The sequence below is a fragment of the Rattus norvegicus genome, chromosome 3 (assembly GCF_021556685.1).
Source record: "Rattus norvegicus strain SHRSP/BbbUtx chromosome 3, alternate assembly SHRSP_T2T, whole genome shotgun sequence".
NCBI classification, from domain to species: Eukaryota; Metazoa; Chordata; class Mammalia; order Rodentia; family Muridae; genus Rattus; species Rattus norvegicus.
This window is the reverse complement of record NC_141536.1, coordinates 14,244,331-14,314,404: the sequence shown is the minus strand read 5'-3', so window position 1 is coordinate 14,314,404 and position 70,074 is coordinate 14,244,331. Positions and strand designations below refer to the sequence as shown.

Below are 70,074 nucleotides of genomic sequence, written 5' to 3'. Positions count from 1 at the left end.
GCATATTTGCTTATCCTATGATTCTAGTACTGGGGAGGAGGAGGGAGGGTTACTTTCAGCTAAATAGAGAATTGCAGGCCAGTCTGGGCTACAAAAGATCCTGTCTCAAAAAAAACAAGCAGAAAAAAAGGAAAGAGAATGAAAGGAGGAAGAGAGGGAAGGAAAAACCCAAAGAAACCAAAAACGAAAAAAGAAACAGGCATGAGTCCACGAAGATCGATCCTGCTGCAACAACAGCTTGTAAACACTAGAGGGCGCAGGAAGACGGAAACTCAGTCTAGAATGTGCTGCCTACAAGGTATGTGGAGACCCAGAGATGCGGTTACAGGGATGACAAGATGTCAGTCCCAAGACTTGCTCTTTGTGACAACTACTACATTTTGTCCTCACAGCAAACCCAGAAATGAGAAGCCTCAGTAAGATGCCCACTTTACAGCAAGAAACAAAAGTCCAACGTTATTAAGTGGGAACTTGCAGGTGGCCACAACAGAAACCAGAGGCTGGGGCTGAACGTGGCTCTGGCTTTACAGCCCAGATGTTGTCCTCTCCTCCACCGCTGTCCCGTCTTCTCTCCCAGCTCCCTTTCAGGTGGCTCTCTTAAGCCTGGAGAGCTATAAGGGACTGCTTAAGGGTGGGGAGGGAGGTCTATCCCTAAGATTCCTTGTAGAGAAGGTGGGCTCTGGGGCAGCAGGGAGTTGGGGGAGGGGAGAAATGAGGAAGCAGCCAGGAGGTGTGGGATTAGCCATGGATACAAGGAGTTCCTGTCTGGAAGTCCTTTCTGACTGGCCCCTGGCAGAGCTGGTCCCCTGGGAACCAGCCAGGGTTATTAATACACTGCTGAGTCAGGGGGCTCTTGAGTTGCAAAATCACAAGACATAGCAGGGTATGTCTTGGTAGCAGGAACACTCTTGACTCCAGTGTGTCCTCCCTCCCACCTGCACTGTCCACCTCAGGCTGAACCCTCTATGGTAAGTGGCAGCCAGTGCCCAACTTGGGGCTGTCCTCAGAGAGAGTTAAATGCTCTGGTGCTGAGCTACAAGGATTATTCTAAAAATGGCTTTGGGGAGGGCCCGCTGTGTGCCCATCTGGGAAGCCAGGGCTCCTACTAGTCAGCTCATCATCTGCCTACACAAGGCCCCAGTCACAGTCAAGTGGACTCTACTAGGAGCCCCGTGTTTAAGCTATCGAAGGCACCCATGTAGCATTAGCTTCCAGGGACCTGGTTAATCTGGGTAGGCACTGGCTGATGGGGCAAGGCACCCACATGGGGCCAGCTATGACAGTGAAGAGGCAGATGAGAGGAAGGACTGAGGGTCCAGATACCTCAGACAGAGGCTCTCGGCTCTGGCTCTGTGGCCTCTGTAACCTTTCCTGTCCCAGACTCCAGGAGCCTCCCCAGGCCTCTGCCACCTTTCTGGCATAGCTGTCGTAGGCTTGCTCATGACTTTGTAAGAACAGGCTCACTCCTTGGCCACCTGGCCATCAACATTCCAGCATCATGCTGTGAAGGCTATCTGCTGAGAGTTTTGGGGGCCACTAGATTCCATCTTGAGCATAAAACCCATACCTACTGTCTCCTCAGAATGGAGACACGGACACCTACAAGACAAAGCCATCTGCTCCTAAGGGATGAGAGATGGTTTTGAGCTCAAGCCTGAACTGATTCTGGAGCTGATACTCACATATCCATCCATTCATCATCACCATCACCACCATCACCATCATCACCACCATCACCACCATCACCATCATCACCACCATCACCATCATCATCATCATCATCACCATCACCACCATCACCATCATCATCACCATCACCACCATCACCATCATCATCACCATCACCACCATCACCATCATCATCACCATCACCACCATCACCATCATCACCATCACCACCATCACCATCATCACCATCACCACCACCATCACCACCACCACCGTCACCACCATCTTGATAATGGTAAAAATAGTAATAATTATTATTTCTGTAACCTAGACTGACTACAAATCCACTCTGTGGCCAAGGATGATTGAACTTCTGACCCTCTGACCTCCAGATCCTGAGAAGCTGCTTTATGAAGTGCTGGGGATAAAACAGTGTGACTAGCTCTGGCTTCCCTGATCTCTATTTGTAGGCCAGGCTGGCCTCGAACTCACAGAGATCCGCCTGCTTCTACCTCCGGTGTGCAACACCACACCAGGCTCACTGTGTAGCTCAAGATAGTCTCAAACATGAGCTCATGCTGCCTCTGCTGTCCAAGTGCTGCGATTTCAGGCCGGTACCACCAGGCCCAGCAGATCATGGGTTGCGTAACTCAGTCCTTCCCTGTGGTATCTGTAGGATTTGACCAAGGGTTAGAGGCTGCATACACCTGGCATGTTCCTCCTGGCCTCTGGGACACTCTGAGGGCCTTTCCTTCCTCCCCCTCCTCCTACACCACAAGACATAGCCTATGCTAAGCCCCCATGGGACCCAGGTCTGAGACCCTTTCTCAGCTCTGGTCCGTAGCACGGCTTCAGCTCCAAGGCCCCTGCAGAGAACCCTTATCAATGAGTCCCACACATCCCCGAGAGCCTGGGACGAGTAGCCAACCCGGATCCCAGCCCTTCATAATCCTGTTATCAGGAGACACATTCCAACCCAGGCTCTTTCTTCCTGTACAGAGTAAGATAGAGCCCGTAGTCTTCCGGGCCACGTGAGAAGGGGCACCAGGGGAAACTCGGGTTATCTCATAGGAAGCCACACTGCAGAGCTGTTTCTTCAGACAGTTTGAGAAAACACAGTTGGGGTCAGCCCTGCGGGGTCAGCCTTCAGCCTGGAATGGACTGGCTAGCTAAGGACCCCTGCTGGGGCTGGAGCAAGGAAGCTGAAAATCTGTTCCCAGGAGCCAGTGGGTGACTCCCCAGAGGTGGGGAGGCTCCCTAACACCTTTCTCTGAGGTCTGGTTTTCCCCTAAGAAAAGGGAGCACCTGGTTTGTGGGAGGGCTTCTCACCACAGCTACTGAGACAGAACAGAGAGCAGGCTGCTTCACAGAGTATAGCCTGTGGCAAAGACCACATGTGTGTTTGGTAATCTATGGCAAGGGTAACCTACCACCGGTTACCTGCAGGGCTAGGGAGTGGAAGGTTTGAGACAGGATTCAGGAGACTGAACCTTCCTGGTTTGGTTGAGTCTCCATTTATCCTTTCCTTCCCTTCCCTTCCCTTCCCTTCCCTTCTCTTCCCTTCCCTTCCCTTCTTTTCCCTTCCCTTCCCTTCCCTTCCTTTTCCTTTCCTTTCCTTTCCTTTCTTTTCGACAGGGTCTCACATATGTTGTTCTGTCCTGAAACTTGCCCTGTAGACCAGGCTGGCCTCAGACTCACAGAGATCTGCCTGCCTCTGCCTCCTGAGTGCTAGGATTAAAGATGTGCCAGTACACCCAGCTTTCATTTTCTAATTTTATCCTTCCTTCCTTCCTTCCTTCCTTCCTTCCTTCCTTTCTCTCTTTCATTCTTCCTTCTGTCCTTCCTTCCTTTCTCCCCCCCCCCCTCTCTCTGTGTGTGTGTTGTGTTTTGAAACAGTTTTTCTCTGTTCTCTGTATAGCCCTGGCTGTCCTGGAACTCGATCTGTAGACCAGGCTAGCCTCAACCTTGGAGATCCACCTGCCTCTGCCTCCCAAGTGCTGGGATTAGAGGTGTGCACCACCACTGCCTGGCTTCAATTCTCGTATTATTTAAGCTATGAACAATGGAAGTTTGTGTCTTAGGTGGCACTGTCTTAAAGGGCTTATTAGAGTCTAGGGCCTAGGCTGGATGTGGTCACACACACACATCTATAATCCCAACACTTGAGAGGCAGAGGCAGGTACCTCCGTGGGTCAGAGGTCAGCCTGGGCTACATAATAAGTTGAGTGAGTACAGCCAGGGAGACATAGACAGACAGACAGACAGACAGACAGACAGACAGACAGAGGACATATAGTAGGCACCTCTGAAAGCCTCTTCTATATATATACACACAAACACTTAGAGAGCTGGGTGTTTTGATGCACACCTATATATAGTCTGAGCACTTAAGAGGCCAAGGAAAAAGAGTTTGAAGCTAGCCTAAAACTACAGAGCAAGGCACTGAAACACACACACACACACACACACACACACACACACACACACCCCTTCCAAAAACCCAAATACAAAAATACAAACACACCTACTATTGCTCAGTTGGCAATCATATGCCAACCTCTTTAACTTTTTAAATTTTTTTTAATTATTTGTATGAATGTATGTATTTGTGTGAGTACATAACTCCGCCTGTCACTCCAGCTCCAGGAGATCTAGCGCCCTCTTCTGGTCTCTGGGAGCATCAAGACACAATGTACACCCACCTACTACACACTTGGCCACGGGGGAGCCTTCCAGACCCTGCACAGGCACCAAAGAACCTCGGTGATCTTCCAGCGCTCAAGTGCACAGAAGCAACAGACCAAAAGGAGACAAAGGCTTAGGTCACCCAGGCACAGAAGGCCCCTGAGACCAAGGCTCCCTGTAGTTCTGCCCGCAAGGCCTCATAGGGGAACATTCAGGGGAAAGATAGGAACAAAGACACCTGGGCCACCTAGTGTGGCAGCACACAGCCTAAGTGACAGATGCTAAGCAAGCAGGAATGGGGTTCACATGTCTAGAGTGAAATGTGGGTACGGAGGTGCTAGGGTACAACATGGAACCAGACTTCTGGAGTGTCCGGGTGGGCTGGGACGCTGGAGGCCTGGTTCCCACGGCAACCATGGTATGGAGGGATTGAAGCTGTGACACAAAGCATCAGGCAGAAGCTTAGCGTGTCCTTTCTGAAGGCAGATGCCAAAAAGGAGCTCTAAGTCAACGGGAGTCATGACCTCATGGACAGAGATTGATTTGTACATAAAGGCAAGCCTGCTGAGGTGAACTTGAAAGCCCGGAAAGGCTGCAGATACCTAAGGGACAGCTCTGACTGGGAACATGGATTGGTCAATGTGTCACCTATACTATGACACTAAGGTGCCAGGAGATAAAGCTGACAACAGGGGCTCAGGAAAGGACAGACACACATACACGTGTGTGTGTGTGTGTGTGTGTGTGTGCTTGAGTGTGCGTGTGTGTGAGTGTGTATATGTCTGTGTGTGTTTGTGTGTGACTGTGTGAGTTTGTGTGTGAGTGTGTATATGTCTGTGTGTTAGTGTGCATGTGTGTGTCTCTGTGTGTGTGAGTGTGTGTGTCTGTGTGTTTGAGTGTGTGAGTGTGTGTATGTCTGTGTGTTTAAGTGTGTGTGAGTGTGTCTGTGTATGTGTGTCTGTGTGTGTGAGTGTGTGTGTGTGTGTGTGTGTGTGTGTATGTTCATGTCTGTGGATGCTCATGTATGCCTGTAAATATGGAAACCAGAGGTCAATCCTAGGTTCACTTTTTTTCTTTTCTTTTCTTTTCTTCCTCCCTCCCTTGTCCCCTCTCTTCCTTCCTTCCTTCCTTCCTTCCTTCCTTCCTTCCTTCCTTCCTGTCTGTCTTTCTTTCGAGATAGATCTCGAGGTAGCCCAGGCTGGAGTTGAACTAAGGATGCTCTTGAAGTCCTCATCTTCCTGCCATCCCTCCCGAGCGTTGGGATTATGGGTGTGCACTGCCAAGTCTGGGTTACGTGGTGCTGGGGAACCAACCCAGGGCTCTGCACTTGCTGGTGAAGTGCTCCACCCACTGAGCCTCAGCCCACGCTGGTACAGATGGAGAGCAGTAGGTAATCCGCACCAGTAGAGAGAGGGGAAGAAGCCAATCAAAGCAACTCAGAGAGGCCCAAGAGATGAGAAAAGAGGAACCAAAAGGGCAGAACCAGTACAAAATGAGTCAGAATGAGTCCAAATACACCCATAAAATATTAAATAATATAATAAATATTAATATTAAAATAAAATATTAAGTAAGTGGAAGAAGCCAGCTCAGCGCCGGGTCCCAGCATCCTCTCCAACTCAGACCTTCCTGTTCAGGCGGCAGTCATTTTACCTGCTGAGGCATCTCCGGAGGCCTCCATCTCAACTTAAAAACAAAACAACGCAAAGTAACAGAAACGACACTTGTGTCTGTCTAATGATAAATAGTTGGATAAGAAGTTTAAGGTGGGGGTTGGGGATTTAGCTCAGTGGTAGAGCGCTTGCCTAGCAAGGGCAAGGCCCTGGGTTCGGTCCCCAGCTCCGAAAAAAAGAAAAGAAAAAAAAAGTTTAAGGTGAGCAAATCAGTGGTGGCCACCCCTTTAATCCCAGCACTCTGGAGGCCGAGGCAGGCAGGTCTCTGAGTTCGGGGCCAGCCTGGTCTACAGAGTGAGTTCCAGGACAGCCAGGGCTACACAGAGAAACCCTGTCTTTTTGTTTGTTTGTTTGTTTGTTTGTTTTTTAAAGATTTATCTTGATTACTTCATGTATATGAATACACTGTAGCTGTCTTCAGACACACCAGAAGAGGGCATCAGGTCCCATTACAGATGGTTTTGAGCCACCATGTGGTTGCTGGGAATTGAACTCAGGACCTCTGGAAGAGCAGCCAGTGCTCTTAACCGCTGAGCCATCTGTCCAGCCAGAGAATCTCTGCTTGAAAAACCAAAACCAAAAAAAAAAAAAAAAGTTTAAGGTTCAGGTTTATATAAATTACAAAGATCTAAAAATAAATTATAAACATCTGGGGATATAAAAAGTCTAAATAAGGTTATGACAAATTATAAACAATCATAATATAAGCTGCAGGGAGTTGAAAAATACTGTGGCTTAGGTCCACATTGGAGCTCACCACTCCAAAGGACTGTAAAGTAAGATCAGCTGAACGCCTGTCAAACAACAGCCTAAGCTCCCCTGCCTTTGACTGCTCCTGACAGGGGAGCTCCAAATATAAACTTCAGGCTGGAGGGGTGGCTCAGTGGTTAAGAGCACTGACTGCTCTCCCAGAGGTCCTGAGGTCAAATCCCAGTACCCACATGGTGGCTCACAACCATCTGTAATGGGATCTGATGCCCTCTTCTGGTGTGTCTGAAGACAGCTACGGTGTACTTTTATAAAATAGATAAATAAGTCTTAGAAATAATAAAGATTTTTAACTTCTGTCCCTAGTCCATATCTGTCTTGACAGAGTTCTTTCCACTCAGCTGGGAGACACATCCAGAAATCAGATGCGGACTATAAACTGCTCCAAAGGTGATCTCCCCCATGCCAGCCTCAGGAAGCTCTATAAAACCAGAAAGCCCTGGACTTGCTGCAAGTGGACGTGAACCAGCCTAGTGGATGTGACTTCTCCTTGTCTCTTCAGCTGGGTCAGTGAACCAGATGCTTCTGATAAGTGCCCCATTGCCTGAATCCCTTCCTGGCTTTTGACAAACATTCCATTCTTCCTGGGCCCTGACAAGGGAGTCCTAATTTCAGCAGGAAATAGTTACAGAAAAGAGGGTGTCATCCCTTGTCTTCAACAAAGGTTTGGAGTATTAGGTCTGAGGAAATTCCCAGACAAACGGGACGAAACAGCTTCCTATGTAAACTATAGTGTGCCACAGTTATATGGACTTAAAATATTTGATCTATGTACGCTAACAAAACAGGTATAATTTATCTTTTGATACATTATAAAGCCTCTCCCCCCCAGATAAAGAAGTTAAAACCATATCAAGGATTTAACAGGGACAATAAGACAAGGGGAAATGAAGAACCAGCCTATCTCCATCTTGGGCTCAGAGGTCATCTTAGTAAATACAGTCTAGATTCAATCCTGTTTCTGGTTAAACCTCTGGTTCTCAAGGACTGGGCTATGCCCACCTGTAACCTTAACTACAAATGGTTCTGCACTGCCTGCTCCAGGAATGGCAATCAAGTCTTTGTTCCAGAAAGTTGTTTATAACCATCTTCCAACCCTACCTTTGTTCCAAAAGCACCACCTCTGATCCACTGACTACCTGCTGTTATGGCTACTTTGTTCTGCCCACCTTGCAACATTGTCTTTGTTTGAGGCAGTCATTTGGACTAACCTGTATGCTTACAGTTCTGCCCCTGTAGCCCCACCAAATCTCCCATTTGGATACCCCCTACCCCTGAGCTCTAAGAGCTTCCAAGGCTGACCTCTTGAGCCCCACCTTAGGGGAAGGCAGCCTGTGTCTACAAGTGAACAAGCTTGCTTTAATTAATTGTTTGCTTTAATTGATTTGGCAGTGATGAATTGGGTCGGTGATCTTTCTCCTCTCATCTTTGGGATTAATAATGCATGCAGACAAAACAGCTACACACACTGAAACTTAAACGACAGCGACAAAAACCACAAACAGAAAATAGCTAGACAAGATCCCAACCAGGCCACCACGTCAAAAGCACAACTTCTGGTTGGCGGTATAGAAACAGAAAGTAGGAAGGAAAAGGTAGGTCACCAAAACTCTATACCTCTATACAGTTTGTGTTGTTCAAAAGTTGTCTACACTTTTACAAATGCAGAGAAAAAGACACTGCAAAGGACTGACCAAAACATTTTTGCCTTTGGTATTCCTGTGTAGATTCTGATGAAGAACTGTGTGTAACCAAAACACAGTGATAAGCTGATGATTGGGTCATTTCTTAAAGAAATTCTCCCTGTTCTTTCCAAGGCTCTCCAGAGACCGGTTGCACATCTGCAGGCCAAAGGCACAGGGCTAATAGACTTTCTTTCTTCTAGGACAGGGAAAGGAGGTGACCTAGGTCATCCCAGAGGCCAGAGTTCCTCACTGGAACTCCCTGACTCTAAGTTCAGGGTGACCCAGGACCCTGCTCACAGCCAAGCCTCTGCCACCCATCCTGGGTGGAAGGTCAGCACTGCAGGCAGAGATTCCACACACACTGTCCTCGGGTCCACAGCAGAAGCAACAGAGCAGAGGCCGAGGTAGCTTCAGGACTCCAGATGTTTCTCTCCAAATCCCAGCTGGATTCCCCTTCTCCAGGCTGGTCCCTGGGTAGGCCCTGGGGGAGGGGAGGCTGAGCCGCTGCCAGACTGCACAGCTGGGATGTTGGTGGGAGGGGATTGCTCTGCGCCCAACAGACCTACAACCCTCCAGGAAGAGAACTTTCCCATCAGCCATCAGTAAGACTCATCCTGGGGCCAGGTTTCCTTTCTCTCGTCTCCTCTCCTCTCCGCTCCTCTCCTCTCCTCTCCTCTCCTCCCTCTCTCCTCTCTTCCTTCCTTTGTTCCTTCCTCCCTCCCTCCCTCCTTCTCTCCCTCCCTTCTTCCTTCCTTCCTTTTTGTTTTCTTGGTGTCTCTGTGTCTCTGTCTCTCTCTGTCTCTGTCTCTGTCTCTCTCTCTGTCCCCCCCACATCAAGTAGTTCTGGCTGACCTAGGACTCACCATGTATGTAGGCCAAGCTGGCCTTGAACCCAGAAATCTTTCTGCTTCTGTTCTAGTGCTGGAATTAAAGGCATGAACCACCATATCCATCTCTCTCTCTTTTTGGTTAAAAATTTGAAAAAAAAAAAAAACCCAAACCTCTACTTATTTATTTATCTATTCATTTAGTTGGTGTACATGTATGTTCTGTGGCATGCATGTGGAAGTCAGAGGACAACTTGCACAGGTTGGCTCTGTCCTTCTACCATGTGAGGCCTGGGGAACAAACGCAGGTCATCGGGCTTGGAGGAAAGTGCCTTTACCCACTGAAACATCTTGCCAGCTCTGGGGCCAGGTTATTAAAAGCTGTAAGTAGATATCTGGGGTTTTGTGGGTTCAGAGAGCAGCTGTAAGCCAATGACCAGACTTTGAAATTCTTCTGGCAAAATAGCTGGGCTTGGTGACCCTAGTGGCTTTAGGGCTTGCAATGTGTGTGATCTGTATACATGAATGTTGTCAGGTAAAACACAGGGCACTTGAGTTCAGGATGTAGCTCCGCTGGGAGAGGGCCTGCCTGGCATGCATGAGGCCCTCGGTTCAAGTCCTAGCACAGCATAAACCAGGCATGGAGGCATAGGCTGTTTCCCAGCTCTCCAGACTTAGAGACAAGAAGATCAGAAATCCAAGGTTGGACTGGAGAGATGGCTAGGTTAAGAACACTGACTGCTCTTCCAGAGGTCCTGAGTTCAAATCCCAGCAACCACATGGCGGCTCACAACCATCTGAAATGGGATCTGATGCCCTCTTCTGGTGTGTCTGACAGCTACAGTGTACTTAGATTAAATAAATAAATAAATAAATAAATAAATAAAGAAAGAAAGAAAGAAAGAAAGAAAGAAAGAAAGAAAGAAAGAAAGAAAGTCCAAGGCCAGCTTTGGCCACATATCGAGCTGGAGGCTAGCCTGGGTTACATGAGATCCTGTGTCAAACAAAAGCAAGACGTTGGGTTGGGGATTTAGCTCAGTGGTAGAGCGCTTGCCTAGGAAGCGCAAGGCCCTGGGTTCGGTCCCCAGCTCCGGAAAAAAAAAAAAAAAAGCAAGACGCTGAGTTGAATTTGAACTTGACATAAGCAAGTTGTTTTTGTAGTGTGTGCTCCTCCACCCTTAGCCGGCTGGGTTTTTATTTGCTAAATCCGGCCCGGAGCTAAGAATGCGTGCACACCTGCACCTGCAAGAACATGCACGAGTGTGAGCGCGCACACTAGGGCAGCAGTGTGAATGTGTAGCTGTGGATGGCTTTAAAGACACACGTTGTCCAGGGGTACATGTGCGCAAGAAAAAGGCCTAGGGTTTCCCGGTGTGTTTGTATGACATGCCTATACATGTGCATCAACACACAAGCTCACATCCAATACCTACATGCATGTGAGCTCTGACACATGAAGAGTTAGACACAGGTCAGTGATCACTGTGCAGAACATGCAGGCTAGGATCCCCTGAGTGTGAGTTTACACAAGAGAAACACAGGGCCCTCAGCCAGCCACGCTGCATGTGCGTGGGTGTGCATGGCGGGTGTTGGGAGGCTGGAGGACAGCAGGACTCTGAGTTCTCACCTCTGTCAGTTCCTGCAGCATGCTGTCAGCTCGGCCTATGACTGACCCTCCCTGACTGGGATATCTTTTCCCCAAGCAAGGAAAAGTCAGATGGAGGAAAACCAGCCATGGCTGGTGTGGGCTGGTGTGGGCCACGTGCACACCCTGGTTACATAAATGCTATGGTCCCAACAGTGGCCAGATGTTCAGTCCTTGCTGAGCCAGATGGCAGTGGATCCTGAGATTGTGGGATTTTCTAGTTCCTGCTCTTCCCCCCCCCTCGTCCCTTCTGAGTCGTCCCTTCCTAATTCACACAGCATTTACGTTGGTCTTGCTTCCTCCTGAGGCTTCGCTCAGGCTGTGGTTCAGTTCTCTCTTTGTCTTACATGGTGGCTTCCTGTGGGTGTCTCCTTACATTTATTTTTAAAAAAGATATTGTTTGCTTTTTGAGTGTGCACGTGTGTGAAGGAGGGATCCATGTTGTGTGTGGTACTTATTTATGTGTGCACCTGTGTTCGTGTGTAGAGGTCAGAGGTTAACCTTGGGTGTTATCCCTGAAGGCTGTTCACTAACTTTTTAAGTCTAAACAAGCTGATCACAGTGCCCCAGAGATGAGCTATCCTTGTCTCTGCTTGCTCAGCACTCAGGGATGTCTAAGCGCACAGATACAATTTTTTTTTTTTTTTTGTGAGTTCTGGGGATAAAACGTAGGTCTTTGGGCTTGCCTGGCAAGCTCCTTATATCCTGAGCTATCTCTCCAGTTCTGCTTTTTCATTTTGTTTTGAGACAGGGTCTCACGGTGTAGCCCTGGCTGTCCTGGAGCCCACAACACAGACCAGGCTGGCCTTGAGTTCACAGAGATCCACCCGCCTCTGCCTCCTGAGTGCTGAAATTAAAGGTGCACGCCACCAAGCTGCGCTTTTGGTTTTTTGAGACAAAGTCTTCCTCTGTGGCCCAGGGTGACTTAGAACTTCATGATCCTCCTGCCTCAACCTCCTGAGGGTTGGAGGGACAGGTGTGCACTGCTGTGCCTGGAGTTATCTTTTTTTTTTTTTTTTTTTTTTTTTTTTGGTTCTTTTTTTTCGGAGCTGGGGACCGAACCCAGGGCCTTGCGCTTCTTAGGCAAGCGCTCTACCACTGAGCTAAATCCCCAACCCCTCTTTTTTTTTTTCTTTTCTTTTTTTCGGAGCTGGGGACCGAACCCAGGGCCTTGCGCTTCCTAGGTAAGCGCTCTACCACTGAGCCAAATCCCCAACCCCTCCCCTTTTTTTTTTTTTTTTTTAAGATTTACTTATTTATTTCCTGTGAGTACGCTGTCGCTGTCTTCAGACACACCAGAAGAGGGCATCGGATCCCATTACAGATGGTTGTGAGCAACCATGTGGTTGCTGGGATTTGAACTCAGGGACCTCTGGAAGAGCAGTCGGTGTTCTTAACCACTGAGCCATCTCTCCAGCCCGAGTTATCTATGTTTTAACTCACTCTTTACTACGTCAGTTTAGATGGAGACCACTTAGTCATCTCTCTCCAAACTCATTCACATTCTGAGGCCCTCAGATCAGGGCTCCTGCATGCGAGTCAGCTCACAGACCCCTACTTACTCTTGAGCAGTTTTGTCCTAACAATGTCACCATGCCAGTTATGTGTACACCGGGTAGGAGTGGGGGTGGGGGTTTCAGCTCCCTGCACTTTGTGCTGACAAACTCGAACTTTACTGATGATCAGATGGGATCTCTGCACCAAGAGTTCAGGAGTGACATCTTCAGTCACATCTTCAGTGCTAGCTCCATTGTGAAAGGAAGGGTCAGGTCACACATCTCTGTCATTCAGCCCTTTCATTATCTCATGACCCAGAGTCAAGGAGCCAGCAGGTTGACAGGGAGGGACAGGCTCTGGAATGTCTGGGGTCTTGAGGGAACCTCAACACCTCTGGACCTCACTTTCCATATCTGTGAAATGGGGCCCTTGGACCGCATGATTCTAGAGACCTCATGTTTTGCTGGTTGTTGGGCATTTGGGGAAAATGAAATTGAAGCTAGAGTGACCTCCTCAGTAACTGTGGGCGGCTGAGGTGGGAGGAGCCCCTCGGTGTCCCCTATCTGTTTCCTGTGGGTACATAACAGATCACCACAATCTTAGTGGCTTTAAGCCACACACTATGTCTGCCCTGCCTCTCTGTGGGACAGAAGTCCACAGCAGTCTTGATGGGCCAGACAGAGGTGCTGTCTGCCATACTCCTTCCCAGCTCCCTCTGTGGCTCGTGACCCCTGGTGACCCCCTTTTGCACCTCAAATCTGTCAGGCCAGCACCTTCTCACGTCCTGGCCCTCTGAGCTCTTCCTTATAATTCCTTTCCACGTCAAGGGTCCTTGTGACCTGTGGGCTCCTAGAGCTGTCACCTTGTTTGTCAGCTGTCTAGCAGCTGTGTCCCATCTGCTGCCCCACCCTCTTGGAGTGCCTGTGGCAGAACACACCAGGCCGAGGAGTTGTTAAGCAACAGAAATGTCTTCCTAGGGTTTGGAAACTGCGTTCAGAGGTCAGGTGCTGGTGAGGGAGGGGCTAGGTTACAGATATTGGCCTTCCTGCCTTCCTCCTCCACACTTAGTGGAAGGCTGTATCTCCCTGGGGTCTGTTTATGTGGGTTCTGCTGTCAGGACCTCATGATTTCTTTGAAGTCTCCTCCTAAATGCTGCCCCACTGTGGTTGGGATTCTAACACATGAATTTGTGGGGAACACAAATTCTCCCTCTATGGGTCTATAACACATAACGTAGTTACAGGTTCTGGGATTAAGATGTGATGGATGGGACTGGAGAGATGGCTCAGAGGTTAAGAGCACTGGCTGCGGGGTTGGGGATTTAGCTCAGCGGTAGAGCGCTTGCCTAGCGAGCGCAAGGCCCTGGGTTCGGTCCCCAGCTCCGAAAAAAAAAAGAAAAAAAAAAAAAAAAAAAAAAAAAAAGAGCACTGGCTGCTCTTCCAGAGGTACTGAGTTCAATTCCCAGCAACCACATGGTGGCTCACAACCATCTGTAATGGGATCCAATGCCCTCTTCTGGTGTGTCTGAAGAGAGCAACAGTGTACTCACATGCATAAAACAAATAAATCTTAAAAATGATGTAGTGGGCGATGGGGGTGGGGATCACTATTTTGAGTTCACAGCATCATGTCCTGGAACCATAAGACATAGGCCCTGGAGCTTGGGCACACATCTAGAGTCACCTTTCCCTGTAGGCCCAAGCTGCTACTTTGTCCAGGTCTTTATGGTGACCTGGTGAGAGAGACCTAGAGGGATCAATGTCCTTACAGTATGTCATACATAGCCTGAGTGTTCAAAGATGCCCTTGACCAACTCACTTTCTGGCCCCCATCTCCCAGGTGCTGGGATTATAGCCATCACGTCCCTTTGTGCAGAGCTGGGGGGAGTTGAACCCAGGCTCTGTGTATGCCAGGCAAGAGCTCTACCCACTGAGCTACAGCTCGGTCCTGTTTCCCGCTTGTCGTCAGGGTTCATCAGGCCTTCGCAGATTCCACTCATGGAGACAAACAACACGTAAACATGATTGGCCTATATTCCGTGTTGGCGGGCTCCGGGTTCCTGTTTTACGTTCTGTGATGCAATCACTATGACCTGACAGCTGAGGTATCGGACAGGTGATGCTGGCTGGGTGGGATGAGGAAAGAAGATATCAAGGAGGCAGGAGGGCAGAGCAGACCTCAGGGCTGACCCCAGGCTCTGGTTGAAGAGCCTCACACAGAGACACTGCTGGGTCTAGGTCTATGGGACCATGGAGCGGGGAGGGTGCAGGAGACAGCATAAGGCGGCATGGCGGCAGTGACGAAGGGTAGAGGAGGTGTTTATGGAGCCTTCTGGGGGCTGTGGAGAGACTGTTCAACCTTGTGTCCAGGCAGGATGCAACCCGTGAGGTCAGGTCAGTGTCTCAGAGGACACTGTGATGCAGCGGGATTTCCACTTCTGTTTTTAGAAAAAGAAGGAAAGAATGAAAAGGCCAGGTGAGGTGACACGTGTCATCGATCCTAGCACCTGGGAGTCCGTTAGGAGGATTGCAAGTTCAAGGCCATCTTGGGCAACTCAGCAAGACCTTGCCTTAAAATGAGTAAAAATAGATATACATGGTGGGAGAGAGCTTGCCAACCTTGTGGGAAGCTGTAAGCTTGACTGTAACACTGCAAAATTAGAAGGCAGGAGACAGTAATCAGCTCCTCCTCCTGGGCGCAGTCACCATTCCCAGGAGTGTACACACTTTCTGTCTCTGTCCCTGACTAGGGGGCCTGCAGCTGTCACCAACCACCTGCCACCTGCTGGCCTCACCCAGGCTTTCTCCAGGAGCATAGTAGATATGGGGATCCCAGAAGGGACAGCAGTCTCTTCTTTGTTCCTTTCTGTTTCTCCCCGAGAATCTGTCCTGTGTACCAGAGTGTCATCTCCTCCACATCCACGGGCCTCCATGGTCGGGAGCTGCTGGGGTAGCCACTTCCACAGACAGCAGAGTGTAAGCGGGACCAAGTCCAGAGACAGCCAGGTCAGACGCTGGGATGGACACTGAACCCAGACTGTGCCAAGCTCCCATGTGGACAGTACTTCCGAACTTTTCAACAGCCCACAGGGACCAATGTTATCGTCTCCAGCCGATGAGGACTCAGATGGCTGATGCTGCCATCACACAGGATGCAGCTTCAGGCAGTAGCCGGCCATGTTCCCATCTGCCTCTGCAGCCTTCTTCACCCCCATCAGGTACTTTGGCGCCTTTCATCTGGGGATGTCTTCACTGTGCTAGAGACTATCTAACATCACTCCACAACCCTTCAGAGGCAGCCTCCGTGGGCCATGTCCTTCCAGGAGCTGTGGTTCCTGGAGGGAGGCAGAAGCCCAGCCCAGCACATTCCTGGTTCTGCATTGAAGGATGATCCCAGAGTGGGAGTGAGAGGAGACGATGCCTTCTGCTCAGCACCCTGCCTGGCACTCTCAGCTCCCGTGGGAATGTGCAGAGGTATTTTAAAGATGTTGGAACCAGCCGGGACTCAAGGTTGGATGAGACTTTTTAGTATCTGCTGCTTTGGAGTGTCTGCAGGAGAAGCAGGTCAAAGACCTCCTGCACCCCAATGCAGCTGGAGACACGGAGGCTCCATAAGGCAAGGGGGCCTTGAGAGGGCAAGTGGAGTCTTGAGAGGGCAGGTGGGGTCTTGGGAGGGCAGGTGGGGGCTTGGGAGAGCAGGTGGAGGCCTTGGGAGGGCAGGTGGGGTCTTGGGAGGGCAGGTGGGGTCTTGGGAGGGCAGGTGGGGTCTTGGGAGAGCAGGTGGGGGCTTGGGAGGGCAGGTGGGGGCTTGGGAGAGCAGGTGGGGGCCTTGGGAGAGCAAGGTGGGGGGTCTTGGGAGGGAAGATAGGGTCTTGGGAAGGCAGTTGGGGGTCTCGGAAGGGCAGGTGGGGCCTGGGGAGGGCAGGTGGGGCCTTGGGCACAGGCACATCACCACAACATGTGTCCTAGCTAGAAGGCAAGCTGGTAGATACTGTGCCCACTTCTGGTCCCTCTGCCTTAGCTGTTTCCTAGATGGCTGAGGGACTGTGTCCTCCAGTCCTAGGTGGGCAGGACAGAGGATGTTTCTTCACTCTCTGAGGATCAACAGTGGGCTTAATGCCCCTCCTCAGTGATGTTTTAAAGTCCCAACTCTTGTATTCTACCTATGGTGATAGCCCTTTGTAGAAATGAGGTTTTAGGTTTCTGGTTTTGTGCATGCTGGGTCCTCTGGGATTGGCATTACAGATGGTTGTGAGCCACAAGGTGGGTTACTGGTCTTCTGGCAGAATAGCCAGTACTCTTAACTACTAAGCCACCTCTCGAGTCCCCGATATCTTACCTTTAGAGATCTGGGGTGTAGCCCAGTTAGCAGAGTGCTTGCCTAGCATGCATAACACCCTGGTTCCATTCCTAGCCCTGAATAAACTGGGTGTGGTGGCTCACGCCTTGAGTGCAAGAGCGAGGGAGACAGAGGAGGACGGAGGGAGACAGAGGAAGGGCATCAGAAGTTCTAGGCTATTTCCTGCTACAGGCAGAGTTCAGTCAGCCTGGGCTAACCAGTCTCAGAAAAAAAGAAAAGAAGATTTAGGGCTGATGGAAGCCCATACCTTTGAACCTAGAGTTGTAAAGTGAGACCTTGTCTCACAAAAAAAGAGTACTTTACGTGAGGTCATACTGGAGGAGGGGCTCGGACAACATGATTTCTTCTAAGATGAGAGAACTAGGGTGACAGACACATGCATGGGCCTGAGAAGAGGATTATGGGATGGCGGTAGCATAGAGAGATGTGGCCGATGCCTCAGAGCAGCCACCTCCACATGTCCAGAGGCTGCTGGTTCCCGCCCATGTGCTCGCTAGCCTTGGGTAAGCCGCTACCCACCTGGGACTTTGGCGTTCTCATCTGCCAAGTCGGTGTGTCACTCACCCCACTCCAGAGGCTTGTGAGGGAGCACTGGGTACTGGCTCCAGGAATGTGGGGGTCTCTAAATCACCCCCAAACCTTAGCTCCTCCAGGCCTGTGAGAGCCAGACTCTGCCTCCATTGTGTCGCTTGCCTCACGTTTTCTCCCCACCCCCACCCTGGCCCACGCTCACACACCCTCCACCTGTATATAGACTTCCAACATGTACACCCTGGCACCCTACTGACGCCTCCCCCTCCCCCATAGTCCACTCCCAGGAGACAGGAGTCTAGCCTTTTAGATTGAGGGAGAAGCCCTGGGAGGACTTGAGGCTGGAGGGAGAGGGCCTCAGACTTCTCTATAACTGAAGAAATTCCCCAACCCAGACTTGGACAAAAGGGCAGTGCCAAGTGGACCAAGCCCTAATCTGTGGCCTCCAGGAGACACCAAGCAGCAGAAGAGTCCAGGAGCAGGTCAGGGTTCCCTTTTTTTGGGACCTTTCCCTCTTTTCCCTCTGACAAATGGCTCTGTCTTCCCACCACGGACCATCCCTGTGCCCTGGCACATTAAGAACCACACAGGACAAAGTTACATTTGCATATCACTGTATTGTCACATGAAATGCGCATCCCTAAGTGTCTGACTTGGAAACGACCTATTAGGTCACACAGAGTCCGGCCCCTGGGGGCCAAAGCAGCTTCAGTGCCCAGAGACCATGGCAGGAACCTCCTCCAGGTCTTGCTGTGGGCACCTGCTTTCCCCAGGCCTCAGGGCTGGGTGTTGGGAAAGGCGAGCTCACATCCCAGGTCCTCTGGCCCCTGGGCACCAGTTTCCCAGATTCAATAGGTTCCTGGTAGGTTAGAAGCTATTTCTGAAGACAAGGCTCCTGTGGTCAAATACATTTCGGAAATGCTGAGCTAAACAAGACTTCAATGGCTGGGTTTTCTATAGGACATACCAGTGCCTTTCTAAATACTCTGCACTTGTGAACATCCACTGTGGGGCCAGTGTGCAGGACTTCCCAAAATGCACTGGATCACAAAAGCCTTTTCCCAAGAAGTATCTTGAAGGCTGGGACCTCCAGGCACCATTGGGAGCGTGCTACCCTAAATTGTCTGTGACCACTGATAGATCGGCTCCTGTGTTGGATGAGTGGTGGGCGTTCTTCCCTGAACTTTGTGCCATGGTGTGGTGGCACAGTACAGCTACCACAGTCATGGTGACGAGGGGACAAGACTCTGCCCCTCCTACGGCCATCTTGTTCTTGTCTGTTGCCTTCAGACAAGGAATGGAGGCTAAGCATCCATGTGAGCCATTCCGGCTACCTCCGAGGATGCACAGAGTCCAGTGAAGAAAACGAAAGCCCCCACAGTACTAACAAACCAGCCTCTGGCCAGGTTGGAGAAGTTGAGTCAGTCTGTCCCCACTGACCCACCGCTAGCCACTTCTCTGGGGCCAGCTCTGCCCAGAGCCCAGGTGGGTGGTGGGTGGCGGCTCACCAGGCAGAGATGAGCATCTGGCAGGTGTTGGAGGACATCCACACGAGCTCCACCAGGCGGAACTGGAAGTAGCCGATGATGAAGCCAGAGATGACGTCTGTAATGTGGTGGCGTCCGATCATCACCCGAGACAAACCCACGCAGAAGGCCCAGAGCACCAGCAGCACTCGTAGCGGCACCGCCAGCACCAAGTGGCTCAGGAAGAACTTGGACACCATGGCGGCACGGCTGGCGTGGCCAGCAGGAAAGGCGTAGATGTCCATGGTGAGGTAGTCCAGGAGCCCAGGGCTAGTCTCATACGGGCCGCGGCGCTTGATGAGCTTCTGTACTCCAGCCACTGTCATGATGTCCAAGAGCAGGGCTGTGGACGGAGCAGAGGCCTGCTGTGTCAGTGCCATCGGTCCCTATCCCTCCTCTTCCCACAGGCTGACCAAGTTTGCCTAGCCCTCTTCCTCCCATTGGCTGACTAGGTTCGGTTCCTAACCCTCCTCCCACACCAGGCTCGGTCCCTATCCCTCTTTCTCCCATTGGCTGACCACGCTCCAGTCTCTATCCGTCCTCCTCCCATTGGCTGACCAGGCTCCTGCTATCCGTCCTCTTCCCATTGGCTGACCAGGCTCCAGTCCCTAGCACTCCTCCTCCATTCATTTTTCTTGGCCTCAGTGACCTCACAGCACATTCCCACCCCAGGACTACTTGGAATTTCCCTTGTGTGGGGTACCCACTTCCTTCAACAGAGATGCCACCCCTGGAACCTGTTTGTAGAAGCTTCCGATAAGGTAACCTTCGTCCTGGTTCCATTTTCTCACCACCCGGCATATTAAACATTTTTTTCTTCATCCTCCCCCACTTTTCGTCGTGTGTGTGTGTGTGTGTGTGTGTGTGTGTGTGTGTGTGTGTGTGTGTGTTTGCATGCAGAGGTCAGCAGTTAACAGCGAATACCTTCTTTGGTTGTTCTCCGTCTTATTTTTTTGAGACAGGGTCTCTCGCTGAACCTGCGGCTTGGCTGACAGCCCGCAAACCTACAAATCTTCCTGTCTCCACCCTATACAGCGCTTGAACTACAGGCATGTGTACATGGACATGACCATCTTATGTGGTGCTGGGGATTTGAACTTAAGTCTTCATGCTTGTGTAACAAGTGCTCTTACCCACTGAGCTATCTCTGCAGTTCATCCTCGACCTCTGACATATTTATTTCACTCTTATCTGTTCCCTAGTGACAGGTGTCATGGCTATGGGTACCTGTAGGGTTTCAGGGCTGAGATATGGGGCCCCGGGCTACAGAATTCTTTTCAAAGTATGTCAGTGAAGGTTTCCCGTGTTCCTAGAGCACAATGATTTTTATAATGCTGAGATGTAATTCATACAACACGCACTCCACAGTGTGTGAACACAGAAGCCAGTGGCATTTGTGCAGTCATAGTGTTGTGCACACAGTAGAGCAGGCTCGCTCTGAACCCACAGAGATCCTGCCTCTGCCCACCCAGTGCTGGGATTATAGGCATGTGTCACACACCTGGCTCCTCTGTGAGGTAATTTGAGGAACCACTAAACTGCCCTCCGAAGCTGCCAGGCTACACATAGCACCCTCTGCACCCCAGAAGACAAGGCCTCAGGGTATTCTCATTGGTTTCTCCTTCTTTCTGGAATGCTCTGCTCTTTCCCAACCCACCACCTTTTCTCCACTGTCCTCTTCAGGCCTCCAGAGGCTCACCCTCTCCTCACAGACAGGTTGGACCTGGGCTCTGTGTACTCTTGTTTAGTGGCTACTTCTCATGAGGGTGAGGATGAGCCTGTCTTGCCCAGAGGCTTGTCACTTGACCACACACAGGGTGGCAGTCTCCAAATGTTAGTTAAATCACTGGCTCCCAGGTTGGGCTCTTTTCTCAGTTTTGAAGTTTGGGGGATGCCTGAGGCTCCATCTCAGCCACTACCCCACTGTGTGGCCTTGGTGGGCTGCTCTGCCTGTTTGGGCCATCAGAGGATGGCACTATGCCAGGGCTCAGTTCCAATGGCTAGTCAGAGTGGCTTCCAAGCTGCCAGTGTTGGGCAAGGCAACCCCTCCCTAGCCACAGGGAAGCCTGGATCTCACACCTTTCTGCTCTGGGGCCAAGGCTGGTGTTAGACAGCTTCAGACAGACCGGCAGTGTGGTATAGTCACTGTGACTGCATGACTCAGGATAAGTCACCTAGCTGTTCCCACCTGTGAGGTACAGATCATAGATATGATCTCTCTCAGGAAGGACAGTATGTGCCTGCAAAGGTGACTAGTGGCCATGGGCAAGGGACTTAGGAAATCCTAGGACCTACAGCACTCTGTGCAAAGCAGGGAAACCCCTCCCCCAAAAGCTTGGCCCATCAGAGGGTTGGGTACAGTAGTGATCATTACTGGAGGATACACTGCCAGGATCCTGACTCCAAAACCCCTCGGTGTACGCCAGTGCCTGGGCTTTTAGCCATTACTTTCATGGCGATGGGAAAGGCCAGAGCAGTTCAGTGGTAGAGAATGGGTTTGTCATGTACAGGAACCTGGCTCCCATCCCCAGCATGAGGGGCATGTGGTATTTGATGATGGGCCAGATGTAGTAATACATGTCTTAGCACTGTATAGATTGAGGCCAGCCTGAGCTACAAGATGGGACCTTGCCTCATATTGTTACAGCTATTGGCCGCTACACCCAAATTCATGGGTATAGTTGGTTCTGGAGATGGACAGGTGTGTGTCAGAGCCAGGGCCAAGCAGGCTGGCCAGGCTCCTAATGGCCAAGGCAGAGACAGTCACCAAATGGTTGCACAGAGCAGTGTTATTACAGTCTGTGGGCAAGCACCTCGGTAGATGCAGCTGTCTGCGGGGCTGTGAAAGGACTGTGGACACAGGATAGGACAACCCTGCCATCTTCCTCCAGTTGGACAGCCCTGACTGTTGGTTGTCATTGTCCCATACTCTGGAGCCAGAAATAGAAACAGGGGTTGCCACCCCTCCAGGCCCTGAGAGTTCAGCAAGCCTTGGGTTTGCTAACCTACACCTTACTCAGATCAGAGTTGGGTAAGGTACCTCCCAGTTGGGAGGAGGCTCGGGAGAGCTGCAGAAAGCTGTCTACCTTTGATTTGTGTGGGGCTTGGAAAGGTCAGTTTACTCCCTGGGCCCCCACGCAGGGAGGTCCAGCAGGACAGTGGCGGAGCACATAGAATCCAGGATAAGAGACCAGATTCCGAGTTGTCATGGGCAGACGACGTGGACTCTGAGAGCCAATCTCCTCGCAGCTCCCATCCAGTTCATGTCATAGGGAGCAACATGGAGGCTGTTTTGGGGCTGGCAACCTCAGGCAGTGAGAATGGGAGGACCAGGGACCAGAGAAGGGCTCTGCTGCCTCTCACATCCTCTGAGCCTACGGTGTTCACCCACAGCACCTTTCCCAGAGGGAATCGGCAGTGGGTGTCCAAGTATTCTGGGCAGGAGCACTGTTGTCCCTGAGACCTCCCTGCTGACTTTAGGGGTGACGAGGGCCTATCTTATCTCTCCAGCTCAGCAGCCTTCTGGCCTGTGGTGGCCAGGAAACTAGAGAGGTACAAACCCTAGAGCAAGGCAGAGCCAGGCCTGCTGATAGCTGTGTGTGTGAATCAGGGAGGTAATTGGGGCCTCCCACAGGCCCTTTAGGACTTGGGCTGTTACTGCCTTGAAGGCGGCCCCCCGGGTGTGTATCTGAGTCCTGGTTAAGGAAGCCCATTGCAGTGTGACTCAGAACCCTGCAGCTCACTCCTCTGCAGGACTAGGACAGTGACACAAGGATGTGAGTGGGGGTGGGGGTGTTGGCCAGCAAGGAGCAGAGATAGGTCCTTGACTGACAGGAACATGCTCGTGGGTTAAAGTGCCTTGCTCATGTGACCTCTGCTGCCCATTCTGGCTCTGGGAAGGGGAAGCCAACACCCTAAAGCTACAACACCCTAAAGCCCCTAGATCTGTTTCTGTAGGTATCTTGCTTAGACCATCATACCCCTCTGCTTCCCAAGCTTCTGACTGCTTAGGGCTGCCTCCTTGAGAAGAGATGGGGTGCGCACCTGACTCCTGCTTAAGGATGCCTACTGCAGTGTGACTCAGAACCCTGAAAGCCATACAGTGACCCAGTGCCCTTCAAGGCCAGACAGATACAATACACCATGCATGGCCGAGTCTAGACAATGAGTGCCCAGCAGCCACCGCAGATGACAAGGCTGCCGTGTATTTATAGCCACCAAGGGAGAGGTGTGGGGCGGGTACGCTAAGGGAAAAGACCAACTGCAAGACAGGATTTACAGTTACCATTACACGAGTGATGGACGGCTGTGTCTGGACAGACCGGCCTGTGAGGTGCTAGCCTGCCTGATGTCAGGGCTTCTTGCTGGGCAGGGGTAGTGTGGGCAGGTGGGAGGTGGGGACGATGGATGGTGGATTTTATAAACTCTCTGAACCCCCCCTCCCGCATGAGCATGTAATTTGTATACATGGTATTATGGATATTTTTGGCTGGGGGTGTAGATTAGTGGAATGCCTGCCTGGCACACATGGGGCCCTCAGTTCAGTCCCCGGCACTGTGCATAAAACAGGTGCGGTGGTGCACTGCAGTAATCTTCCACTCAGGAAATGGAGGCAGAAGGATTAGGAGTTCAAGGTCATGTCTGGCTACATAGTGTGAGTTTAAGGCCAGCCTGGGCTACAGGAGACCCTGCCCTATCCCTAGTTATTTTTACAAGATAGGAAATACCACAGAATCCCTTGTACGGGGGACCTGGAGCAGCTGAGTTCACAGACACAGAAACAGAGTTGGGTGTATGGGGGTGGGAGCTACTGCGTGAAAAGCCAGGGTTTCATGGGGCAGACTTCCAATTTTGTAAGAGGATGAACTTCTGGGGATATACTGTGGCGACATCTGTCCCTGCACAGTAGTGTTGAATGCCAATGAACAGTGTACTTCGAAAGGTTCAAATGACATTTTTATGATATATATTACCACATTTGCAAAAAAGTTATCTTTAAAAAGTCAAAGCAACATTCTAAAAGGACGTGATCTCCCTGGGGGGAGGATTTAGGAAGCAAACAGGTTGGGTGAGTGGGACACAGTGGGAGGCTGGGATGGACCTGGCCTTTTGGCTTTGAGTTCCCTGCTCCGTTGTCTCGAGGAGCATGTGCATGTGTGTCGGTGGCTGTGGGCGTGCACACAGTTAGCGGCTCTCCTATCTCTGGTGAGTTCCCTCCACCCCTATGCCATGCCAGTTTGCTGTTGGGTGGGTGGGTCCTGGTTTGTCTTCCACCCTCCTGACTCAAACGGCTCTTCACCGTGAACATCCCAGAGTCTCTGCTTTCTCACCTGAGGAATTCACACAGGAAGCTGGCTCCCGGGAGACCATCAGAACCCTGGGCACAAAGCTCCAGGGTACCAGCTCAACTGAGTGGCTTGTGCTACTGGGAGCAGGTCCCAGAATGAACCTACTGACTGTGTGAGTGCTCTGGGCCAACCCGCCTTGCCCTGTACAGTGAATTCCTTTCTATCACATGTCAGAATTCTGACCTAGACTTGGGACAGCCAAAGACCCCCAGAAGTCTGGGTGTCACATAGTGTCACATGATATAAACTGGGATCCCACCTTTGGAGGCAGAAGTGTACCCAACTGAGGATTTGAGATCAGTCTAAATAGCCTTCAATCAGGCAAGGCACATAGTCTCTTGAGAGGTTGTCTCTTAAGTTGTCCCCAAGAGCAAGAGCTGGTGGGCAGGAGAGGCGACAGACGTCTCTTCTGCAGAGTTGCCTGAGTGGGAAGCTCAAGGCTGAAGAGGCTTCATCCTCTGTTCTCAGTATAAAAGAACATGAGGTGTGTGTGGGGTGGGGGAGGAGTGCGTTCAAATACGGACCGAATAGCAGAGCAGGCTCCTGAGAGCAGAGGCCACACTAATCAAACACGACAGAGACTGTCTGTTGATATGTGCAGGGAGAGAGCTAGAGGAATGCTGCCTCCTGGGGAGGAACTAAAGGACAGGGCCACTTTCTTACTGACCTATGTTATGTGGAACACAAGGTGGGATCGAGACCACCATAGCCTTACCAAAGCACTTCTTTCACGTGTCCTGCTCATCTCAGACTAACGCTGCTTCAAGAGCTAATCACTGTAGCTCAGGATCACTCTCAGATTTCCGCTTACTCCTATTTATCTCCTATTTATTTCCATCTTGTAAAAGTTCCCTCCGGGGGCTTCAGGGATGGCTCGGATGGTGAAGGACCTGCCATGCATGCTCAGGGTCTGAGTTTAGTCTCCAGCACACCCATACAAACCAGGTGTGGCAGCATGCGTCTGTAACCTGGCAACAGGGATGGAGACAGGTGGATCCTGGGAGCTCAGGGGCCTGCCAGGCTAACTAAATCGATGACCAATGACGCCGATTTCAAAACAACGGGATGCAGAGCGGCTGATTCCAGAGAGGCCTCCACACACAGCCACGCACCCATGCACGCACACCTGCAAACACGCACATTTGGAAGGGAAGGATGGTGAGCTTCAGCCAGCCTGGACGATCGTATGTGATTCTGTCTCGAACAAACAAACAAGGGTGGGTCGAGGAGGCACGTGACTGTAATCCTCCCGGTACTTGGGACCCAGCTACACAGTGAGTTTGAGGCCACTCCAGGCAATGTAAGATCCTGTTTCAAAAGTTCCAAATAAATAACATGAAATAAAAACAACCCAACAAATAGTAAGTGCTGGTCATGGTGAAACTCATTTGTATGCTAGCCTCGAACAAAACAAAACAAGACAAAAGGATAACAACAACAACGATGACGGTTGATAATAACAAGAAGAGGAAGAGGAAGAGGAGGGGGGAAGGGGGAGGAGGAGGGGGGGGGGGAGGAGGAGGATGAGGGGGAGGAGGAGTTGTTGTTGTTGTTGTTGTTAGGGAATGGAGAGACTGGAATGTTCGTGTGAGGGCAGGGGAAGGTGTTCATGTTCAATCACAGTGAAAAACACGAAGTTATTCCCGCCCGTAAACACAGTTCCTCGGTGACCCAGCATCTCCTTCCAAGCAGCCAAAAGAGCCAGGAGTGGGGCCTGAGATGTACAGGCCCCTGTTTACAGCACCTAGGAGTGGAGACGTGGACCACTGGATAATATATAAACTCAACGGGCTCCATTTGCACAGCCTAATACTATCCAGCTGGGAAAAGGACAAAAGTCAGGCTGCAGAGATTGCTCAGTGGTTAAAGGCACCAAACCTGATGTCCTGAGTTTGATTCCCAGGACCCGTGATACCACAGGTTATCCTCTGACCACCACATACATACCATGGCACATACCCCACCCCCTCAAATAAATGCCAAGGAAAAATTTTTAAAAGACAGAGGGGGGTGGGTTGGGGATCTAGCTCAGTGGTAGAACACTTGTCTAGCAAGCACAAGGCCCTGGGTTCGGTCCCCAGCTCCGAAAAAAAGAAAAAAGAAAAAAAAAAAAAAGACAGAGGAGGGCTAGAGAGAGGGCTCAGTGATTAAGAGCACCGACTGCTCTTCCAGCGGTCCTGAGTTCAATTCCCAGCAACCACATGGTGGCTCACAACCATTTGTAATGGGATTCATGCCCTCTTCTGGTGTGTCTGAAGACAGCTAGAGTCTACTTATATATAATAAATAAATAAATCTTTAAAAGACAGAGGAGGTTGACACATTGGTATATCTGAACAAACCCTGAGGACTTATAAGCTAAGTGAAATGAGTTGGCTACAGAAGGACAAATGCCATGGAAATCCAGGCACAGGAAGCCACTCTTAGGCAGGGAAGAGATGGCTGCTGCCAAGGGCTAGGGTTGGGGGATGGGTACAGAGCTGTATGTAATGGAGATGGAGCTGGGGCAAGTGAAAAGGTCAGGTGGGTAGATGACACTGACAATTTCACAGCGATGAAGATGCGCTTCAGGCGTAGAATTGTACATCCACAACATACCAAAATGATCTCACACATGCAAATAAAATAAATAAATAAATGTAATTCTATACACACACACACACTTTTTTGTTTGTTTGTTTGTTTGTTTGTTTTTTGAGACAGGGTTTTCTCTGTAATCCTGGTTGTCTTGTAACTCAATCTGTAGACCAGGCTAGCCTTGCACAGAGATCTGCCCACCTCTGCCTCCTGAGAGCTGGAGGGCCTGAGTGTGAGCTTCAGTAGCCGTGTAAAGCCAGGTGAGCTCTTGTAACCTCAGCACCGCAGTGGCCGAGACGGGTGGAACACAGAGCTCACTAGTGGGAGTGATCGCACTAGCCTACCTGGGAGATTTAGGCTAGGGAGACTGTTTTAAAGAATAAGGAAGGGACAGGCCATGATGGTGCACACCTTTAATCCCAGCATGTCGGAGGCAGAAGCAGGTAGATCTCTGAGTTGGAGGCCAGCCTGGTCTACAGAGTGAGTTCTAGGACAGCCAGGGATGCATAGAGAAACCCCATCTTGGGAATAAATAGATAAGTACATAAATGGATAGAATGAGGAGGAAGAGGAGAGGTGACCCCTGAGAAACTGCATTGGAGGTTGTCCTCTGAGCTCTGCACATGCAGATGCACCCGAGTGGTGGCTTTCATAAGCACAGCCCCCATATGGTCAAATACTTTTTTTTTTTTTTACAAATGTTGTTGTAAAATATAAAAATAAAAAAAGTATTTTTTAGATCCAATTGATAAGATATAATTGCCCACTTAAACATACAAAGCCCAGTTCCTTTGAGAACATTAATAACAACCTGTAAATACACAGAGCAGAATCTTAACATCACCTGCCATGGCTTCTCACCCTCTCCTCTGTCTCTTCTCTTCCTTTCTGTTCTCATCTCCTCCTCCTCCTCCTTCACACTTCTCTCCCGCCCATCCTTCCTTCTCATCCAATGACAGGCCTCCTTCCATTTTGTACCTGCCTCACCTGTGACATCATCCCACACTTGAATGCTCAGGGAGGGGCACTATTTGAAAGGATTAGGAGGTGTGGCCTTGTTGGAGGAAGTGTGTCACTGGGGTGGGCTTTGAGATTTAAAAAGCCCAAGCCAAGCCCAGAGTCTCTCTTCCTGCTGCCTGGGGATCCAGAACCCCCTGTCTGTGTGTACCCATGCTTCCCGCCATGAAGATAACGGAGTAAACCTGACACTGCAAGCCAGCCCCGATTAATGTTTTACCTTTATAAGAGCTGCTGTGGTCACGGTCTCCTCACAGCAATAGGGCAGTGACTAAGACACCTGCACACACAATGTCATGTTCATAGTCAGGACAGTCTCACCAACAGACTTTAAAAGCACTGGCTGCTCTTCCAGAGGACCTGGGTTCAATTCCCAGCACCCACGTGGCAGCTCACAACTGTCTGTAAATCAGTTCCAAGGGATCTGATGCCTTTACACAGAAATGCACACAGGCAAAATACCAATGCACATAAAATAAAAATAAATAAATAAAAATAAGGATTTGGATCATGGTAACAGGGCATGAGTCACTTTCCACCTGGGACAGGCTCTCAAGGACAGACACACGGTGAGCAGGTATGGGCCTAGTCACCCATTACCTGGCCCCCTACAGGGTCATCCAGCCTGGTTAGGTGCTTAGCAAAGGTGTTGGGGTCACTCCCCTAGCATCTAGGACACAGATGGGACTGGGTGGGAGGTGGGCCTGGTGATGGTGACAAAGCTACCATTGTGATAGCCATGGCCACCTAAGTGCTCCCAGACTTGGCACATGCCAAACCCTCTATGTTAAGATACCTCCTTCAAGTGCCCTAACAACCCATTTGACAGATGAGGAAGCTGAGGCTCCAAGAGGTGAAGGCATTTGCCTGTGGCCACAGCAGGCCCTGGGGTATGTGCCCAGGTCTAATTGATTCTAAGCTTTCCTCAGCTGCTAAAATTGCTCTGGCTAGGTTCTCTGGGGTCTAAGGCAGAAGGCAGGGAGCATATAGCTCTGGGGACTGTCAGCCTTCTGAGGCTCAACTCTCATTTTCTATCAGTTCCATTCTGCTCCTCAGGATCCTGACTGTAGGCATGAGACCTTGACTTTCAGTCCTTTGCTCTGAGAGAGGGCTGGGCTGGACAGACGCCTCCAGGCCCTGCAGTTCTTGCAAACGTGACGTAAGCCATTGGGCTTCATCAGATCCGTTCAAATCTCCACCACAGACCTATTGCTTCAGAGGTGGGAACTGACTAAATCAAGTCTTCGCAGTGAGTAAGGGTCAGAGACCAAGGCTAACAGCACCCCAGGGCATCAGAAAGCTAGGTAAGGGACAGGCATGTTGCTCAGTGGATGATGGCTGTCCCTGGATGGAGGAGCTGACTGGGGTCCCTTCTAGCATATGAGGCTTGGATTGTGAGGCCGAGACCTACCTCGCCACTTTGTTGGTTTTGATTTTTTGAGGCAGGATTTCACTCTGTAAACCAGGCTGGCCTGAAACTCACAGAGATCTGCCTGTCTCTGCCTCCCAAGTGCTGGGATTCAAGGTGTGAGCGCCACCACACCTGGCTGTGACCCAAGATTTTCATCCCAGCATTCAAAAGGCAGAGGCAGCAGATCTCTGTGTGAGCCGGAGCGGGAGCCCAGCCTGGTCTATAGAGGGAATTCCAGGACAGTAAAAGCTACATAGCGAAACTTTGTCTCAAACAAAACAAAACTAAAACCAACCAACCCCCCCCCAAAAAAATGTATGTGTCCCTATGCCCAGACTATTGTTATTTTGAGGAGTTTCTAATGTAGCTCAGGTTAGCCTCAAACTATGTAGCCAACTGTAATGGTTTGTATATGAGAGGCCCAGGGAGTGGCACTATTAGGAAGTGTGGCCCTGTTGGAGTAGGCGTGTTACTGTGGGCCTATAGACTCTCATCCTAGCTGCCTGGAAGCCAGTCTTCTCTTAGCTACCTTCAGATGAAAATGTAGAACTCTCAGCCGCTCCAGCACCATGCCTGCCTGGACGCTGTCATGCTCCTGCTTAATGATAATGGACTGAACCTCTGAACCTGTAAGCCACCTCCAATTAAATGCTGTCCTTGTAAGAGTTGCTTTGGTCATGGTATCTGTTCACAGCAGTAAAACCCTAACTAAGACACCAAGGGTGGCTTTGAACATTTGATCTTCTTACCTCTATCCCCTGAGTGCTAGGATTTGGGCACAAGTCATCACAGCAGTGTGATGTGCTGAGCATGGGACCCGTGACTTTGTGTATGCTACATAAAAAGCTAGGCCCGAGCCCCAGGCCATGTTTTTTTGTCACATTCTTCTCCTACTAAGCTAAAGTGCTGGACACCACACTCCATGGAGGCACCGTGGCCCTAGAGCTACCAAATAGTCTGTGTTAAGTAACTAACCCAGCCTCCCTCTCTGTATGGCCCGGTAGGGTGGGTGGGGGGCGTGCTGTGGTGCTGGTTACACAGGACTTCATGGCTCCTAGTAAATGCTCAGTGCACAGTTGCCAACATTAGCACGGGGAGACGGCAGGAAGGGGCAGATAAGGTTGGGGGCAATACTTTCCTGCCCCATCCTCCTGCATGAGGGAACCTGACTCCTCACATAGGCTTCCTGAGTGTCAGTCCTCAGTGAATCTATCTTGGGCATAGGGAAAACTTCACATAACCAGACAGGTTCTGTTCTAGAAGTTTCTAGTCCAGCACCTTGGCCACCTGTTCTCTCCCGGACTCTCCCTCCCCCCACAGCCCTGAATTGGGCCCTGGAAGGCCGTGGTTTGTATGACAGTCTGGGTTGTTAGAAACTCCAGGCCCCGAGGTTGGCCAGGCTGGTTGATTTCCTGAGACCTCAGTTTTCTCATCTGTCAGATGGGAGTGTCATGGGACGAGCTGGGAGAAAACAGTAACGTAAAGTTGGTGGCTTGGGTTCTAGAACCGGAAGAGCTGGCTTTGCCTGTGTTTCCCAGAGATGAGCAAAGGCTCCCTGAGGATCCTAGGGACCAGGAGGTGCCTGGAGGATGAGTGGGGTAGGAGCTGGAAACCATCTTCAGGAAGAAGGGATGGCTTGCCCTCCACATGGGTACCACATGGCAACTGGCACACAGCGGTGCAATCCTGGAGAGCTAGTGGCAGTGACTTTGGCAAAGGAAAGTAACAACCAGACTCCTTTCTCCAGAGACCCATGGGGAGGAGCGGACAAATGCTCCAAGTGGTTCTGAGTGGGTAACGAGAACCCTTAGGTGGGTCCTTTGAATCTTTAGACTCTAGAAGAATCCTGGGTAATTTGTAGGGTCTCTAACTGAGCATGAAGGAGGGGGACAATTTGGGGTCAGCTCAGTACTGTCTGTAACAGGTTAGGAATGATGACCTGACCAAGACATCACACTAGGTCACTCAGCAGAGCCCCCAAGTTCACCCCTTGGCCTCTCTGTACTCTGCCTCTGGCCAGCAGCCCTGGACAGAGAATTGGTCTCCGGAGGTGCCTGCTGGCCTCTGTGTGCTCCAGTCCCCCACCCCTCCAACTTGCGGGGGGGCCCTTGCCTTCCCCGACTAGAGAGGTGCCTGTTTCTGGGGCACCCTTTCTGCCTAGCCTCATTACATGAGTTCCTTGGTTTCTCAGAGAGCCTGCTGATCCTGGAAGGGGTTGGGCCGGCTCCCAAAAGGCCCGGCAGGCCGGGTGACAGGTGGTCAGCGGGCACACTCACCTAGCAGCAGGTTCATGAGCACCTCTTGGCCGGCCAGGGTGCTGCTTCTCACCAGGCAGAGGATGGTGCCCCCGATCCAAGGAATGCCATGGCTCGTAATGCCAATGAGCTTGACCATGGAGCGGGCACTGGCCCAGGATGCAGCCCGGCCCGCACATACCCCCAGTCGCTTGGACATGCAGATGTCAATAGCCAGCAGGGAGTTGAAGGCGATGCCCTTGAATGAGGGGTTCAGCTGCATGCAGTCCTCCTCGGGCAGCTGCTGTGACTGGCGACGCTCCCGGGCCCCGTCGCTGGAGGGTGGGGGCTGTGTTGAGGGCCCCGAGGCCTTCCTACCTGAGCTTCTGGGCTCCTGGGTCCCCTTGGGGGGCTGGTTCAGGGACAGGAACTCAGCTCGGTTGAGGACATTGTTGCGATCCCTGGCACGGGCCCGGCTCTGGGAAGCTGGCATGGTGACCTCGCTCACTACGAGAAGGCCAGTCCCAGCCCAGTTCCAAGGGCCTTCTCCCAGAAGACAGGAGTCGCCACCTTCTCTGTAGCAGCTGTTAAATATAGAGAGGAGAATTGCACATGGCTATTTACCTCCAGCTGCCACCCGGCTCCGAGGGGGACGTCAATGCCAGCTGGGCAGCCAATAGAGCCCACCCTTAAGGGGCCAGCGCCAATAGAGCCACGGAGAGGCGGAGGAGTCCACAGCTGAGGCCTGGCTGCCTCGGTCCTGGGCTATTTAAATCTGCCAATGGCTGGTCCTTGGGCTCTGAAGAACTCTGGGAAATGTAGTCCATTGTTTTTGATTCAGCCTTTGCTTCCCTCTCTGGTCTCTGGCCCTGACAGAGATGGACCCTAAATTAAAACCTGCTTATTCCAGTTGCACTTTGACCAGGGCAGATCCTTCGTAGCCAGGCCCTCCTGTTCCCCTCGCTGGGTAGTGGGTACCTTAGTCCCAGGGACTGTAGGGAGTTTTTGATGCACCCCGTGTTGGGTCTCTAGGGCCAGGTCAACTATTCCCCTATCCCCTTAGTGAGACCATTAAGTTTTCAGGACCAATTGTCTGTCTCTGTCTCCTCCTCTTCCTTCTCCTCTTCCTCCTCCTCCTCTTCTTCCTTCTCCTTTTTAAAAAAAATGTAGTGTTGAGTTGCTATTGTGAACCGTGGTGCATTTGAATGGCCACGTGCGAAACTGACCTTCTGTTAGACAAATGGGCGATTAACTGGAAAGAGATCTGTCTCTTGGAGGTTGTCCCTGGTACTTGAACTAAGCGAAGGCTTCTCACTCGCCAGCCAACCCCCCTGAGCATCAACAGCTTAGGGCCAGGCAGCGTAAGACATAAGTACCCATATGTAGCCATGGAGCTCCTGGATCTGTGGCAGGAGTTAGTCACACTACAGAGTGATGTTGTCCTGTCCCCAACTGTCATGAAGACCAAGTTTCCCTACATATGAAGCAACTGACACATACATGACCCCAACTGTGTAGAGGCCCTGCAGGATCCACCTGGATGGCTTGGCTCATGGAGGAAGCACACACACGTGAGAAGCTTTGGAGAAACTTCCTGTAGAAAGTTTGAAGCATCGGTTGCTGGTACATGGAAAAGGAGAGAAGAGGATGTATCTCAGAGGGCCCCAGAGGGCAGCCAGAGAGGCCCTGCTGAGCATGTGAGGCTTGAGGGAGGCCTCCCGCAGCTCCCTGGGCAGCATCTGGAACTCTAGTGCACACAGAGTTAGGCTGCCTGGCCCGAGGCTGTTGGTGCTCAGAGCGGTTGGCTGGAAAGTGAGAAGTGACTGCCAAGGTCTCATCACATCGGGATTATGATTTGTCTGTCTGCTCTGCTCAGCCCAAGACCCAGAGCCTATGCACAAAGACCAGGTCCACCCAGAGCATCCTAAGGACAAGAAGCAAACTCAGGTTCTGTTGTCTATGGCCTCATCCGAGCAGCCTACAGGCTCCAGAGTCAGGGGTTCTCACATCAGCTCATATCAGCTGGAAGGCCTTGCTCAGCCTGCCTCTTTCCTGAGCCCTAGTGTTTCTATGGGTAACACAGCATCATAGTGCCCACTTCTCACAGTTGCAGAAAGCGCTCAGATAGAAGTTCGTAAAATGCCAAGTAATTGTTCCGTTTACCTTGGGACTCCACATGAAATGGAACAACGTCCTCTTTCCTTCAGAAGGACCCAGCCCATGGCCTGACTTTGTCCCATTCTTTGCTGAGGTGAGGCCAGTATCCAAGGGCCCTCGGTGTGGGATTCCTTGCAAATCCCAGTTGCATACTGGGATAGACTAGGCAGGGACCACCCTATCCCTCCTCTTCTAGTGTTCAGTGCAGACCAAGCATGGGGCGGGAGAGCCAGGCCACACCATAACTTCCCTCCTGGGTGTGGCAACACGGCAAGAGCTGCCTCGTTCTGGACTTTAGACAAGTTCTTCTGTCTGGTCTGGAGAACGAACAGTAATAGACACACTTTTGGTTGTGAATAAAGGAGTTTATTAAGTAATAACCAAGCCAAAGAAAAAGAATAAATAGTAAATTGCAGAGAAAGAGAGGGAGAGGCTTGAATGAGGTGTCCCTCAAAGTCTCAGACATCTGAGTACCTGGTGCCCAGTTAGTGGCACTGTTAAGGATGCTTAGGTGGCCTTATTGGAGTTTAAAGACTCGTGTTATCTTGAGTCCACTGTCTTTTTGTGTTTCAAGATATGAATGAGCCTTCGTCTTCCCACTGCTGCCACCAAGCCTTTGCTCTGCCATCATGGACACTGACCCCGGGGAGCTGTAAGCCCAAGCAAACTCTTCTGTAAGTTGCCTTGGTCATGGTGTTTTATCACAGTGATAAAAATGCAAGATAGATAGATAGATAGATAGATAGATAGATAGATAGATAGATAGGCAGGCAGGCAGGCAGGCCGATAGACAGAGAGACAGATAAGCAGATAGACAGGCAGATAGATTGATGGATGAATGAATAGATAGGCAGTTAGGTAGGCAGATAGACAGATGAATGGACAGACAGATAGATAAAAAGGCAGATAGCCAGCCAGAAAGACAGATGGATAGGCAGGCAGGCAGAAGTCAGGCATGTAGGTAGGTAGCCAGCCAGATAGACAAATAGATAGGCAGATAGACAGATGGATGGATGGATGGATGGATGGATGGATGGATGGATGGATGGATGGATGGATTGATAGGCAGATAGAGAAGTAGACAGATGACAAACATTGTCATATTAGGTGCTGAAACATCCATCCGAAATTGGCTGAGGAAGCCCCTTCGAGGCAGTCAGCCGATGTTCCTGGGAGAGTGGGTTCTGGGTAGACAAGAGTGACCCCTGGAGTGAGTGAGGCTTCCAAGTAAAAAAACAAATAACACCAGAGGCGACATCATCACTTAGGATGTCTAGTAGAAACCAGTGAGGGAAGCTAAGACAGGCAACTGGAGCTCCCCATTGAACTTCCTCTCTGTGGGTGACTTTTCTCTCCCACTACAGGCACCTTTACATCACTGGGTAAATACTGGTAACATCTCTTGGTAATAGTTCACACTCTGCTGTTCTGAAGGACATGATTTAATTTCCGTTTGAGACAGGGTTCTCACTATGTGGACCATGCTGGTCTTGAACTAGCAGAGATCCGTCAGCCTAGCTTCCTGAGGTCAGGGATTAAATGCGCGTGCTGCCCTGCTTAGCACTGTTTCTATTCACCTGTTTTGCTGTTTCCTTCCTCTCCTGGTACAGAGTCAGGAAACCATCACCCACCACCAGACAAGGGGTTTGCAGAAAATTTTGAAACAAACATACTTTGGTCTGAAAGAGAGGGGAGGCATCCTCCTTCCAATGCCATTTTTAGGGAACTGGAACATGTGAAAATGTTCACAATGTACCAAAATAATGTACATTGCACAGGTGGGCTCTATGTCCTCAGGGAGAGTGCGAATGTGTAGCCTTCGGTCAGTATACAGAAACTGAGGCTCAGATAGGTGAAGGTATCCAGTCGGGAACTGAAACGAAGCAGACCCAGACCGCTAAGCAGTCCAGTGTGGGGACACTGGAGCCTTTGGGTTCTGATTCTTCAGTCCACGGGGTCCTGGAAATGTTTGATCAATTCTCTGCCAGGAGAGTCACCTTACCCTTCAGGGTGGGGCCATGACCTGGGTTGGCTTCAGCAGGGGATAAGGAGCCCAGGCAGCTAGGACTAATAATACCCAGGCCTGTGTCAGCACTTTATTCTGGCTGGAGAGCCCAGTTAAGTTCTGCAGAGGCCATGGGGTCCAATTTAGCTCCAGAGCCTGTCAGTGGTTAAAACAGACTGTGGAGGGGTTGGGGATTTAGCTCAGTGGTAGAGCACTTGTCTAACAAGCGCAAGGCCCTGGGTTCAGTCCCCAGCTCCGAAAAAAAAAAGAAAAGAAAAAAAAAAAACAGACTGTGGAGAGTAACTGCCTCAGGTTCAATCCCTGGCTTAGCCAATGACCATATGCAAACCTTTTTATCTGCCCAGGACTCTGAAAAGGCTCACTCAACACAAGGGGCTCTGCTCTTTACCTGTGACCAGGACCTGCTACTCCTCAGTCTTCTGGGAGATCTCTGGTTACTTCCACTCCATAAACTCTTGCCAGCACCTACCAGACCACACAATCCAATTTCTCAAGAGTTTTGGCATTCTATCAGTTATTCAGACAATGCTTTTATTGATCTCTTCTGGCCATTTAGCTGAAGAGCCAGGACACAGATCCTTGAAATGAAGAGCTAGATAAGAGACAATAAAATATCGCCAATAACTTTGGTTTGTTTGTTTGTTTTTAGAGACAGGGTTTCTCTGTGCGGCTCTGGCTGTCTTGACCAGGCTGGCCTCAAATTCACAGAGAATTCTCTGCCTCCCAAGTGCTGGGATCAAAGATGTATGCTACCACTGTCAGTCAAAAGGTCAGCCTTTACTGCAACAAACTTATTACAGATGACAGTTACAATTCCATCACTTGAAAACAAATACACTAACCAGGTGTCATCTTAAAGGGAGATCCTTGTCTTATTATTGCAGCATGGCATATCAACCAGTTATTTCTAATAATCAGACAATAAAAGACAAATGAAGGGCTGGAGAGATGGCTCAGCGGTTAAGAGCACTGGCTGCTCTTCCAGAGGTCCTGAGTTCGATTCCCAGCAACCACATGGTGGCTTACAGCCATCTGTAATGGGATCTGATGCCCTATTCTGGTTATATATATGCAGAATACTGTGTATGTAATAAATAGATCTAAAAAAATTAAAAAAAAAACAAATGAAATCTGGGCTTATCATATCTATTCGTATATAAATACACATTTGAGATATGATCAGCTTTTACAGCCTTTTAGAATTTGACATCTTTTACACTTAATAAGATAGATTTGACCACTTTTCCACAACAATCAGCTTCATTCCTTCATTCTTATTTGCTTGTTTGTTTAGTGTGTGTGTGTGTGTGTGTGTGTGTGTGTTTTGTCTGCGTGTTTTTTTTTTTATGTGCACCACGTATGCAGAGGCCAGAAGAGGGCATCAGGTCCCCTGGAACTGGAGATACAGGAGCTCGTGAGCAGTTACGTGTGTGCCAGAAGTCGAAGCTGGATCTTCTGGAAGCGCAGCGAGCACTCTAACCACTGAGCACTCTCTCAGGCCCCTATTCTCTCTCAGTAAGTGTCCGACATTTTGCCACATAGAGGGGTCATCCCTTATATCAAAACCTTTCCACCTTTCTTGCTTTTATTTAGTAGCTATTGCATTCAAAACTATCGTGGGGGGGCTGGGGATTTAGCTCAGTGGTAGAGCGCTTACCTAGGAAGCGCAAGGCCCTGGGTTCGGTCCCCAGCTCCAAAAAAAAGAACCAAAAAAAAAAAAAAAAAAAGCTATCGTGGGGTGAGCATACACATCCCTGCATTCCAGAACAGACTATAAACAGATGTAAGCAAAACAGGATATTGGCGTGCCATTCCTGCAGGCTTTGGTGGGCTAACCTAGGCTGTTGCTGTATACAAACTCCACAAGTCCCAGGCGCAGAGCTAGGACTCCTCTAGTCTCACACACTCTTGGCTCAAGAGAAGTGTTTCTGGCTACATGCCCCCTATAGCATCGATGTCTCCTGCCTGTGTGGTTTCACATGTCACATTCTGAGTCCTACTGTGTGCAAGGATCTGCAGAGAGTACAAGAGGAATATGCCACAGTCCTATCCCCACAGATGTCCTGGCTCCCCTGAGGCATCGCCTCCTGGCACGTCCCCAAGCCTTGCTTGTGGAGACCTGGGGTGGGAGCTAAGTGTGTCTGACCCAGGTACTAAGGTTCTGATCCAGGCCTTGGGTGTTGTATAGCAATGCTTTTCCTGGGGAGGTACAACACACACAAGTATTTCCCTAGACAGGGAACCCACGGCAGACCAAAGTACAGATACTACCAATCCAACTTAGTGAGCTATGAGTTTTACTGGGGCTATCTACAGGAACATGAACAAGGAATATCACAAAAGATGGCAAACTGGGGTGCCTGCAGGCAATTCAACAGATTGAAGAGTGTCCTTTCCAAGTGACTCAGTCGATCTAAATCTCTTCCAGGTAGCTGGTCTGGTCTCAGAGTCTTCTTTGCAGCCTTGCTTGTCTGAGAATCTTTGTTGTAGCTTTTATTGCTTACTCTGGCAGGGAGGTGACCTAGTGAATCTGGTTTGTTTCAGGGACTTCCTGAAGCTATTTTGAGTTGCCTGCCTGCCCCCGCTTTGCGGAATGGAATGTTTCAGTCTTGGAGGAGACTGTTGTACAACACGATCCCAGACCATGTGACTACACTACTTCTCTTTCTCTCAAGAGCAGGAGTTTCTGGCAGCTGGACCAGTTTGCTGTCTTGAATGTTTGGGATAAACCCAATGTTGATATTCACAAGCACAGTTACCAGAAGCATGTTCTGAATACTTGTTTGTATGAGTCTGGCCTTGGGTATTTCACCTGCCCCAGCCACTGCACACACGTGCACTCTGACCCAGTAGCATCGAGGAGAAAAATCAAAGCTCAGAAGCAAAGGAACTCACCACCCAGGCTCACCCCAAGTGAGCCAGCCAGTAGGGTGCCAGCCAGTAGGGTGCCCTGTGTTCTGACATTCTTCAGTTTTTTGTTTGTTTACTAAAATCTGTGTCAATTAACATCCTTGTACTACTTATTTTTTAATGTTCTCCATGCAAGGTGGCAGTCCCTGGGTGCTGCTACTGTTGCCTGTTCACACTGCCTGTTCACACGGCTAGGCAGGCTCTGGTACACAGTAGGCGGAGTTCAGAGCCTGGCTCTAAGAAATTGCACACCTGGCCGTCACAGCCCAAAGGCCAACAGGAGGCTGCTCTCAGAAGTAATGACCACAGAAGAGAAAGGGAGGTGGACCAGAGTTTGGAGGGGCGACCGCTCCTTGGCCAGTAGCACCCCACCCCACCCCACCCTCCCGCCCCCAGCACCACGGGAAGCAGCTTTCATCACCGCCATCAGCGCTGGCGCGCGCCAGGGATCACTTTCCCGGTTCACATTTCTAAGGCTGCTGCTGGGTTATTTTGGTCGGGAAACCTGATCCTTCGCTCGGTTTATTTTAGCACCTTGGAGAACTCTCAGTGCCGCACCGGATCCGAGGCCGCGCCCATCCTGCTGTCGCCCCCCTCTGTCTTCCCCCAGAGGCTCCGCGCCTTGGGCACCGCTCACCCTGGGCTGGGGCCAGAGCGGGTGCCTTAGCCGCGGCTCCGCACACGCAGGGTGTCGTCAGCCGGGCGATAGAGGCCGTATTCCAGGGCCCTGGGAAACCGTGCACACTGACAGGCATCCGCTGCCAGAAGGCTTTATCTAGCCTTGCGGACCCAGCGCGCTGGGCGCCGACTGCGGGTGCACTTGGCACCAGACCAGCAGTGACCTCCACTCAGCCTCTGCCCACCAGCCATCCCCACAGTTCCACAGGACACACCCCACGCACACTCTCCTCCACCACAGCCACACCCACAGCTGTACTCACCGACACCCACAGCAACTCATATGGGTGCATGGCCACGAGACTAGTCCACAGACAAACACGCAGGGCCACACCGCCAGAACAAACGCAGACACACCACCAGAGGCTCACTCACACCATCACACATTAAAACACACAGGCACAGATGTGTGGGCACCGCTCCCCCAGCTCACTCTGCACCTCAAGCCTTGATGTGTGCTTCTTCCATTCCACTCCCAGCTCAAAATTAAACTGCACATCAAGACAACTGAGCCGTCCACTTCCTGATTGATGAGACTGATTCTTGTAGCCACCATGAACATCAATTCATACTTATTCATTATTTATGCTAATTCATGCTTTTGTACCTCATTCCTGGAGTTGTCCCTCACCCTTCTGCCCCATGGGGATGTATGTCCTGCTGACTGAGGAGGATCAAGTGTCCAGCCAAGGTATTCGGTGATCAGTAGCAAAAGATGATGGAGAGGCACATGGGGAGGCCCCAAGCCAATGCTGCCTCTGGGAGAACGTGGTTTGGAGCATTTGGCCGAGAGAGTGTAATAGGTTCACAGACAGATCAGACAGTGGGTTGTATGCACTTGTCTCTGCCTCCCTGCTGTCCCCTATGCCTGGCTACTGTCCCTCCATGGAGAGTCATATCACTGAGCTGGGGCCAGGGGACTTGAGGTCTAGCCTGTCTACCTTTGGGCTAATCCAGCCTTACCCAGATCCGTGCCTATCTTTCTGCTGCAAACCCCTCCAGCAGACTGGCTAGGGATTTTGGCTCCACCCACCTGTCCTTTGTGGCCATTCCAAACTTCCCCATTGGCTTTCTGTCTGGTTCTAAACAGTTGGGGCGAGAGTTCTGCTTCTCAGGGGCAACAGAATCCCAGTTCTTCAGACTTCCCTCCATAGTTTGAGGACTTCCTCTCTCTAAAAATGTCTTTCTGGACACATGAGGACCTTGCTTTTGGAGGTAGTGAGCTCTTGGCAAGTCTGCTGTGGCCCTAAATGCAGGTTGGTTTACAATACTTAGTGAGCCTTGTGACTACTATCTGTGGCAGTCACTGAACATGACCCTACACAGGGACTGCTGGTCAGATAGCTCACTCCATCTACTCACTCAGGGTTCAACTGTCACCCTTCTACCCCAGTCCCCAAACACACCAGGCACCTGTGTCATCTGTGCAGTGAGATGAAAAGGTCTAGCTTAGGGGCTATTGCCAAGACTGTGAAAATAATGTGTGCAGAAGCCCCACCTCAGTCTGCTCACCAGGGAGATGCTGTGCTGGGGCCTTGTCATGGGCCTCTCAGGGCTTGTTCAGGGCTGCGTGCTATTTTTTTTGCCTCTGACTTGTATGGCTTTGAGTAGTCATGATCTCTCTAGTCCAAGGTACCAGGGCTGTGCAGTCCTGACCTAGGTTATGGCAAAGGAGAAGGGAAGGGGACGGTGTGAGTTCAACGGTGGAGAACATTTCTCTAACAGATGTCCCTCTGTTCTGCTCCGTAGACAGTGGCGTCTTACATTCCCATGGGCACATCCTGACCCTCCACGTATGAAGAGGCTGACACAAAGCTTCGGGCAATGCCATTCGAGTTCAGGCTGTGTGGGGAGGTGGAAGAGTCAGTGAGACCCAGGAGTGTGCAAGCAGGCAGATCAGGAGCTGGGTTGCACGATTTTACAAGTGAGCTCTATCCATTCAGACACTCGGTTCTGGCCGCCCCTGCAGGAGCCACTTCAGGTATAGTCCTGCAACTCCTAACCCTAGGCCAATCCCCTGCAGGTCAAGGTGAGGTTCTTCACAGGGGATGATGAGATGAGGGAGGCAGCGAAGGGAGGTCCCATTCTGCTGCACAAACCCTTACCTGTGGACCTGCTCTGGTAGCCAGGCCATCTTAGTTCAGAGGAATCAGTCTTAGCAGACAAGAGTGTGGTTCCCGGAGGGCAGTTAAGAGTGAGACCGGGACCCAAATTTCACTCTCATGGTCTCTGGTGTTCTGTTGTCCACTTGCCCAGTTCAAAGCGAATGATAAAGATGCGGCTGGCAGGGTTGGGGATTTAGCTCAGTGGTAGAGCACTTACCTAGCAAGCTCAAGGCCCTGGGTTCGGTCCCCAGCTCCGAAAAAAAAAAAAAGAAAAAAAAAAGATGCGGCTGGTGTTTCACACAGTGAATTGGTTCTGTGGCGCTCTGTCACCATCGCAAGCTCATGGGCTATGACCTATGAAGTACTATCGCTTCTGAGGAGCTTCAGGGGAACCCCCTCCCCCAAGAAACCACCTCTGGAGGCATCCCCATGTAGTTGGGCAGTGTAGCCTGTGGCCTCTTTTCCATAAGAAATACATGGCCACACACAGACACCCGGAGCAGCCTGGAACTTGGTGTGTCTTGTTTCTGAGAGAACATCTGAGTTTTCATGGAAGCACTTTGGCCACTCAGGAAAGACTGCCAACTTTGAGGCTCTTAGGGGACCATACACTGCTGCGGTCTTAAATCAGGCAGGCCTGGATATACTCATCACTCGAAAGTTGGTTGGGAAAGGATATTGCCCTACTCGCTATGCCCAGGGGACAGTGACAATGGTCAGGTTGAGAATGTGGCTGGGAAGAGAAGCAGCCACTTTAACTGGTCATTTCCTGCTGTGGCTGAGACCCTCCCGATGTGGCAGAAATGTCCTCTCCAGTTTCTGCCCTCTCAGGAGCTCAGTGGATTCCAGCTTTGGGTCTGACTGCAGACACTTACCCTGTGCCTACTGTGCACAGCTCTGAAAGTCAGAGTTAAGGAGCTGTGGTGGGGTGTGCCCTTAGTGTGACTGGCAGGTTTTTCTGATGTCACAAACTGTCCTTTATCTAGAAGGTAACTGCACGGTAGGGGTGGGGTGGAGCTAAGGCCTGAGGTTACTTAGGTTCTAGCTCTCCCACTCCTTAGAAGCTCAGCTGAGACCACCAGATGGTCTCAGCAGGGACACCTGCCAGGTTGGGTGGTGGGTGCAGGTCTTTTCAGTCTTCCTCTCTGGGTACTTTTTTCCTCTGCGAGACATAAAGAGCTTTTTGACTCAGTGTCTGATGAATGTAAACTTCTTACACACTTAGGACCAACTAGCTGACCATCCTCTGACCATACTGCACATACAAATGATCAACATGGGCTTAGGGGTTCGGCGACACCGACTTTTCCCACCCTCCAAACCTTCCCAAGTCTTGGAAACTCCCAAAACCTCCACACTTTCCACCTAACCACCAACTCCGGCAGCTAGAATTCCCAGGAGGCCCCAAGTCTCCTGAACTGGAAAGCTGCTGGCATCCAGAAGTCAAAGGGCAGTAGGAACACCCCCAACCCCAGGACCCGAGAAAGACACAGAACTACACTACCCAGAATTCCTAGGGTTAGAAAAAAAGGAAATGTCGTTTATGCAAGAAGAGGCTCAACTCCCCCAGCAGCTGCAGAGACTGGGAAAGAGAGAGGGCTAACCAGGGGGGAGGGTGAGCTGAGTGCCGGAGCTAGGGTGGAGAGCCCGGAGGGCTGGAGGAGGAGGCGGCGCCTGCCCGCCTGCCGGCCGCCGCCTGCGGACCTGCATCCCGCGGGGCGCACCGGCGAGCGCCGGTCCTGCGTGCGCCGGTGCGCGTTGTCGCGCGGCTGCAGACGAACACAGGGGCCAGGCCGGCGCAGGGGCCGAGTTTCTGCAAAGTTTGACCTGGTTGCCTTTCCGATGCTGCAGCAGAGCGAGGCGGCACGGGGCGCGCCAGGCGGCTGCGGCGCGACGGCGGGGCAGAGCGGTGACAGCACACTCATAATGATCGTAAAATAAGGAGGCGCTCGGGGTGGGGGCGAGAGAGCCCCGAGCCTCAGCCCTCCGCCCCCGGCCATCCCCACAGCAGCCCGGAGCCAGGAGAGACTTGGGGAGCCGAGGCGCCCACGCCATCCCCAGACCCTAGTAGACAAGCGCCAAGGGATACAGCCCAGGGAGGGGGCGCCTCGAGAACGTACGGGCAGAGAGGTTAGGGGAGACCGGAGGGCGGTGACCCAGGCACCTGGAGCGGCCCTAGGGGCAGGTGAGTTCGCGACGTCCCCTGGGTGGGGACCTGACTGCTAAAGTTCCTCGGCGGAGGCGCGCGCCCCGGACGCGCTTGACTATGCTGCGGCTCGAGATTGTTTAGGGGAAACCGAGGCAGAGGGCGGGGCGGAGTGGGGGGCAACACGCCCTCTTGGTGTCGAGCCACCTCTGCTGGCGAAGGGCAGCACGCCATAAAGGACCTGCCTGGGGATGGCACTGCGGCCCCGGGGACCGAGACACCCGAGAGAGAAGGGGCGTTCCACGTTGGTGGCGTGGTGCTGAAGCGCAGCATCCGAACCGGGAGGTCCTAGTGACCCACTGCGGTGGCAGTCTGGCCGACCCCTCACCCCGCCCCCGGGCTGGACCGGTGTCAGCGGAGATGTCACGGGAGGCGATTATTCGCTGGTGCGCGCAGTCGTGCGGCGGCCACTGACGGGGCGGGCGGAGGGGGGCGCCACCTCCGGGGAGACCGCCCAGAGCTGCGCCGTCAGCTCCGCAGCCCGCGCCCGGCACACACGCATCGCCGCGCCCTCGAGTCCCCCGCAGTAAAGTTCGGCTCAACTTTGACGCCCTGTGCCTCCCACCTCTCTGCAGGTCCTCGGCGGCCGAGGCGAAGCAGGCGGCGGCGGACACCAGAGCGCAGCCCCGGAGCCCTACGCGGCAGTCGGCGGCTACAGCGACAGTAGCAGAGGAGCGCGCGAGTGGGCGCCGGAGGGGACCCGGCGAGCACCTAGCCCGGAGCGCACCTTTTGGAACCGCGGGTGGGTGCGGGCCTCACAGGACGCGGGACCTCTGCCGCTTGAACGGGAGCTCACGCTGCAATTGATTGGGCCCCGCCGGGCGGGCGCGTGTGTCCCAGGGAGCCGGTGCGGAAGGCAGAAGGGCAGGAAGTCGGCGTTCTGCAGCGAGGGTGGCGCGACCGCGCGGGGACCGAGCCTTCCTTATTTATGTGCCTGCCAGAGCCCGTCTGCTTCCTCAGAAGACTTCAAGGAGAGTGTCCGAGCTGCCATCCCCAAGTGTGAGGACGCAGCGCTGGATGTCAGAACAACATGCTTATCCATTAAACTCCAAACTTTTCTTTTTTTAAACCCAAAGAATATCGGTGGCTCTTGCCCACTGCTAGAAGAGGGAGCCCAGGGCTCTTGAGATGCAGCAGAATCCGTATTTATAACAAGGCCCTGTAGTGCTATGCAAGCCCCCTCCTCTCCTTAAGTTTTCTAGCCTATGGATATCGCTTTTGAGTTTTGAGATTAGATTGCGCACTCTGCACTGGGTCCTGCAACCTCCATCCTTTCAATGCCCTGTTATTTTTGGGACTGCTGGCCTTCCCTGGAGATTAGAGCGGTCCTGTGTGCCATGGGCTGTATTCAGAGCATCGGAGGCAAAGCCAGAGTCTTCCGGGAAGGGATTACCGTGATTGATGTGAAAGCCTCCATCGACCCCATCCCCACCAGCATTGACGAGTCCTCCAGCGTGGTACTGCGCTACCGGACACCCCACTTCCGGGCCTCAGCCCAAGTGGTCATGCCGCCCATACCCAAGAAGGAAACCTGGATCGTTGGCTGGATTCAGGCATGCAGCCATATGGAGTTTTACAACCAGTATGGGGAGCAGGGCATGTGAGTACTCAAGGGGACAGGCTGGGGGGCTTGGAGGCTGGGTTAGGCTGGAGCAGGGCTGCTGGGACACAGGGGTCTCTAGGCAGGGGTGGAGTTGTCGCCAAGTCTTCTTGGGTCAGGCAATTCTAGGGAGTCTATACTTGTCGATTAGGGTCCTGGCTTAGATAGACCTGCCCTGCCATTGTCCCTGGTGCCCAGGATTGTTCTGTTCTTCCTGGCAAGATGCTGAGAAAACAGGAACCTTGCCCCTTTGGTAAAGCAAGTGTTAAGGCCATCTGGGATCACCAGAGAAATCACCACTCTACCCGTAGGCTCAGGCCTCCATGAACCTATGAGGCAGACAGGAGTGGTTGGAAGCCTCTGAACCAGTTTCCAGACTCTTTTGCACAGGACTTTGCCATGAGGCCCGAACTTGTGTCTGGTGTGTGTGTGTGTGTGTGTGTGTGTGTGTGTGTGTGTGTGTGTGTGTGTTCAGATGCACAGAAAAGATGGCAAAGGCCAGCTTTGCCATTGTCAGTGGTGGTGGCTGGTGGCAGTGTGTGTTTGAAAGGGACTTCAGAAACCCAGTTTGCTTTGCAGCGTGCAGCTTTGTCTCAGGTCAAGGGTCAGCATCCAGTATCCCTCCAATGGGGCCCTGACTAGGAGCAGTTAGAGGAGCACACTGGTTTCATCTCTGTGATTCGGTTTCCTGGAATGAGATAGATTTCCATGGGACCCTGGAGCCCTTGGGTCTTCTTCTGCAGGCTCTCTGGGCCCAAAGAAGGCTATCCCTCCCCCCATGGTATCATGCTCACTGAGACAGTGGTTAAAGCAACTACTGAGACCCAGAGTTTGGTGGGAGTGTGGGGGACACACACACATACACACATACACACAGTCCCTGGCTTGACCCCTGTGGTGGCTCATGGACACTGTCTTGCAGTCTTTGGCGCCCACTCTATGTGGTCTCTCTTCTCAGCTTTGCAAGTGGGGGAGAGAGGGGTCTCCTGGAGAGTTGGAGCTTATGTTTGAAGAGTATCCATAGGGCTGAGAGTGGCTGGACACACATCAACAGATGTGCCTTCTCCACTTAGCGGATGCTTAAACTCGGCAGGAAACAGGAAGATGGAGTAAAACTTAAAAGTAGGTTGTGGGGTTGGGGATGTAGCTCAGTGGTAGAGCACTTGCCTAGCAAGTGCAAGGCCCTGGGTTCGGTCCCCAGCTCTGAAAAAGAAAAAAAGGGGAAAAAAAAGTAGGTTGTTACCCTGATGGCCTAAAACCATTGGGGCACACAGGGCCATTGGGCTCTCTTCAGTTCCACCACTGCCTTTTAGCTGTTTCTCTTTCTTTCTTTCTTTCTTTCTTTCTTTCTTTCTTTCTTCCTTTCTTTTTTAAAGACTTACTTATTATATATGAGTACACTTTTGCTGTCTTCAGACACACCAGAAGAGGACATTGGATCCCAGATGGTTGTAAACCACCATGTGGTTACTGGGATTTGAACTCAGGACCTCTGGAAGAGCAGTCAGTGCTCTTAACCACTGAGCCATCTCTCCAGCCCTAGCCATTCCTGTTGTAAGCCTGTGGATTCACAGCTATCCTAAGATGGGTAGCAAGACCCAGGTATGCAGGGAGGTCACAAGCAGCCTTCAGCCAGATTCTCCTCACATCTCTTCCTGGCTTTGCAAACCGTCCAGACAGTTGAGAAATGTGGGCTTTCCTTAGGGTGAATTGGATGTCTTTTAGCAGCCCCCAGGGTATCAAGAGCCTGGAGTGACTTCCCTCCACTATTACCCATCTGGGTTCCTAGTTAGATGAACCTTGTGTACCTTAGACTCTCTCCAGGGTCTGACCCTAGGCATGTGTCTTAGCCACTCTGAGTGAGCCTCGGTTGACTCATCTGTAAACTGGGGCTAGTCAAAGTTCCTTCTACATAGTTTATTGAGGGAGTTACTCAGGCAACCTTTGCCCCCACAGTCAGCACTAGGCCGAGTTCCCATGAGTCCTACAAGCAGGTGGCTGTCAACCTTTCAAGTGATTTCAGTTTTAAGTCTGTCAGCTGGAAGCAAGCAATGGTATTTATGAAGCTAACGCTCTTTCCTGAAACCACTGGATTAGAAAAGAGGGGCAGCAAGCTACCCCCAGTGATGTGTTTTCTCCCCAGCCCAGGTGCTACACTCTTAACCTTTAAAACTGTAAAAATAGCATCACATAGAGATGGGTAAGTGGCCAAGGTCATTTCCTTTGTCCTCTGTCAGTGCCTGATTCTGCTCACTCTTTTAGGGTACCCGGGCTCTGAAGTCCCAGGTCAGGCAGGGCCAGCTGCACTGCAGGAACAGAGGCAGGTGACCAATCCTTTGGAGGAAACGCAGTCTGGAACTTGGACTTGCTGAGTAGTACTGTCCCTGTGACCCACTTCAGGTGCCTGCACCCCTCCCTTCCCACGGAGACACTGGGTGTTTGCAGGAATCCGGGACTCTGCCCTTCATAGCTCCCTCGTGGTCACAAACAGAAACATTTAGATGGGGCTATTAAAGGAACCCTCCAGGCTGGGCATGATGGGACAGACCTTTAATCCCAGCACTCGGCAAGCAGAGGCAGGTGGATCTCTCCGACGTGAGGGCCAGCCTGGTCTACATAGTGAATAGGCCAGCCAGGGTTTCGTCACGAGACTGTGGCTCCCAAAACAAAACAAAAACTGCACCTTCCTGTATGAACTTCTTAAATCCGAGTGAGTGGGAACTCGTCCCCGTGCCGGGGCCCCAGCAGATACTTATTGGTGGCTGGGGGTGGGGCATTACAGAGCATGCTTGACTTTACCTCCCCCAACTTGTAACAACCACAATAGCCCCTTTGGCGGGATGTGAAATTGCTGGTAGACTCAAACACAGATTGTTTGGGTCTCTGAAATGAACTCTGGGCCCCAGGCATCAGTGACCTGAGGAGGGGACAGCCAGGTGGCCTAGGCTGGATTAGGACTTGTATTCTTTACAAATGGGCTTATACTAAAAATATTAATTCTGACTACTTAGCTGAAATCCATAATATCCACACCCCACCCCCACCCCTGCATTATCCTCGCTCGAAGTTAATCCCTAAGCGAGGAGGAGTTTGTTGGGTGGCATTCTGGACTTGGAATTATTTGCGATGGAACACTGAATTCCCAAAGCCGCCGCCTCAGTCTCGGCCGGACCGTGCGGGAACTGCTGGAAGATGGCGGCTCTCTTGTGCCCGCATGCGAGCACTCTATATGGCGTTGGGTCCAACCCACAGTACTTTCAATGCCAACCCCCCCACTCCAAACTGTTGGAGACACCTGCCTCCTCAGCTGTCCCCCGCAATTCCTCAACTGCCACCTGTCAGCTGGGATAGAGCCTTCTAAGTGACAAGTTACAGTTCCTTGCCTGTGTGGGAGACACGGTGCAAGTTCTCCCCAGTTTGCCCTTCTTTGGAACTCTCCGGGAACCTGGCCCACGGCCAAGGCCAAGATCAGGAGCAGTGCAGCTCAGGAAGATACTCAGGGGACGGGAGGAGAGCTGTTCAGACCTTGTAGTTCCCATCTGTGAAAGGGGGATGCTCCCACCTCCCTGCTTGCTTGGCTCCGTGGGATGAGTGAGGTAGAGTGCTTGGCATGGAGCCAGCGCCCTGGAATGCTCCGTGTTCCATCTCCCAGATACCATGATTACAAATCCTGGGTTTGGGGGTTATTGTTCTATACTGTGCGACCAAATATTGTTACACCCTGTGTTCTCTCTGGGTTCCTTTGCCTAGCAGGACAGCCTTGGCCCGAGGCCTTGTGGGTTTTCCTGACCCACACATGTGCTGTCACAGCTTGGATAGACCCATGTGGAAACATGGGAACTCTGGTTATCTTTCTCCCTGCTATCTCTGGGGTGCATCCCAGGACCTTAGAGGCCCTAATTTGAGGATAGGAATGCAGACTAAATCCAGAAGCCGCTTACCCAAGGATGTTTGCTCAGCACCTGAGATCTGGGGGATGGCCCCAGGAGGAATGTCCAGGCTGGCCTCTTCCCGGAGCCAGGGCCTGAGGCCTCGCAGAACAATTGAAGACTATACTTCCTGTCTTGGGGCGGAAGGCGGCTTCCCCCATCTGCTGGGGAATGGCGGAGGCCAGGGCGGGGTGAGGGGGAGAGGGAAGTCCTTGCTTCCGAACTTCAGGGTGGGGGGGGGAAGTGGTGGGGGTGGCCCAGCCTGGGAGAGCTCCCCTTGGGCTATCTGGGAGCAAGTGATGGCTCTGCTTGAAGCTACCCTGGGAGAGTGGGGAGCAAGTGGCCTGGGGTATCAGGGAGATGTTTGGAAAATGCTAGGACCCTCTGCTGCAGATCAGGCCCTGTGTGACTGAGAGAGCTGCAGGGCCTGTTGTTTCCGGGAGTAGTCATGGCAGCTGCTATCCGCCACCCATTATCCTGTGAGCCTGCCTGCCTGCCTGCCTGCCTGTCTGCCTGTCTGTCTGTCTCTGTACCCTTCTGTCCAGGGCGTGTGATTTTAGGGTCTGACTTTCAGAATGCTGTACCCCAGTCTGAGCCTGGCTTCTAGAGACACCACAGGTAACGAATGAATAAGTGAACTACATACATATGAAGAAAGAAGCCGGTGCTGCTCCGTGAGATCTTCTCCTAGGTCTGTGGTAGGAGCAGGGACTTGTGCAGAACCCAGGCATCTTGCATTTGGGAAAGAGAATTACGATCTGCCCACTGTGCAGAGTCCTGCTGTTACAAACAACCGGGTTTCCATGGGAACAGTAGTGTCACATTGGAAGGTGAGCTTAGTGTCCGGCTCGGTGGCTCTGCCTTGCATGTGAGAGGCCTTGGGTTCCCTCCCCAGCACCACAAAAGCTCAGAAGGCAGGGAAGAATCCAATAGGGAAGGTTTATGGTGAAGAAAGTGCTAAACACTTTCACATACTGTGTAAACGGCAGAAACCTCTGGAAGGATGTTTACTCAAGTGTGATGCCGTGAGCGACCTTCACGAGGGCAGATGCCATAACTTGGCTTTTACTTTATTCATTTTTCTTTTCAAGACGGGGTTTCTCCATGTAGCCCTGGCTATCCTGGAACTCTCTCTATAGCTCAGGCTATCCTCAAACTCAGAGATTCCTCTGCCTCCTGAGGGTTGGAGTTAAAGGAGTGTACTACCACTGCTCACTTTATTACTTTTCTAAAGTTTTTGTTAAAAAGAGAACATCTTCTATTACTAGAAACTAATAGAAACTTTAAAGGACGGAGAGTTTATTCAATTACCTTTGAGGGGGCAGTGAGCTGGGCAGTTCCAATGGTAGCATAGGGCCTAGAAGCCAAAATTAAGCAGGCACTGGTCTGAGTCCCTCCTCCTCCTCAGGCCGGGGCTGGAACTAGGGTCTGGAGGAGGGGTGCACTGGAGGAAGGCTCTAGAAGTTGGCCTGTGGGAAGACACAGCATCCATCCCCATACATCCCTTGTTTGAGCTGTGGGCAGGTGCTGGGTGCCATGAAGGAAGGAGCTGGTGATAAAGCTCTGAAGGGCCCAGCCCTTGGGGCATCTTAGGGAGCCTCCGGGCCTCACTTCCTATAACACTGTACAGCGAGCAGGTGAACTAACCCCTAACTTCCCAAGCTGTCTAGGAAGAGTGTAGGACCAGGGTTGGCAGGACAGCCATAAGTGCTGGGCAGATGTAGGACAGAGCCTCAGTATCTGTCTCAAACGTGCCCTTAAAATGTCATGCATCAAGGGGGAGGGGGGCGTGATGGGGGTGGTGGTGACATCATGTAGGCTCCAAGCTAAATTTCATTTTAAATTCACTAAAATACGATCTATTATTATTATGCATGTGTATGCGTGGTGCATGTGTGTGCATGGTGCATGCTACCACACGTGTGTGGAGGTCAGGGTTCAATTTTAGGGCGTGACTTTGGCCCTTCCACCTTTCGGTGGGTTCTGAATATTGAACTCACATCAGCAGGCCTGAGCGACCAATGCCTTTACTCACTTACCTTGCAGCTCCCAAATTTCACATTAAAGCAAGATATTTAATGCATACAGAAAGCCTATCTAGAGCTAGCTTTGTGCCCCTGGTGTGGCCAGCCTTCCCTTGAAGAAGTGTGTCTTGGAGATGATTTATTTATTTGCTTCTACCTGCCTCTGGCTCCTGAGTCCAGAGATTAAAGGTGTGAGCTACTGGGTCTGGTCCCAGTTGCTTTTTTTTTTTTTTTTTCTGTTTTGAGACAATGTTTCTTTTTCTTTTTTTTTTTTAAAGATTTATTTTGTTTATTATATATAAGTACACTGTTGCTCTCTTCAGACACACCAGAAGAGGGCATCGGATCTCATTACAGATGGTTGTGAGCCACCATGTGGTCGCTGGGATTTGAACTCAGGACCTCTGGAAGAGCAGCCAGTGATCTTAACCGCTGAGCCAGCTCTCCAGCCCGAGACAATGTTTCTTTATGCAGCCCTGGTGGTCCTGGAACTCTACCAGCCTTGAACTCAGAGATCGCCTGCCTCTGCCTCCCTCTGCCTCCCGAGTACTACCTCCAGATACTCCAGTTGCATTTTTTTTTTTTTTGGTTCTTTTTTTCGGAGCTGGGGACCGAACCCAGGGCCTTGCGCTTCCTAGGTAAGCGCTCTACCACTGAGCTAAATCCCCAGCCCCCAGTTGCATTTTTTTAAATGAATAATTTTAAAGGAAAACATTAAACGAATAGAAAATAGAGGAGACACTCAGACAAGAGCAAAGTGAAGGCAAATCTATGCTGCTTGGGGCTTGAGCACTTGGCCCTGTGATTGGCTGTGTCCCCTGGCTGCAGAAGCCAGCACTGAGGAGTTGGGATACAACTCAGGGAGGACCCTGAGAATGAACAGGAGAGAAATGGGGCCCACGGCCCTGCATGGGTTGCGTGGGCTGCGCGGGCTGCGTGTAAAGCCAGGCCCCCACTGACAGCTGCTACTCTGTAATGTGTGAGAAAAGTCTAGAACCCTTCCTAGTGCGTTTCTTTTCTGGATAAATAAGAGAAGATTATTGCATGGAGAAGTTCAGAGCTATGGAGATGGCAAGCTGTGTATGTCTCCAAGACCTTGAAGGCGTCTATACTGGGCGGGCTTCTGGCTGCTGACTTGTCTGAAGTCTTTGAATTAGGGTGACCCTCTTCTGTAGCATGGTGGCCCTTCTTGACCACCTCCAGCTCCAACTGCAAGTCTTTCTGAACCCCCTTCACCCTCAGTCATACATACTGATCAGAGCCCCTATGTGTGGGTGTGCATGTGTGTTTTTGTAAGCACACAGATGTATATTCATGTATGTCTGTGTGCACACGTGTGTGCACACACGCATTTGTACACGTGCATGTGTGTGTGCTTATGTGTGTCTGCATGTGTACAGGCATGACGGGCGTAGACGTGTGTGAATTTGCACGCACTCAGGTGTACCTTTGTAGATGTGTCTAGGTGTACCTGAGTGTGTGGGGGATAGCTTTGTGCTTTGGTGACAGTGGGTCCTGAAAGTGCCCGTTCCACCTGCAGCTGTGCAGGGTGAACTCTGGGGAGTTAGTGACCCAGCATCCTGCTGAGGGCACAGGAGCCAGGCTACAAACTTTAATGGGTCCCAAGTCTAGGTCAAGAGCTGTGATGTGTATATGTGGGAAGGTTCAAGGCAGGTGTGGCTCTGTCCTCTTGGCCCTTGTGGTTCATCTGGGGGAAGACTGCCCACAAACAGCCATTTAATTGCCCTGGAGTATGTGCCAAGAGACAGTTACAACGTCCTAATGGTACTGAACACTGGCCAAGGGCACCCGGCCCGTGTAAAGAGCCGTTTGCCTGGGTTTGTGGCCAGAGCTTAGCATCTTCCCCCTTTCCCCATCAGCGCAAGAGCAGGAGGACACTGAGAGGGCCCTGGGGTGGGGGTGGGGGGCAGGGCCTCGGTGGGGAACTGAGAATTAGGTGGGCAGCAGACTTATGCACAGGTGACTTGCTATGACAAAGCTAACAGGACCTGAGTGATGAGACCAAATTTGTGTTTTTAAAGAATCTGAGGGACTTCTGAGAGAACGGGTTAGAATCTGGGAGGCTAGACAGGGCAGTGGATTCTCTGCCAGGGCACAGCTCTGGTCCTCCCTTTCTTGGCTCTGAGGCAGATCTGCAGACATGATGAGTTGGTGACCATGTTGTTCGCTGCAGGATTAGGGATGTCTAGAGGATCTAGGGACACCATCTCAGACGTGACGCTAGGGGCTCTGAAAGCATGCTTAGGTCCAAGTCTGGGCTTGCCGGCTCCTCTGACATCTCACACCCCAAAGGACAAGGACAGAAGCATGGCAGGTGGGCAGGGAAGCAGGTGACTTGTGTACATCTTCACAGACGTGACTGAGGAGGTCCCTGTAGCTGTCACCACATCCAAGTTCTCAGTGTTGGAATATCCCTGTGCTGTCATTCTTCGCAAGGTCTCAAGGTCTGGGTGTCTTGGGTTTCATTTCGTTTGGTTTTGTTTGTTAGAGGGTTTCGTTAAGTCCAGCGTTCTGATCTTGAACTCTTGGTCCTCTTGCCTCTGCCTTCCTGAGAGCCCCGACTTCAGGCCTTGGTGTCTCATCCCATACCGGTCAAGAAGTCTGAGTGTCAAGACTCAGGTCTGAGTTCACCCTTCCAGAGCAAAGTGCACCCTACAGAGGCCACTTTGTCATGATGATCTTGTCACATGTGGAAGTGTGTGCAGTATGAAAGTCCTCTAATGCTAGCACTTGGGTGGGAAAGCTCTGAGTTTGAGAGGCCAGCCTGGTCTAATAGAACAAGTTCCAGGACAGCGAGGGCTATACTGAGAAACCCTGTCTGAAAAACAAACAAACAAACAAATAAACAAACAAACCAGAAATCCAATACAAGACAAAACAAAAAAGAGTTCAAGGCCAGCTTCAGCTCTATAGAGTTTGAAGCCATCTTGGTGTATTCGAGACCCTGTCTTTCTTTTTTTTTTTTTTTTTTTTTGGTTCTTTTTTTCGGAGCTGGGGACCGAACCCAGGGCCTTGCGCTTCCTAGGTAAGCGCTCTACCACTGAGCTAAATCCCCAGCCCCGACCCTGTCTTTCTTATTTTATTGTGTGGCCTGCCTTTAGACCTCTAGATCCTAAAGAGTGTTTGCTCAATGGATATGGTTTTTTGAGACAGGCTTTCTCTGTATCTCTCTGGCCAGCCTGCAACTTGCTGGCTCCCAACTCACTGAGACCCGCCTGCTTCTGCCTCCCAGGTGCTGGGCTTACAGGTGTGGGGCACCAGGCTCCCAATCCTGAGGCAAGGCAGTGAGTTGGCTCTGCTTTGCTCCTGAGAAACGTCTCTCACGAGACTGCTGGACGCCAGCTCATGGAGACTGCCACCTGTCTGTGACTGGCGGGGCTCGGTCGTTCAGGGGTAGGGTCCCAGAGCAAGGTAACCCTAGTGCTAAGTGCCCCCATCTGGGCCTGCAGAGATTTGGAAGTTCAAAGGGGCTGTGGGTTTTTTTTTTTTTTTTTTTTGCAGGTCTGTTGTCTTTTACATTTATACATTTTTGGAGGGGCAGCAGGGCACATGTGCCATGAGGAGCTTGTGGAAGTCAGACAGAGGCCAGTTTTTAGAAGTAGCTTCTTTCCTTTCTCTATGTGGGTCTCAGGGATGCAACTCTGCTGTTTGGTTTTGGGGTAAGTGGCTTTAACTGCCGAGCCACTGTTCTCAAATGCCTTTCTACTGGGCTTGGTTGCTCATGATGGAGGCTGAGGCAGGAGGATTTCCTTCAAGTTTAAGGCCAGCCTAGGCTACTGGAGTGATTGGGATAAAGTGAGGTTTTTTTTCACTTTAAATGATTTATTTAATGTGTGTGAGTACACCATCGCTGTCTTCAGACACAGCAGAAGAGGGCATTGGATCTCATTACAGATGGTTGCGAGCCACCATGGGGTTGCCGGGAATTGAACTCAGGACCTTTAGTAAAGCGACCAGTTCTCTTAACCGCTGAGCCATCTCTCCAGCCCAGAATGAGATCTTCTAACACCCTCTCCACCACAACCCAAATGCCAAAAGGAATAAAACTGTCTTCTTTTTTCCAGGCAGGGTTGTGTTGTTCAGTGGTTAGAGTTTGTCTAGGGCTCTGGGTTCCCCTTCTCAGCACAGCACAGCAAACCAACAGACTAAAAAGACTTCCAAGGAGAGGACAGTACCAAACACCTAAACCTAAAGCAAGGGCCGGAACCCAGTGAAGGGAAACAGAAGCGGCTTCATGGCAGAGTTGAGAGTCTCTCTGGTCTGTATCCTGCTGTGGAACTGGGCCCAAGGATTGCTCACGATGGAGAGACAGGCTCATTGTAACTAGACGTGCTCAGGTTCTGACTGGTCACTCATGACTTTGTGAACTTAGCTGTGGGAGGAACAGAAAGCAGAGGCTGGGCCCGAGGACGGGGCTCAGCTTGTACCATGCGCACAGGCACGAGTACCAGAGTTCAGATCCCTAGGGTGCAAGGTAAAACTGACCGGGTATGAGGGCCTGCTTGTAACTCCAGTTTGTGGGGGAGAGAGACAGGGGAGTCCCAAAGCCAGCCAGACTAGCATGGAGAGAACCCAGGCCTCTCACGGGGGTGCATGTTCACACATGTGTACTCCTGCACACATGTGCTGCCCCACACAAACGTGTACACACACCACACAAACACCAACATTTAATCACAAGTTCTGCTCCTGTCCATTCTCCTGTGTCTCCAGTGCTGCTGACACCCCAGCAGTCAGACTGAGCGCCGCACGCTTGGGGTGCACGGTTCAGCGGCATTAGGCACTCTACCACACCATTCCTCTCTGGAACTCTGAGATGTGAACTATAACTCCGCCCATGAATCAGCATCCCCCTTTCCTGCCTGTGGCAGCCCTGGCTCCGCTCTCTGTCCTTGGGCACTGTGTGTAAGCGCTGTCCCCACAGTAATTGCCTTTTTGTGGTGGCTTCTTTCAGTTAGCACAGTGCCCCTGGGCTCCTCCGTGCTGCAGTGTGCGTCATAATCTCCTTTCCTTTGAGGCTCCTCCATTGTGTGTGGGAACTGTGTTTTCCACATCCACTCAGCCGTTGCACTCAGAGGCTCTTTCCCTTGGTTATTCTCACCACAGACAGAAAGGCACTTTCGTTATTTTCGAGAGAAGCTTCATGGAGCCCAGGCTAGCCTTGAACTTGCCTTGTAGCTGAGGATGCCTTTGAACTCCTTATCTTTCTGCTTCCGTCTCCCAGGGGCTGGGATTACAAGCAGATGCCTGGCTAGGAATGCTCTTTTGAAAGGAGTGTGGGCTCCTGGAGAGCTGTGGGATGAGTGGGTGTGCAGGGAAAGGACTGGGGCAGGAGATGTGCGAGCCTCCGTGCTGTGTTGGACCTTACCAGGAACTAGGTGGGTCAGTTGGGCTCACGGGCAGTAGACCCCACTCGTCGGCTATATCTGAGGAGCCGCTGCCCCATTCCCTGCTTCGTCTTGTTCCACCTGGGATCCTTCTGGGTGACAATCCCTGGGTCTGTCATCTGAGGGACCCTGAAGCCTGAGAAGAATTTTCCAACAGCCGTGGGGGCTTGGGACCTGTCTCTGTGTCCCCGTAGTAACTTAGCTAGACTGATGGATCCTCTCCTGAGTTTCCTTACCAACCATGGCAGTCTCTGCGGTAGGCCTTTGCTGTGTGTGTGCCTTGGAGTGGCAAATTCCTGTGCAGCTCTTGCAGTCCCCCTGGGACAAGTATGATAGTTCTGAGGGTCCCAGGGTGAGGAGGGTCTTGCCTGGGTTCTCATGCCACTGAGGAAACTGGGACTAAGGCCTGTGGGAATCCCATGTCTAAGCTAGACAGCCACCATGGGCCCAGCAGGTAGAGTGTATCCCTTCTACCTGACACACTCAGCCCAACACACTCACGTCCCACGAGGACAGATGTGGCAGGAGGAAGTTCTACGGTGCTGCACTCCACCCCAGGCTGTATTCCAAGGCTTGGTGTCTGGTAGAGCTCCTAGCTTCTACGAAGCCATGGCCTCCACCCTGACTAAGATCATAGAGCTGTGTGGCTTCATGTGGTTATCCCACTGGTGTCTGTGAAGGCCCAACTTTGCCAGTGTTTGTCATCACTGTAGACTCAGTGGCCAAGTCCCTGTCAAGAAACAAATAGGGCTTCTCCAAGTCCCAACTGACATCCAGGAGTTTAAGGACTGTGGCTCTCATGGAGGGTGCTGGCCTTCAGGGGGGTCTGGCCTGGGATGGTACTCTTGAGAATAGTCTGAGTCTTTAAAAAATTTTATATATATATTATATAATTTTTAAAATTATGTATGTATTTTATGTATATGGGTGTTTTGCCTGCATGTCTATCCCAAAAAGAGGGAATCAGCCATCTGTTCAACCCAACCCTTGGGTTATTGAAGCAGGCTATGACCGGACTCATCTTACCTGGTATTGGGTATCCTGTTTATTGTCTGCTCTGTCCCACGTCAGCCCCTGAGCAAAGGAGACTGAGTACCTCTTGTCCCCAGGGTCTAGGACAGTACCTAACCCATCACAAGAATGCAGAAAAACCTGACTGAGTGACCAAGCATCTCACCCGGCCTCCTTTGCCTCCTAGGTCTAGCTGGGAGCTCCCCGATCTCCAGGAAGGAAAGATTGAGGCCATCAGTGACTCTGACGGGGTGAACTATCCCTGGTACGGTAATACCACGGAGACCTGCACAATTGTGGGGCCCACCAAGAGAGACTCCAAGTTCATCATCAGCATGAACGATAACTTTTACCCCAGCGTCACGTGGGCCGTGCCCGTCAGCGAGAGCAACGTGGCCAAACTGACCAACATCTACCGGGACCAGAGCTTCACCACGTGGCTGGTGGCCACCAACACCTCCACCAATGATATGATCATTCTGCAAACCCTGCACTGGCGTATGCAGCTTAGCATTGAGGTGAATCCCAACCGGCCCCTGGGCCAGCGGGCCAGGCTGCGGGAACCCATTGCCCAAGACCAACCTAAAATCCTAAGCAAGAATGAGCCCATCCCGCCCAGCGCCCTGGTCAAGCCCAATGCCAATGACGCTCAGGTCCTCATGTGGAGGCCCAAGTACGGGCAACCGCTGGTGGTGATCCCGCCCAAGCACCGGTAACAGCCAGGTCGCTGCGAGGTGAGACTCAACGTAACAATATTACTGCTCAGAAGGAAACCCAGATGCCCTGTCCGGTCATTCAGAAAAATACAACCATTCTACCTTCTCCCCGGGGCGGATCTCACTGTGCTAATACCCGCTGGCCTCCTGGCTCATCCCCGTGCTTCCCTGCAGGGAGGGGGGCCAGTAGGACAACAGGCGCCCACCCCAACCCCAGGGCTCCTCTCCTCCCCTCACAACCTCAGTGTTCATTGCAGCCGACTCTCTGAAACACAGCTTTTTTATTTTCCCCTCCTCTTTGTGGATTGGGGGGCAGGGGAGAAGGCTGATTGTCAGGGAACCCAGCCTGCCCTTCCCAACTCCCCCTGCCCTCCTCCTCTGCCATGCGGCCTTATGTAGACTCGCTTTGCCAAACTTTTGCCTTAAGCTGGATTTAAAGGAGAGAAAGAAACGGAAAGGTCACGGATCGCTGCCCTCTTCTGTCAGAGCCGGAAAGAGGGGAGGCCCACGGGAGCCCCTGCCCCTCTCCCGGGGTGTCTGGGTGAGGGACAAGAGTTGGATCTCAGGTGTAAAACCAGCTGTTTTATTCTGTCGTTTGGGCGGAATCAAAACCACAGACTCTGCCTAGAGCTCCACCCCAGTAGAACCCCTCCCCAGTACCCACCAGGGGTGCAAGCTGAGCCGGGCAAAGATCCTTGACCCCTCCTCTCTCTTCAGAAGCCTTAACTCGCCTGGTGGAGGTATTCTGGGTAAAGAAACGGGGAGTTCCCAAAGTGTTAGGTTGGGGCTAGGGAACTTTTTCACTTTTGCTATCTCTAGAGCCCACCCCAAGGGGTGTGGCTTTTTCTCTTCCACTTACCTTGGTCCCAAATACCTGGCAGGGTTAAGGTAGGGGCATTGCCACTCAGTCTGGACAGTGCCAGCTGTCTCAGGGTAAAGAAGGTGTGCCCTTTTGTCCTGGCCAGCACTGTTACACTTGAATCTGGGGTTCCAGCACCCAGGGATGCCCATGCGCTAGCACACTGTAAAGAAGCCATGTTAGGGCTTCTGGCTCATTCTCAGGGGAAGCGGATCCCAGACTCTCTGGGGTGGGCTTAGATAGGCTCAAAGTACCCGCTGGAGGGTGCTTGGGCTCCTCCCCTCCCCATCATAGGTGCTTCTGGGGAGGTGTGTGGAGGTCTGGGGAGCAGTCAGCTGACTCAATGTCTCTGTCTGAAGAAGGAAACCCAGGCCCAGTGCTAGAGAGTCTCCCATGCTTGAGCGGTGTCAGGCCATTGTGAAACTGGCTTGACAACATAGTACGTAGTTTTGGGGTCTACCTTCTGGAGCACTAGAACTGGGCCTTGAGTGATATCAAGGTTTCTAGAAATGTCTGCTTTGAGCTGCTTGAGGGATACTCCTTGAAGCATGCATCACTGGATTCGAACCAATAATAAGCACAGAAAACCGTTATCACAGGAAAAAAAATGTTTTTGCTGCTGCTGAGCCATTTGTAGGGGAACCTTGGAGACAGCGTGGGAGGGTACAGCTAGATCCCAGCTCTGTTTCTACACTCGAGATGCTTGTCCTTCCGGGCTACTTAATGTCTGGTCATTCTCAGCCAGTAGAGCTGGAGGCTGCAGCCACCTGGCATACACCGAGCAGAGCATGCCCATGGCACAGTTGCTGGAGAGCCGCTTGTCAGGGTTGACGTCTCTGGAGCCTTCCTTTTCTCTAGGTGGAGGCTGTCACCTTAGCTGGGAGAGCCATGAGGTCGCAGCCCCACACTAGATCAGGGCTGCTGTTGACTGGAAAGGCCTTCTGTGTGTTCAGGATTGCCCTGAAGAAGAGAGACAGGCCCTGGTGAGGGTTGGGAGGCAAGTCTTTGTCCTGGGCTGGGTGGTCTGGAAGGGTTTTGTGGGCTTAGGGATTAGGAATCCCAGTAGGGGTGGCCTGAACTGCTCTGGACATGGGGACCCCCTCCAACCCACATTTCTTGAGCTCCTTCCCCACTGCATGCCTGGCTTTGCCTCCCTGGCTTCCTTGGCTCCTCTTTCCTCACTACCCTCCTGCCTGGCAGAAGACAGGGCTGGGGAGAACCCCAGAGAGGCTGTGTGGATCTTCGAGAGAGCACCCAGCTTCTCTGGGGCTGCTCCCCTCAGCCCGTTGCCTCATACTGTCGACAGACCCCAGGCTTTTCCTTCACACCCATGCCCACCCAGGCATGGACACTCACTGTTTCCAGCAATAAGCACCAACCGTCCTTGGTCACGGACAGTACTGTGAACACAAACCCATGCGTGCACTTACCAGCAGACGCGAGACTCTTGAAGACAATGTCAGATGAACCTTTTTTTTTTTAAAGATTGAAATCAAAGATATAAAGAGAAATAAAATTAATTTTAAAGCACCATTGGCTTTGGTGGTCATTTTTGCGGGGTCACGGGCTCACGATGGCTGGCCAGGCTGGGTGCATTTGGGAAGGCGCTGTGTGGCTGTGGTTTCTGTGCTAAACGCCTGAAGACAGGGACTCTGGCCTGCCGGCCTGTACGCCTGCTCCTTCTCATGGTCCTGTCTCTGTTGGGACTGGCCGTGGGATTATAGAAATATTCCTGACTGCTGTCCCAGAAGGTACGGAAGATTTAAGAACAGTTTTTGCATGTGTGCATGTGCGCGTGTGCGTGTGCGTGTGTGTGTGTGTGTGTGCGCGTGTGTGTGTGTGTGTGTGTGTGTGTGTGAGTATACATATCTATGCATTCCATATGGAGACCAGAGGCCAATGTCTTCCAGAACTCTCTCTCTATTTTATTTTAAGGGAGTGTCTCTTTTTTTTTCTTTTTTTTCTTTTTTCCCGGAGCTGGGGACCGAACCCAGGGCCTTGCCCTTGCTAGGCAAGTGCTCTACCACTGAGCTAAATCCCCAACCCTGGGAGTGTCTCTTGATGAACCTAGAACGCCACAATTGTTTAGACTGGCTGCCCAGTGAGCCCGAGTGACCCAGCGCTGGGGTCAGGGGCTTACACCACTGTGCCTGGCTTTACCTGGGTTTGGGGAAATCATTCTAGTCCTTCTCCTTGTGCAGTAGGCACTCAGCTGACTAGCCCCAGCTCTTACACACACACACACACACACACACACACACACACACACACACACACACACTCGCATGCACATGCATGCACACGGTATCACTGTATACCCCTGATTGGACTCGAAATGGCTGCTAGTAAACCAGACTGGTCTCAAGTTCACAGATCCACCTGTCTCTGCCTCCTGAGATTTTAATCCTAGGATTAAAGGTGTGCACCCCCACGCCCAGCCTCCCAATTTAGTTTTTTGTTTGTTTTGTTATTAGAGTAAGTAGAAATATACATCAAGGGTGACAGTTGTTTAGATCAGGTCCTTAATCAAGTCACCCATGGGTCCGTAACTCTTCCCTACGCAGAGACACAGGACAAGTCCAGCACGTGGCTATGCTCCTGTCCCTTGCTAGCTGAGGAGGAGGCCAAGCGGGTCTGTTATACCAAGAAGAAAACCGCTCCTCGGGCTGGAGAGATGGCTCAGAGGGTAAGAGGCTGTTCTTCCAGAGGTCCTGAGTTCAATTCCCAGCAACCACATGGTGGCTCACAATCATCTGTAATGGGATCTGATGCCCTCTTCTGGTGTCTGAAGACAGTAACACGGTGACAGTGTGTTCACACACATAAAGTAAAATTTTAAAAAAAGAAAGAAACTACCTCCTCTTTGGAATGTTTGTGTGGAAAGTTGGGGGACCCAAGGTTGCTAGAATGACTCTGTGTCCTGATGGTGAAATCCTGGTGCAAGGTCACTTGTGTGGACTTGGATGGAACCCAGGCTTTCTTGGAAAGGAAGTTCTTAGGCACTGCCTGCTGGCCAACATGGATGAATAAATTAGGCTCCGATTCTAGAGTGACCTTGCCATGATGGTCCGTGGGGCTTCCCCATCTTATGGACAAGGAAGCAGTTTGTGAGTGGGGGGCTGAGAACTGGCAGACCTCATGTCTTACAAGAGGTAGAGCCAAAATTTGACTCCTGGTCTGAGCCAGCCTCCGTCAGGTAGAGCAGAAGACTACGGGTATACACTTGGTGCCAAATAAACGTTGGTTTTATTAAGGAAGCCCTTATCTTGCAGCATGGCCTCCATCCAGGGTCTTCAGGCAGAAAAGGCCTTTCTCCCCCCGGCCCCCACCCCCACTTCCCAGAAGTCTGTGTACTTAGTTATGTATGGCCCACAGAAAAGCAGACCTGAGGGCTGCAGGCTTCCCCAGAGTGGGTGTGGCCTCACTGTATAGCCTCGAGGGGCAGAAAGTCCCCAACTCACTGTCCAGGCCTTAGGCAAGGCTTCTCTGGGTACTTTACAGGCCTCGACCACTGTGGCTTGAGGCAGGAAGTTACGTCATGGGCTTCTCTGGTACTTTCCACCCGGATGGTTCACAGGAGGTGCCTGTGTCAGTTTGGTTTTTGATTGTGGATTGCGCATTTGTTGCAAGGGTGCAAGGGACTATGGTGGGTTTTTATTGTTGTTTTGTGGCACGTGCACATGTGTGTGCGTGCGTGCGTGCGTGCGTGCGTGCGTGCGTGTATTCCCAAAAGAGTAGTCCAGTCAGATCACACAAACCAGAACCCAGGAGCTCAGGAAGCCGTGGTGGGATATGGCAGCCTGGGTTTGGGGAGTGGAATGTGTAGGAGTCAAATGGCTTCCAAGAGACATCTGATGGCTCAGTGAAAGCCCACTGCCTGCTGATGGCAAGTTAAAATCAGAAGTTCAGGCTAAGCTGAGAGAGAGAGATACCAAGTCCACAAAAGCAGGCAGGGGCAGGGTCCCCTCCAGGGCCCCTGGGCCCAGAGCCAACTGTCAGGAAGCCACTGCTGAGAATGGTTCCAGGAAGCAGGTGCACAGTGGCCCTCTGCTTGCCTGCTGCTGTGACAGCTGTCCCCCCACGGAGCCTCTGCCCTCTGCCCTGGTCTATCTCAGAAGAGCCAGAAACTAACTGTAGGATCAGCCATGAGGCCACAAAGGAAACACGGCTGGGTCCTGGTGGAGACTTGCTGGGGGCTACAGGGACTGTTCATCTCTCTTGCTTGCAGACAGTTCTAGACACTGGAGTGTTTTTTTTTATGGCTTTCTGTCTCCTGGCCATCTTCCGTGCCCCCTGGGTCCTCCACAAACACTGGCTCCCATCTGGTTGAGGTCCAGGTACTGGAAGTGGCAATAGGGCCACAGCATATCCACCACCCCTAAATTGCCACGTAGGAACTACGACCCACGTAAGAAAAAAAAAAAAAACCCAAAAATCAGGGTGAGTGTCTCCTAAGGAACCACAACTGAAGTTGACCACTGGCCTCTGTATACACACACGTACACACACACACACACACACACACACACACACCCCAGAACCTACTGAAGTGTTGTGTAAGCAGCTATATGAAAAATCCCACATCCCACAGTCATCCATGGTCCCAGGACCTTTCCTTTCCTGCCTGTGGATCACAAGAGCTTTCCTTCCCCTTTCTCAGAGGAAGAAATTGGCCCTGGGGAGTGGCCAAAGGCTTGCTGAAGTTCACTAGACTAAGAAATTTCAGAAGGCCACGTGGACCAGCCTTGCCTCCCTGTTGCTTTGCCAATCTCTCTACTGCCCCTCCCCTCAGCCTGTCGTGGAAGGCATGAAGCTTACTGTCCCACTCAGCAGCCCTTCTGTCCCCTGAGACAGAGTCTCACACTGTACCCCAGACTGGCCTTGAAATTACAGTGATCCCCCCCCCCCCCCGCCCTCAGTCCCAAGTGCTGAGGTGTTAGCGTGCACCACAAGGAGCAGGTGCGGGTGTGAATGAGCCCTGCTTCTGGGCCGTGTCCAGCGACATTTCTGACCACTCTGAGTCCTGCTGAGAGCCAGCCCATTTGCTGTCTGGGCACAGCCTCTCCCACTCCCCCAGACACGATGGCTGGGAATGCAGAGACAGGCTTATCTCCGCCCGGCCCTGGCTTTGCTTGGTATTTTATCAGGTGATATTTGTGGCGAAGGGTAGCTCTCTGGCGTGAGCATCTAGGTGCCCAGGACTATTCCTGGCTGCCACTTGTCTTGCTGAGTGAGGTCTAGCGAGCTGACCTTGCTAGTCTGGTCTCCTCAGGCAGGAGATGCACGTAGTTTGTCTGCCTTTCCCATCAGGCTGGGCCAGGCTTCGTGATAAACAGGGGCCTTGCTCAGAGCATCTGTCCTGAGAGCCAAAGATTTTATCTGGAGACCAGAGATGCTGTGTTTATCTGCATGAGGCTATTTCTGTGTACAGACAGGCAGGAAGCTAGGAGGAAGGAAAGCATCTTTCTGGGTACCATGGTGACATGGACTTACTGTACCTTTGAAGTCTTCTTATGCAAGTGTTTAGAGCTCTAAGCTTGGGTGTCCCTAGTTCTTTTAACCCAGATATAGTTCATCAACAAGATGTAGTAAGGAAATGGAGACCCCGCAAGGCATAATGGGATAGTGAATGGTACAACACTATTCTGGTTGTCAGAGTTGAGAAAGGGTTCCATTGGGGACCTAGTGTTTCTGAGCAATGAGGAATTCTGCAGTGGGGTGCAGCTTATCAGTCCGCCGCATGGTGCCTGAGCCTAGCAGCTTGCCAGATCAAGTGGTTAACCAGGACTTTGGATGTCGGTAAGTATGACACTACGGGATTTCCTGTAAACAACCTGCCACTTCCTGTGAAGGTGAGGCAGGCAGTTACCTGGGTTCTGTCATTACCCTTTGCAGCCCTGCCTGTCCTGAGTCCTTGCCCTGCGACTGTGAGGCAGAGCAGTGTGCCAACCTCCCCACGAGAGCTGGGGATCCCTCAGGAGCCGTGGTTGTCGGTAGACAAGATGGTCCCACGACCAGGGAACCCAGAAATGCCTAACTCTGTCGGTGAGCATCCCTCCCTGTCAGACAACCATGCTTCAATTACTGTATTTGCATGCCTTTTCCCACATATTCCAATTTTCTATTTTATGTGTGTTTTTGCACGCATGTCTGTGCACTCTGCGTGTTCCTAGTGCATATAGAGATCAAAAGAACCAGCTACATATGGTCGTAAGCCACCGTGTGGTGCTGGGAATCAAACCCTGATCATCTGCAAGAACGAGAGCTCTTTTTTTTTTTTTTTTTTTTCGGAGCTGGGGACCGAACCCAGGGCCTTGAGCTTCCTAGGCAAGCGCTCTACCACTGAGCTAAATCCCCAACCCCCAGTGTAGAACATCCTAGCAGGCACGTAGAAACCTGACATAGTGCGCACGCGCGTTCAGATGAGGAGCTGACTTAGCTGCTTTTCCTGTTACTGTGATCATATACCCCGCAAAGCCATTTAGGAAAAGGTTGATCGGGTCACAGCTCACAGTCCGTCACGGCAGGAAGGCATGGTGGCCGAGGGGGTAGCTGCTGACCGGGGTCCATCCGCAGCCAGGAAGCGGAGAGCCCGTGAATGTTGCTGTTCTGCTTGCTCTGATCCCCTTTTTTATGCGGCCCAGGATTGGAGCCTAGAGAAAGGTACCACTTGGTTTTAGGGTGATTTCCCAGCTTCCATTAACTTAATCAAGATAACCGGTCACAGACATGCCCTGAGGAGGATCTCCGGGATGACTCCAGACCCTGCCACATTGGTGTTCACTTTTCACCACCACGGGGACCACATAGAGTTTCCATACGTGTCCATGGCATGTTCCGCTCATGTGGAACACATACACACCCTCCAACATGGATCATTTGTTTCCGGTAGAAACATTCAAAATCCTTACTTCCAGCTCTTTGAAATATGTGCTCTGCCATTATACAAAGCTCTCACGTGTGCTGTAGCCCACCATGGCTATGGGACCATAATCTGGTGCCACTGACCCTCCACCCACTTGCCACTCCGCCAAGGTAGCCTTAATTATAGACATCCACGTAGAGGTGTGTGCCAGCATCTTTACCTAACTTAAATCATTTTAAAGTCAGGGTCTGGGGCTGGAGAGATGGCTCAGCGGTTAAGAGCACTGACTGCTCTTCCAGAGGTCCTGAGTTCAATTCCCAGCAACCACATGGTGGCTCACAACCATCTGTCATGGGATCTGATGCCCCTTCTGGTGTGTCTGAAAACAGCTACAGTGTAATCATATAAATAAAATAAATAAATCTTAAAAAAACAATTAAAGACAGGGTCTCGTTACATAGGCCTGGCTGGCCTTGAATTTACAGAGCTCAGCCTACCTCTGCCTCTACTGCACCTGATTTGAGCTTGGGCACTCCAGCCTTTCGGGCCTGTTTGTTGATATTGGCTCACTCGTGGTTTCCATCCTTTTAGATCTCTTTGTGTCTTAGATTTGGAGCTGTGGGAGCTGTGTCGGCATCTGGTTGGCTCTTGCTTTTGTAGACAATATGCAGTTTTTCTTTTCTTTTCTTTTTGTTTTAATTTTGCTTTGTTTTGTTTTGCTTATTTGGTTTTTTTTTTTTTTTTTTTTTTTTTTTTTCTGATGCAGGGTTTCTCTGTGAAGGCCAGGTTGGCCTAGAACTCAGGAAATCCACCTGCCTCTGCCTCCTGCGAGTTGGGATTAAAGGCCTGAGACACCACTGCTGAGCCACACTTTATTTTTCGTGAGTTGGGACCTCATATAGCCCAGGTTAGCCTCAAACTTGCTATGTAGTCGAGGATGACCGTGAAATTTCTCTTCCTACCTCCCAGGTGTTGGGAGTGCAGGCCCACACCACAAGGCTTCCTGCCCTCCCCTTTTTCAGGATTCCAGTTACACACCCCGCCCACAGGAAGTGGTCTTTCCATGTGGGCTTCACGTTGAGTTGTTTCTGTTGTTATCAAATAGACAACAGAGACAACAGAGCTGTGCCAAAGCAAGGTCTCTGTGAGGGGGCCATCTAGCCTGCTCTGCAGTTCAATGACTCAGCTCTCCTTACAATGACTCGACTGTAGCCACATGCCAAGTCCAGTATTAGCAATAGACCCGGGGTGGGGACTTGTCCCTGTTCTCAGGCTGACAGCAAGGTCTTCACGGTCCCCACTCTTTCCCTCTTGTTATTTCCTCCCAGGAAATTCTCATCTCAGAGATTGTAGCTTTCATCCCTAGAAGTTCAACTAGATGTTTTTGTAATTTCCATACCCTTGTGTAGTGTGTGCATGCATGCGTGTATGCACTGGTACGTGTGTGCATGTGTAGGTCAAGACAGCCTGTAGAGTAGATTCTCTCCTTATACCACGTAGGTCCTGGGGATTGAACTTAGGTCGTGAGGCTTGGCAGAAAGCACCCTTCTCTGCTCAGCCATCTTGCCAGTCCACCCTTCTTTGCTAAACCATCTTGCCAAATGAAATAGCATGTTCATTTCCCCTCTGGCTTCTGTTTTCCTGGAGAGAAATGAACAAATATCTATTCACCCCTGATAAGGGACAACAGGCTAGAAGAAACGATGCTGTTCATGTCCACCCTGATGACCCAATAAAATTATTGCATTCATTTGTAGGCGTGTGGACAGTTCCAAGATTTGCCACCGTAAAGTCACCCCCGAGCATGGGTAGGAGCTTGTGACAATGGCATCACTGGAGTTCCATGCTCAGCCAACTCTCCGCCTTGGGAGAGGGTCTGGTGACCCTGCCCTCTGCACTGCTGTTGCAGACCTGGCTGCCACCTGACACCTCTGCTGCGCTGACTGTGGGAGAGCTCTTCGGGGGGGCCCTTACGGCCATGCTGGGCCTGCAGGGAAATCTTGACTGTACCTTTTCTGTGAATGCAGTTTTAGCTGTTATCAGTGCTCTTTCTGTTTTTCTCCTTTAGAGAATGCGTTTCTCTGCTGCTCTGCATGCTGGATGATTTCTGGTCAGATGCTAGATGCCGTGAATTTACCGTGTTATATAATGGTCCTTTTGTGTTCCCAAAATGGCCTTGAGTTCTGCACTCTTCCCATTTGCTTCATTTTCTAGTTTCTTTTCCTTTCTTTTTTTTGGGGGGAGGGGAGGGTCTCCCATTGCTCAGGCTGGCCTTGAATTCTCTGTACGACTGAGGATGATCTTAGCTGTGTCTATCTCGGGACGCTGGGATCACAGGCGTGCGTTCATGCCTGGTTTATGTCCTGCAGGGACTGAACTCAGATCTTTGTGCTCTAGGCTAACACTCCACCATGCCACACCCACAAGCTCAGCTCTGGGCTCTCGTGTGGAGATAGTCTGATTCATTTGTATCTTGCTTTTAAGCTCCTTTGTGGTTGAGTGGCATTCTGGGTAAGACTAGCAGACCCAAGTGAGCTCAGTGCTTGAGGAGTGTGCGGTTCTGACACTCTGGTTGGCTGCAGCATAGCTCTTACTCTAGATCTCTGCGGATGGCCTCTAAGTCACCTCTTCTCTCTCACCTGTACACGCTGGTCAGCCTTTCTCGGACAGTTGTGGGGGCTCTTCAGCTATCCAGTGTTCTGTGTGACTCTGTCTTCTCCAGGACTCTGCTGCTGAACCAGTCAGCCTGCTGGCCTCCATCTAACCCCTCCCTGCACTGTGGTCTGGAACTCTCTCCAGAGCTGTAACCTCAGCAACTGCAGGTCTCCCCTCTTTTCCCTTGTGGGGTCACCCTCCTTTTCTTCGATGGTAGACTTCAGTTTTCTCACACAAAAGGGCAGACCAGCCCTCTTGTTTATGTAGATGGCAAAGGGAGACTGCTACTTGGCTCAGCCAGCAGAAGTTTATGGACCATTTACTTTCCTGTGTTTTCCAGAGGAAAGGCAAATGAGGAAGAACCACAACGCACGCACGCCTTTAATCCCAGCACTCAGGAGGCAATGGCAGGCAGAGCTCTGAGTTTGAGGCCTGTGGTTTCACATCCTCAGCTCCCTCAGGGCGTCCAGATGCCGCTCCACACCCACCCGTCTGGAAGCAGGAGTTAGAAATGGGCAGGATCCCGGGTCTGACTGAGAGTGGATGCCTCGGGGGTAGGGAGAGAGACACAAGGCCTTCTCTGGGGACCTCAGTGTTACTGCTCTCTTAGGTAAAAAGACCCACAGATCTTCAGTGAAACAGCACCCAGGGACGATCTTATCTTGTGCAAATTTCTTTATTTGGGGTGGGTTTGTATGCATTCACTTTACTGAGGGTGAAGCGAGGGTTATATAGTTTTGGGGAAGGGGATGTGGGCAAAGGTTATTAGAGAAGGCTTAAGGCTGCTGAGATCCCTCATTAGCATGGGGAGGATTCCAAGGATCTCAGGTGCAGCACCACCTGACATTCCTCAGGTGGAGTCCAGGATCCCCCTCCCCACCACAAAAAAGAAGCCCCATTGACAAAAGGAGTTCATTGTTTTTGCACTGAGCTCAGGGCTGTCTGGTAATATCCAGCCAGCCTGGTCTTCAGAGAGAGTTCCAGGATAGCCAGAGCTACACAAGAAAAAAAATCCTGTCTCAAAACAAAGTCATCCCAGAACTTGAAAGGTTGAGGGTCTGGAGGTCAAAGACCAGACACATAGTAAGAGAGACTTTCCAAAAACTTAAAAAAAAAAAAAAAAAATATATATATATATATATATATATATATATATATATATATATATTTGTCTTAAAGAACCAAATAACCAGAGCCTGGAAGGGAAGAGAAAAAGAATAAAAGCCTGGTGATTGTAGTACTGGCCTAAGAATGCAATGGCACACTACAGAGTCACCAACCTCATGGCCCAGCACAACACACTTGCAGGGCCCTGAGGACATGGGCTGGGGCCATGTTGACGTCTGCTGCCAACATTTGACAGACCCAGACTGTGGAACCCCAGCTTTCTCTAGATGCCATCTTGCCCTAGAATGTTGCCAGAAGCTGCAATGACAACCTGGTGCTGCCACAGGGACCTCCCCACTGTCCTGTG

General features: G+C 51.4%; 2 protein-coding genes and 1 long non-coding RNA gene across 11 annotated transcripts; 2 read left to right on the top strand and 1 right to left on the bottom strand.

The window, feature by feature from the left end:
- Positions 1-17,935: 17,935 nt before the first annotated feature.
- On the bottom strand, positions 17,936-32,228 carry Plpp7 (phospholipid phosphatase 7 (inactive)). 6 transcript variants are annotated; one of them, XM_087651316.1, is made up of 3 exons: positions 32,139-32,228; positions 31,494-32,035; positions 17,936-19,207 (listed from the first exon to the last, which is right to left on the bottom strand). In XM_087651316.1, the coding sequence occupies exons 2-3, from the start codon at positions 31,942-31,944 to the stop codon at positions 18,843-18,845; spliced, it is 816 nt and encodes a 271-aa protein (XP_087507442.1). In that variant the 5' UTR covers positions 31,945-32,035; positions 32,139-32,228; the 3' UTR covers positions 17,936-18,842.
- An 8,092-nt stretch (positions 32,229-40,320) lies between these two features.
- On the top strand, positions 40,321-60,610 carry Fam78a (family with sequence similarity 78, member A). 3 transcript variants are annotated; one of them, XM_087653776.1, is made up of 3 exons: positions 40,321-40,478; positions 44,109-45,133; positions 57,693-58,327. In XM_087653776.1, the coding sequence occupies exons 2-3, from the start codon at positions 44,811-44,813 to the stop codon at positions 58,219-58,221; spliced, it is 852 nt and encodes a 283-aa protein (XP_087509902.1). In that variant the 5' UTR covers positions 40,321-40,478; positions 44,109-44,810; the 3' UTR covers positions 58,222-58,327.
- Positions 60,611-64,308: 3,698 nt separating this feature from the next.
- Positions 64,309-69,699, top strand: LOC147995418 (uncharacterized). 2 transcript variants are annotated; one of them, XR_015684243.1, is made up of 3 exons: positions 64,309-64,879; positions 64,976-65,125; positions 67,703-69,699. It is a non-coding gene; the product is annotated as an uncharacterized LOC147995418 (long non-coding RNA). The 2 variants fall into 2 exon arrangements; XR_015684242.1 differs by lacking the exon at positions 67,703-69,699 and adding an exon at positions 66,712-67,699 and having other exon boundaries at positions 64,351-64,879.
- The last annotated feature ends 375 nt before the right edge of the window (positions 69,700-70,074 follow it).

Coding starts and splice junctions, on each gene's coding strand:
- Plpp7 (XM_087651316.1), bottom strand. CDS start 31,944: ATGCCAGCTTCCCAGAGCCGGGCCCGTGCCAGGGATCGCAACAATGTC. Junction 19,208..31,493: donor GCTCATGAACCTGCTGCTAG/GTGAGTGTGCCC, acceptor CTCCGTCCACAG/CCCTGCTCTTGGACATCATG.
- Fam78a (XM_087653776.1), top strand. CDS start 44,811: ATGCCCTGTTATTTTTGGGACTGCTGGCCTTCCCTGGAGATTAGAGCG. Junction 45,134..57,692: donor CAGTATGGGGAGCAGGGCAT/GTGAGTACTCAA, acceptor TTTGCCTCCTAG/GTCTAGCTGGGAGCTCCCCG.